This window comes from Cupressus sempervirens, chromosome 3 (assembly GCF_028749045.1).
Source record: "Cupressus sempervirens isolate cs-2001-9-10 chromosome 3, ASM2874904v1, whole genome shotgun sequence".
Classification (NCBI taxonomy): domain Eukaryota; kingdom Viridiplantae; phylum Streptophyta; class Pinopsida; order Cupressales; family Cupressaceae; genus Cupressus; species Cupressus sempervirens.
Genome location: NC_143120.1, coordinates 878,977,711 through 879,049,799, shown reverse-complemented (window position 1 = coordinate 879,049,799; position 72,089 = coordinate 878,977,711). Strand labels below are relative to the sequence as shown.

Genomic DNA, 72,089 nt, shown 5'->3' with positions numbered 1-72,089 from the left:
TTCCAAATATGAGAATGTTGAATCTTCTTTGAAAGCTAAACTATCATTAAAAGAACCTAAAGAGAAGAATAAAAAGGTTAAATATGTTTCAAGTGATAGTGATATAGATGAGGAGGATGCAAAACAACTTGAAGTAGTGCTAGGAAGGAGATTTCATAGAGGCAAAGAAAAATTCAAAGGTAAGTTACCTATCATGTGTTTTAATTAAAATAAGGTTGGTCATATTGCTACTAGATGTATAAAGAAGAAGAACAATAGAAGTGGAGACAAATACAAAAGTAAAAGAGACAAGGACGAAAAAGATTACAAAGATTAAGGCAAGAAGTCTTACTACAGTGTAGAAGAGGAAACCAAAGCTGGATCTGATGACCGTGATAATGAAGTGTTGTATGTTGCAATCAAGGATGATTCTAATGAGGATGATCTTGTCATGTCCCCTATTCAAATAATTAAAAAATAAAAATAAACTTTGTTAAGGTAGGCAGGCTCCAAAAAGGTGAAATTTAGGAAAAAGAGGCTAATCTTTGGAAACCAATGGACTAATAAATAAAAATTATTATTAAATTATATTTTATTAACCCCTATTGGACGTGAGTTAGGGTTATGCCCTCTTTAAAAGGGGTTTGGAGGCATTTTGGGCTCATTCTACATCTTGATTCTTGCTAATTTTCTTGTTGTTCTTCAGAGGTTGCCAAACCTGTGGAGAAGGAGACCCAAGAACGGGAGTTTGCAGGTTTCCAGGAAGGCTAAGGATGGGAGTTTGAAGCCATTCCATGTGCATGCTCATACAGAGTTTGCCTTTGTGCTGAATAGTGCCGGTTTGGGTGTTTTCGGGGTTGTTTTTGGTTTGAGTTTGGGTTTTCAGTTGAGTGTTTCATATCAATTTGTTTTGCTGCTGTATTTTAGACTTTATGATGTTAAAATAGAGCTGAATATATGTATTGGGTCGTGATTAAACTTCTGAGATAGTTTATGAGTGTTTTGTGGTGTTTCCGAGCATTTTTGTGTTAATTTCGGGAGCCCGGTTGAGCATAGTTTTGCCCTACATTTGTGAGCTGTTGTGTAAAGGCTATACAAATCTGGAAATGTCATTTTGTAGGCTGTTATGCTGCTAAAATTTCTGTAAAAATGTCCATTTTCAGATTTATTAATAATTTGTGAAGTTGTGAAGTTTTTGGCACTAATTTGGACATACCCGATTTGGGTTTTATTGGGAAATTGGCAGATCTTTGTAATATTGGTTGTTTAATTTTAAAGTTCTGATTTGAGGCTAGAAATATCATAAAAAAATCAGTAAAGGGACATTTCAGTGGTATCAGAGCCATGATCTTGCCAGCCTGAGGGTTTGTAGAAGTTGCATGTCAATTTTAACAACTACCCAGATCTTGCATGTCAAGTTTTGATAACTACCCAGATCTTGCATGTCATATTTTATGATTGCATGCAACTAAGTATTTGCAGCGAGAAAAGAAAAAAGAAATTTTGATCAAACCCCCAGTTGAAAGCAAAAGTACAAAATCCAAGGAAGAAAAAAGTATGGCTGATCCAGATGAGATGGCAAAGAAATTCTTCCAAGACATCCAAAATACTCAGAAGCAAACAGTGGATGGGTTGGCGAAAACTAGAGAGGCTTTGCGAATATTGACAAAAAAATTACAAGGAATTGCATCTATTAATGAGAAAGGGAGCACTTCAGAGGAGCCAAGAAATGGGAGATCCACACCATCTAAATCAACCAAATCTATTTTCTTGCCTGCAGATGAGCCACCAGTACCAAATCCAACCATTAATCCAGTGGAAGAGGTTACAGGTAATTTGATTACATTAAGAGCTACTTACAATGGCTTAGATGATGACTTTCGTAGTTCAGTTCCTTTTAGAGAATATGTGGATATGATGAACGCTTTGATGCCCAAGAAAGAGAACAGGAGGGAGCATGACACAAGTGGAAGAGAGCTCAAAAATAAAATAAGCAAGTTTACAGCACCTACTTTTGATGGAACAAATAAAATTTCAGCTAGAGCATGGCTACAAAAATTACAAACTTTCTTCACACTTAACCCCATGACAGAGAGTGATGCTATTCAATTTGCAAGTCTACACTTGGAAGATGCAGCCTATGATTGGTGGTATCATGGAATGACTACTCAAGGTCACGATCAGGTAACTACATTTGAAGATTTCAGTCAAAGGGTGATAGATAGATTTGACCTCAAGGATGATGAAGAGTACTTTAAAGAATTGTCAAAGTTGAAGCAAACCAAATCAGTTAATGAGTATATAGAAGAATTTCAAAAAGTGGCTGTTATGGTACCTGATATGAGTGAAAAGAGGATCGTTTATCTATTTCTTGATGGTTTAGAAGATTCTGTTAAGGGTTTGGTTAAGGCTTTCTCACCCTCAACCTTACAGGAAGCTATCAAAAGAAGCTTGCAACTTGAAACTTGTGTGCTTATGGAATCAATCACTAATCAAAAACCCCCAAATCTTTGGCAACATAAGGAAAATTTTCAAAAAAAGACTTTCCCAACACTACCACCAAAAGATGTGACAAATGTGGCAAAAAAGAAGGTAGATGAAGAGACTAGGAGTGAATTACGAAGGAAAAAGCTTTGTTTTACTTGTAGAGAACCATGGGTTCCAGGACACAGATGTTTGGGGAAAGGTCAAGTGCACTATATTGAAGTTGCTTCAGAATCTGATTCAGATGAGCATGAGGAATTTCATGATACTAGGGAGGAGGTAGAAGAAGAGAAAGTAAAAGAAATCAGAAAGGATGGCATTTTAGCAGCATTATCCGGAGTCCCAAGATACCATCCCTTTCGAATTTGAGGGGTACTAGCAGGGCAAAGGTTGACTGTTCTTCTTGATAGTGGGGCAACTCACAATTTTATTGATGAGGGATTTGTCATGAAAAGAGGGCTTAAAGCAGAAGATTTTGAGGGATTCAATGTTACTGTAGCTGATGGATTCACTATGCCTTGCACACGGGTGGTGAAACAACTCAAGATGACCTTAGGAGATTTTGATTTATGTGATGACTTCTATGTGGTTGGTATTGGGGAGACAGATCTTGTATTGGGTGTTCAATGGTTGCACTCTATCGGAGGCTATTACATGAACCATCAAACTATGGAGTTTAAATTTCATTCCAATGGGAAAGAAGTCATATTGAGAGGGTTATCGAATGGAGCACCTAAGGCGGTCTCTGCAAAGAGGATGGAGAGGACTTTTCGAAGAGGACAAGTAACATGGGCAGCAGGAGTCATAATCCAACCAACAAGCTCTCCAAAGAATCAAGGTAATTTCCATTTTGAAATTCAAAATACTCTTGATAAGCATAGTATAGTTTTCAATGATTTGCCTCCAGGATTACCACCAGATAGAGGTTTTGAGCATGTTATAGAGTTAGAGCAGGGTGCCAAATCAGTTATAACAACCCCATACCGCCATCCAAGAGGTTATAAGGAAGAAATTGAAAAAACTATTAAAGAACTCTTGGACATGGGATTCATAAGGCCTAGCTCTAGTCCATTTGCATCATCTGTGGTACTTGTCAAGAAAAAGGATGGTACAATGAGAATGTGTATAGACTACAGGGCTCTAACCAAGAAGACCATAAAAAATAGGTATCCCATACCACGCATAGATGAACTCATTGATGAGTTACATGGTGTTGTATACTTCTCAAAAATTGACTTAAGATTAGGCTACCATCAAATCCGAATGAGGAGTGAAGATGTGGAAAAGACTGCTTTCAGATGTCACTATGGGCACTTTGAATTTCTTGTTATGCCATTTGGACTCACTACTGCACCTGCAACATTCCAATCTTGTATGAATAAGGTATTCAGTCAGCATCTTCGAAAATTTGTTTTGGTATTTTTTGATGATATCTTGATATACAGTAAAACATGGGAAGAGCATCTAAAGCACATAGACACTATTTTGGGAATCTTGGAGCAGCAATCCTTCTATGCTAAGCTATCTAAATGTGAGTTTGGTTTGACAGAGATCCTATATTTGGGACATATTATAAGCTCTAAAGGAGTACAGGTTGATCAACAAAAAATCCAGGCAATTTTGGATTGGCCTCCACCCACTAATCTTACACAGTTGAGAGGTTTCTTCGGGTTGTGTAGCTACTATAGGAGATTTGCCAAGGGATTTTCTCAGCTTGCTGCCCCCTTGACTGATTTGACAAAGAAAGGAGCTTTTTTTTGGATAGAAGAGGCACAAAAAACATTTGATAAGCTTAAGGAGGTAATGAGTTCATGCCCTGTGCTTGCAATTCCAGATTTCTCTTTACCTTTTGTTGTTGAATGTGATGCTTCTAGAGAAGGTATAGGGGCTGTCCTAACTCAAAGGGGACATCCAATAGCATTTGAGAGTCGAAAATTAAATCAATCAGAGAAAGGGTACTCCATTTATGATAAGGAAATGTTGGCAATCATGCATGCACTTCATAAGTTTAGACAATATTTGGTATGTGGGAGATTCATTGTAAAGACAGACCATAATAGCCTCAGGTTCTTCTTGAACCAAAGGGATTTGAATGATCATCAACAAAAATGGGTAAGCAAATTGCAAGCTTATGATTTTGATATTGAATACATGAAAGGAAAGAATAATGTGGTTGCTGATGCTCTCTCAAGAAAGCCCACTTTGTGTTCCTTATCATCTATCTCTGCTGATTGGAAAGTCTCCATAATTTTAGAGTATGCTAAAGATTCATTTGCCACCAAGATTTTGGATAAGTTAGTGGATGATAACAGGTACAAGGTTGTTGATGAATTGATTTATTACAAGAATAGGATCTTCTTAGTGCCAGGGTCAAAAACTAAGGAGAGGATATTGAGGGCCTTTCATGACACACCTTTGGCTGGTCACCAGGGATACTTCAAGACATACAGGCAAATTCGAGAGCAGTTTTTATGGAAGGGTATGAAGGAGGATGTCCTTAAACACATTAAGGAATGTATGGTATGCCAACAAAGCAAGAGTGAGCAAAATTTTCCTGCAGGGTTGTTGCAGCCACTTCCTATTCTCGAACAAAAATGGGAAAGTATTTCCATGGATTTCATCACTGGGTTGCCCAAGGTTCAAGGTAAGGATTGCATATATGTGGTGATAGATAGACTAACTAAGTATGCACATTTCTTTCCTATCACATCTGATTTCAAGGCATCACAAGTGGCCGAATTGTTCTTCAAGGAAATTTTTAGATTACATGGTTTGCCTAGAAACATTGTTAGTGACCGGGACAGTAGATTCCTCAGCTCTTTTTGGAAGGAGCTCTTTCATTTGGCAGGAACTGAACTCACTCCCAGTACTAGCTATCACCCTCAAACAGATGGACAAATAGAGATAGTTAATAAATGGATAGAAGGATATTTGAGGAACTATGTTTCAAATCAACAACATGCTTGGGTGAAATGGTTACACCTAGGGGAGTACTGTTACAATACATCTCATCACATGTCTATTGGTATGCCTCCTTTTCGTGCTCTTTATGGTTATGATGCCCTTTCCTTTGTTGATCTAATACTTTCTGATAGCAGAGTACCCGCAGCAAGTGATTTCATCAAGCAAAGCCAAGACATCATAAGGTCCCTCAAGGATAATCTACAACATGCACAAAACTAACAAAAGATATATGCTGACAGGAAAAGGATTGAAAGATCTTTTGAGGTGGGAGATTTGGTATTTGTCAGGTTGCAGCCATATAAGAAAAGAACCTTGAAGAGAAGTGGGGCAGAGAAACTCAAGCCAAGGTTCTATGGGCCTTATAAAATCATCAAGAAGGTAGGAGAGGTAGCTTATGAATTGGAGCTCCCACCAAACAGCAAAATACATAATATTTTTCATGTATCTTGCTTAAAGAAAGTTCTAGGCCAGAAAACCATAGTATCTACAGAATTACCACCTCTTGATGATGAAGGGAAATTAGTTTTGATACCAGAAGAGATTTTGGATACAAGAGAGAAAAGGTTGAGAAATAGGAGCGTCATAGAGCATTTGGTCAAATGGAAAGGATTACCACTAGAGGATGCGACTTGGGAAGGAGCAAATATTCTTGAGAATTCCAACCTTCATTGCTTGAGGACAAGCAATATTTGGGAGGGGAGGACTTGTCATGTCCCCTATTCAAATAATTAAAAAATAAAAATAAACTTTGTTAAGGCAGGCAGGCTCCAAAAAGGTGAAATTTTGGAAAAAGAGGCTAATCTTTGGAAACCAATGGACTAATAAATAAAAATTATTATTAAATTATATTTTATTAACCCCTCTTGGATGTGAGTTAGGGTTATGCCCTCTTTAAAAGGGATTTGGAGGCATTTTGGGCTCATTCTACATCTTGATTCTTGCTAATTTTCTTGTTGTTCTTCAGAGGCTGCCAAACCTGTGGAGAAGGAGACCCAAGAACGAGAGTTTGTAGGTTTCTAGGAAGGCTAAGGATGGGAGTTTGAAGCCATTCCATGTGCATGCTCATACAGAGTTTTCCTTTGTGCTGAATAGTGCCGGTTTGGGTGTTTTCGGGGTTGTTTTTGGTTTGAGTTTGGGTTTTCATTTGAGTGTTTCATATCAGTTTGGTTTGCTGCTGTATTTCAGACTTTATGATGTTAAAATAGAGCTGAATATATGTATTGGGTCATGATTAAACTTCTGAGATAGTTTATGAGTGTTTTGTGGTTTTTCCGGGCATTTTTGTGTTAATTTCGGGAGCCCGGTTGAGTATAGTTTTGCCCTACATTTGTGAGCTGTTGTGTAAAGGCTATACAGATCTGGAAATGTCATTTTGTAGGCTTTTATGCTGCTAAAATTTCTGTAAAAATGTCCATTTTCAGATTTATTAATAATTTGTGAAGTTGTGAAGTTTTTGGCACTAATTTGGACATACCCGATTTGGGTTTTATTGGGAAATTGGCAGATCTTTGTAATATTGGTTGTTTGATTTTAAAGTTCTGATTTGAGGCTGGAAATATCATTAAAAAATCAGTAAAGGGACATTTCAGATGCAATTGCACTAGTGTCTTATCTGAACAAGAGTGATAGATGGATCATTGATAGTGGGTGTTCACATCACATGAATGGAGATAAAAGTAAGTTCATTACCTTGAATTATTATGATGGAAACAATGTAAGTTTGGTAATGATGCACCCTTTTTAATAAAAGGTAAAGGATATATCAAACTTATAGAAAAGATCATGCGTGACAATGCTTATTATGTTGAAGGACTTAACTATAATTTATTGAGCATGTCACAACTAAATAACTCAGGCTGCAAAGTTGAGTTTGAAAACAAGATAGCTAAGATTTATGATACTAATGGGAAACTAATTGGGAAAGGTGATCAGACTAGAGGTAATCTAATTTATCTTGATATGAATGATGCTACTTGTCTTTTTGTTGAATTTGATTATGTGTCGTTGTGGCACAATTAGTAAAATGAAAAGAGTTAGAGGTTTGCCTAAATTGAAGAAACCTGACAATATAATGTGGAAATAATGTCAATTAGGAAAAAAAAGACAAAATCTAGTTTTAAAAGTAAGACTCGTATCTTAAAAAAATTTCTTGAGATTATTCATACCGACTTGTGTCGACCAATTAATGTACAAAGCTACAAGGGTGACAAGTACATTATCCTATTTGTTGATGATTATTCTAGGATGGTGATAGTTATGTTTCTAAAATAGAAATCTAATGCTTTCCAAATGTTTAAGAGGTACTTAGTTAGAGTTAAAAAAGAGATAGGGAAAAGCTTGAAATGTCTAAGATCCGACAGAGGTGGAGAATTCACATCAAATGAGTTTGAGATGTTCTATAATGACAGAGGAATCAAAAGACAAACATTTGCACCAAGGACCCCTCTAAAATATGGGATTGTTAAAAGGAGGAACATATTTGTAATGGACTATGTTAGGACACTCATGATGGAGAAGAGTGTTATTTTGAAATACTAAAGAGAGGTTGTAAGTACACCTGCCTATAACTTGAACCATGTGCAAGTCAAGAAAGGTACTCTTTCAACACCTTTTGAATTATGGTATGGATACTCACCCAATGTAAAATATTTTAGGGTATTTGGAAGAAAGTGATACATTCTTAAGGATTTTAGGAATGATAAATTAGATGCTAGAAGTGAGGAAGGTATATTCCTTGGCTATTCCACAAGAAGTAAAGCTTATAAGTGCTTAAATATTAACACTAAAAAGTTGTGGAAAGTGCAAATGTGAAGTTTGATGAATATACAAAGGTACATGAAGCTGAATGGATGAAGGAACCTCAGGAGTAAAAATTGTTGGCATTGTGTTGTATTTGTCATTAGTGACAACACTTATTAGATTCTGAATGGCTACCGAGCTCATCACTCAGTCTATAGTTTATACCAAGCATTTAGTGGTTACCTTGTAAGTTCATCACTTAAGTAGTTCACACCAAGCTTATAGTGTTCATTGAATAGATAGTGGTTATCGAGCTTCATAATGTCTATCAAGTTATCAGTTTGTGTGATGTGAAGTCAGTTTCTATTGAGTGATGGATGTGTAGTGTTTATCGAGTGACAACAAGGTAAACAAAGGATTCAGTATCTACCGAGTGACACTATATCTACCGAGTCTCCAATGGTTACCGAGTTCCAAGCTATGTTGTGTGATTAGTATGGACCGAGCTTCTACTTCTAAAGAGTGCATGATGATGCCGAGTAATGCAGTGGACACCATGTATCAAAAGATCACCAAGTCAGCTTGAAGAGACCGAGTTTTCTACTGTTTGGCCGACTCAGTAATTTTTTTTTACTTGTGTTTTAGCCGACCTTGTATTTGTAAATATTGGAATGGTACATATGTAATGTATTGAATCATTTGCAAAGAAAATATGCAATGGACATGTAATGTTTTGAGAAGAGTGAATGTGAATCAACAGTAGAGCAGAGTATTCAGGAAGGTCTACAAGGAGCAACGAGAGGTGATTTGTTCTTCAAAGATCTATTCAGCAATATAGTTGTAAGTTAGATCTACTATTTCATCCTAACAGTTGAATCAGTTTTCTATATCCTTTAACAAGGTAGACTTAAAAGTCTTTGTATAAATCTCCTAACAGAGTGCATACTTCATTGTATGTTTGTAAAACCTCTAACAAGGTGGATCTAGCAGTCCAAATTGCTCTTAACAGGGCAGATCATCAGAAGTGGTCAATGTAAGCCCTAATAGGCCAACTTTATATTGTAGTAGTGAAGTTTTGTGGGTATCATCCCCACCCCAGTTTTAATTTCTATTTGAAGGTTTCTGGGTCACCAAAATACTGTGTTCATGTGTTATGAATGTTTATTCTTTCATGCATTCAATAGATTAGATGAATGAATGATGAATGATATATATGGTTAAATGCTAAATTGATTTAAAGTTTTTGAGGTTACTGATTCACCCCTCCCATCTCAGTAACCTAGCTAGTCTTGATTATTTCCAAAAATTGGTATCAAAGCTTTGTGGTTCTCAGGATAAAGTTTGACAACCTGAGCAAAGATAAAGGACAATGAAGATATTTAGACCTAACAAAGCTATTGAAAATGAGAAGCTAGATCTGGAGATGGCCATAGCTCCACTCAAGGAAGCGAAAGAGCATCTTTCCCAATCCTTGAAAAGAAGGAAGGAACTTGCAAAAGAAATGAAAGACCACTAGTATGTTGAAGAAAAGATTGAACAATTTTTCCCATCAAGTAGTTTAGATGAAGCAAATGAGGCAATCAAAGAACTCCTAGAAAAGAATGGCTCTCTACAAGAAGAGGTGAGAAAATTGAAAAGAGAACAGAAAATTCAATCAATAAGAATGTGTGACATCTTGGAACAAAGAAATAAGGCAAGTGAAGACTTGGAAGCAAGAAACAATGCAAATCAAAATCAACCCCTTCAATAAGAAAGTCTTATCAATCAACTTTCCAATGCAAATGAAGAAATCATGAATTTGAGATCTGAAAATGAAAGATTAAGGAATGATTTGATCACTGAAAGACAAATCAATGAAAGATTGAAAGCTGACCTAATTTTTGAAAAGAAACTCAATGAAAGGATGATGAAATCTCAAGCAGATATCGATCAATTGAATCAACAAAGTGAACAGAATCTCCATAGGCAAAAAGGTAAAGCAGGACTTGGATACAAAGAAGAAGGTGAATCTTCCAAACAAGGTGCCCAAAGGAATCAAAGACCTACTTGCAATCATTGTGGTAAGTTAGGTCATACATCAAACAAATTTTGGAGCAATAGAAAGGCAAAATTCAATGGAAAATGCTACAATTGCAGTAAACATGGTCATAAAGCTATTGAATGCAAAGAGAAACCAAAATTTGAAGGCAACTGTCACAAATGCAAGAAACAGGGTCACAACGCATCTGAATGCAGATCCAAATCATTCAATCTAGCTGAACAATTTGTCAAAGGAATATTTGGTTGGGATTACAATACTTGGTGTAGATGTCACTATTGTGGAGAATATGAACACATTGGCATAGACTGCACAAGGCATCACTTGAGAAAGAGAGATTGAACAGTAAGATGTTATACATGCACTGAAATTGGTCACATAGCTAAAAATTGCATGAATATAGGAAGATTTGAAGATGAAAAGAAAGCTAAAGCTAATAACATCAGGAAGCAGATGAGACAACAATGGGTTCTTAAATCTACTGCTCAAAATAGTTCAAATGATGGCAATGTCACTCAAGAAGTGGGTGACTCCACCATTTCCAATTAGATTCATAAAGGAGGAACTAGAATTGCATCTCCAAGTTATATCTCAAGCAGTTCCAAATGCAAGAAAGCAGAAGATCTAAATTAGTATTTTAGATACAAAGGGATCACATGAGATTAGACCTTACTGAGTGAGGTTAGTGTTAGGATAAACTACGGATAGAAAAAAAAAAAAAAAAGGTGCATGCAAATATAACCAATAACAGAAAATAATAGAACACACAAAAAATGAACACAAGGCACCAAGATTTAACGTGGTTCACCCAATCCCTGGGCTACGTCCACCAAACAGCAAGTCTGATCTTATTACAATCCAGTGATTACAACCTGATTACAATCTGTAATCCCTTACAGCTCAATACCACCGCAAGAACCAATTTTGCATCACAACATTATAAAAAATACCCAACCCTAAGCTCTTTTATACAAGTATTAAACCGCTTTGGGGTTATAACATGTCGGCCATATGTCGGCCATAATATGTCGGCTACTGCCCAAATTTTTTTTTTACTATTTATGAAGTATGTACAATACTTTCCTGATCAGTCACCACAATCTAACAATCTCCCACTTGGGGACTGATCAGGCTCCACACTAAACAACAATCTCCCACTTGGAGACTGATCTTGTAGCAATACCACTACCACATGGGGCTCCCACTAGATCAAACCATCCTAGACTCTACTGTTCTTTTATTCATGTTCAGTCTAAAAGACCAACCAAAGCTGAAGAGGAGTTCAACTTCTTCCTTGTTACACAACCTTTGTCAACATATCTGCTGGATTGTCATTGGTATGTATCTTCTCCAGCTTTAACTGTCCATCCTCCAAAACTGACCGAATGAAATGGTACTGCAACTGTATGTGTTTGGTCTTAGAATGCAGAGCTGAATTCTTAGCAAGATGAATGACACTCTAACTATCTGTAAACAAATAATTATCCTTCTGAGGATGTCCCAATTCTTCCAAGAAGAACTGAAGCCATATCATCTCCTTGGCTGCCTCTGTAGCAACAACATACTCTGCCTCTATAGTGGATAAAGCATTAATCTTCTGTAACCTAGAAACCCAGCTCACGGCTGCCCCACCAACAGTAAAGACATAACCTGTAGTACTCCGCCTGGTATCAATATCCCCTGCCAAATCTGAGTCAACATAGCCCTGTAAATTAGTAGTAGAGCCCCCAAAATGTAAACACTTATTGGATGTCCCTCTCAAATATCTGAGAATCCACTTGACAGCATTCCAATGCTCAAATCCGAGATGACTCATATACCTGCTAACGACTCCCACTGCATGGGCAATATCTGGCCTAGTGCATACCATAACATACATCAAACTTCCTACAGCTGAAGCATAGGGTACCTTGGACATCTTATCCTCCTCTTCCTGTCTCTTGGGACACATCTCCTTAGTCAATTTCAAATGACCAGGTAAAGGTATGCTGACAGATTTAGCATTCTCCATACAGAAACGTTGCAACACCTTCTCAACATAATCAGCCTGAGATAGCATCAAGGTTCTGTTCTTCCTATCTCTGCAAATATTCATACCAAGGATTTGTTTTTCTGCCCCCAAATCCTTCATAGCAAATGCATGTGCTAACTAGCGTTTTAGCCCCTTAATATGATGCATGTTAGACCCAACTATAAGCATATCATCAACATACAAACATAAAATAATGTAGCTATCATCATCTAACCGCTTAAAATAAACACAATAATCTGAATGACACCTGTTATATCCATGCTCATGCATAAAACTGTCAAATTTCAGATACCATTGCCGAGGTGCTTGCTTCAAGCCATATAAACTTTTCTTCAATTTGCACACTAAGTTCTCCTTACCTTTGACCTCAAAACCCTGTGGCTGAGCCATATATATTTCTTCATCCAAATCACCATGAAGAAAGGCTGTTTTAACATCCATCTGCTCTAAATGCAAATCTTCAGTAGCCACAAGACTTAAAACAGTACGAATAGAAGTCCTTTTAACAACAGGAGAAAATATCTCATCAAAATCAATTCCCTTTTTCTGTGCAAATCCTTTTACAACTAACTTGACCTTAAATCTTTTCTTACCTCCTTCCTCTTCTTTCAACCTGTAAACCCACTTATTCTGTAAAGCCTTTTTACCTGCAGACAACTTGCACAAATCCCATGTCTTATTTTTCAGCAAAGAGTCCATTTCATCTTTCATTGCAGACTCCTACTGAATCTTAGTATCCACCTGCACAGCTTCATCATAACTTTTAGGTTCACCAGCATCAGTAAGTAAAATAGAATACAAAGAGGGAGAAAACCTTTGTGGAGGTCTAATTTGCCTTGTTGACTGTCTAACATTCACTGGTGTGTGTGGTATTTGTTATTGCATTTGTTGCACATCATGAGGAATGGTTGGAACATCATCTTTTGGAGTATCATCCAGCACTACATAATCAGCTTCTTTCTTCTCATGTTGCTGCAACAGATCTTTGTACAACACTTTCTCATTGAATATGACATCCCGACTTCTAATAATTTTAAGATTTTCAAAATCCCAAAGTCTATAACCAAATTCATTAATGCCATATCCAAAAAAGACACATTTCTTTGATTTAGCTTCTAGCTTGGTTCTATTTTCAGAGTCTATATGAGCAAAAGCTTCACAACCGAAGGTCTTGAGAAAAGAATAACTCACCTTCTTACCAGTCCATGCTTCCTCTGGAATACCACATCCCAAAGGAGTAGAGGGACCTCTATTAATCAAATATACTATAGTATTGATAGCCTCCACCCACATGTGTAAGGGCAACCCAACATGCAACCTCATGCTCCTTGCGCGCTCCATTATAGTCCTGTTCATGCGTTCAGCCACTCCATTTTCTTGTGGAGTCCTTGGAACAGTTTTTTGTCTACGAATACCATTAGTGGAGCAATAATCTTCAAATTCATGACTGCAATACTCACCACCATTATCAGATCTGAGACATTTTAATTTCTTACCAGTCTCATTTTCAACCAAGCATTTCCATTTCTTAAAAGTTTGAAATACATCAGATTTCTGTCTAAGGAAATAAACCCATACTTTTCTAGTTGCGTCATCAATAAATGTAACATAATAATGAGAGCCACCAAGGGAAGATACCTAGGCTGGTCCCCATACATCTGTATGCACAAGCTCTAATTTCTCCTTTTTGTTTTCCTTCCTTGTCTTTACAAAACTCACTCTCTTTTGTTTTCCATACACACAACTTTCACAGAAATCCATATTCACACATTTCAGACCTGGTAAAACTTTCCTTGAATGAAGTATTTTCATACCTTTCTCACTCATGTGCCCAAGTCTATTGTGCCGCAGTGCTGTATCAGAATCTATAGCAGCTATTTGTTCTCCCTGCTCAACTGCAGTAATTGTTCCTGAATATTCATTTTTCTCTGAAACAATCAAAGTAGAAGGAACAATATGATCTGTACAAAGATATAAGGTGCCTACTTTCACACCTTTTGCTACTACAAGGGAACCTTTTGAAAACTTCCAATTTTTATCATTAAAAGTAACTATACAACCCTCATCACCGAGTTGCCCTGCTGAAATTAAATTTCTACTTAGTTTTGGAACATGTCTTACCTCATGTAGTAGCCAATGATTCCCATTCTGCAACTTAATCTTAATTTTTCCCTTTCCAACAATCTGACAGGGTTCATTATCCCCCAAATAAACAAGCCCAAAATCCCCTTGGACATAATCAATGAAATAACCTCTATGAGGTGTAGCATGAAATGAAGCACTAGAATCTAAAACCCATGAATCATCAACACTCTCTAAAGACAGAAGCAAAGCATCCTCTTCGGATTTGTTACTTACCACATTTGCCTCCTTGTCTCCATTTGATTTATCTCCTTCATTTTTCTTTCAATTCCAGGAATCTTTCTTTTTGTGCCCTGGTTTCCCACAGTACTAGCAATCATTTGGTCCTCTCGATTGAGACCTCCTCCCCTTTGATTTTCCTCTTGATTTCACACGATTTCTAGAGTTACTTCCTCTTTCAGTGGTTCTGCCCCTGCTTTGTGCATTTAAAGCACTTCCTGATGTAGATCCACCTGAGGATTTTCTATGAGTTTCCTCACTTAAAATAACACCGATCACATCATCATATTTTAGGGTACTAGATCCAGGAACAGAATTACTCACCGCCATTACCAAGCCATTCTAGCTTTCAGGCAAAGAACACAAAATCAAGAGAGCCCTAATTTCTTCATCAAAATTGATACCCACAGAAGATAATTGACTAGTAATAGTATTAAACTCATTTAAATGATCTGCAGCAGATCCACCTTCTGCCATTTTCATATTAAATAAATGCTTCATGAGAAATACCTTATTTGAAGCGGAGGGCTTTTCATACATTGTCGCTAGGGTTTTCATCAAATCTTCTGTCGTCTTTGCTTTTGTAATATTAAATGCCACCGATGGTGCCAAGCATAATCGAATGCTTCCGAGTGCCTTTCTGTCCAAGAGATCCCATTCAGCCTCTGACATAGTTCCTTGATTCTTGGCTTTGCCTTCCAACGACTTCCATAAATCCTTTTGATATAGATAGTCTTCCATTTGCATCTTCCATAATTGGAAGTTTTGCCCATTAAACCTGTCAACCCTTAGCTTACCCTCATCTGCCATCGCTCCCACTCAACTGTGAGACTCCCACTTAACCATGAGACTTTCCTGCAGAGGATAATTGAAAGACAACCTTGCTCTGATACCACTTGTTAGGATAAACTACGGACAGAAAAAAAAAAAGGTGCATGCAAATATAACCAATAAAAGAAAATAATAGAACACACAAAAAATGAACACAAGGCACCAAGATTTAACGTGGTTCACCCAATCCCTGGGTTACGTCCACCAAACAGCAAGTCTGATTTTATTACAATCCAATGATTACAACCTGATTACAATCTGTAATCTCTTACAGCTCAATACCGCCGCAAGAACCAATTTTTCATCACAACATTATAAAAAATACCCAACCCTAAGCCCTTTTATACAAGTATTAAACCGCTTTGGGGTTATAACATGTCGGCCATAATATGTCGGCTACCATGTCAGCTACTGCCCAAATTTTTTTTCCACTATTTATGAAGTATGTACAGTACTTTCCTGATCAGTCACCACAATCTAACAATCTCCCACTTGGGGACTGATCAGGCTCCACACTAAACAACAGTTAGTCATAGACTCAACCGAGCTAGGTCGGGAGTAATGAAAGTTTTGCTTGATCATCGAGTCACAAGTTTCTACTGAGCTAGTGAGTGGATGATAGTCTATCATGCACTATGTCATTATGGTACCTAGCATTAATGGTAAATTTTCATCAAAAAGGGTAGAATTTGACTTCACTTTTCACCACGACTTCATAATTCACAGAGCTAAGAGTTTTCCAGGTGTACATAAGTGATTTCAAGAAAATTTGGAGTGAAGAATTTGTTCAAAAAATTTCTATCACTTACCGAGTAGTGATGGCATCCAAAAGAACTAGCAACAAAAAGGCGAAAAGAGGTTCAGAAATGTTGGTTAAGGGTGTCAAGTGGAAACTGTCGAACTTCAAGCTAGTTCTAGCAGTTGTGGAAGCACTCGACCCTAATGGTGCACAATCTCAAATTCCACCAAAGGTACTTCTAATTAACGACATTCACACTCATTTTAAGTGTTCCATTCAAGAAATTGGAACCCTAGAAATGCATAGTGCCTTAGAAGAAATGCATGTTGATGGTTCACTTAAACCCGAGCACAAGCACCTAGAAACAAAAGGGTTGACCCATATCACACACCTACCAAGGAGCTTTCAGATTAAGTGGATTAGATACATTCTCAATTATGTGCACAACGGATAGTTATGGTTAGAGAAACCAGTGTTAATCACCAAGAAAATGATTCACAAGATTACAGGTCTTCCCATGCTAAGCAAAGCCAAAACCACAAAAACCCTAGGTCGGGATGAACTCCAGAAGAAAACCCTAGCCGAGTGGGATGATAGAGGTTTGAAAATTAGCACTATTTTTGATGTAGAATTAAGGTTTGGCATTCATGTAATTGCTCATAAAATTTACAGCTCTAGTCATTTGAACAATGTGTCGTGTGAGGCAGTGGATTTAGCATTTAAGGTTGTGAAGAAAAACATGGAATTTGACTTGTCAGAATTACTATGAAGCAATTGAATAAGAATATGGACAGTGCATCTTGTCTACTAGAAAAGAATAAACTATGAAATACTCTTCCAGTACTTCCGTTCATTTTCACTAGGGCTCATACACATGTTTCTTTAAGCTTCCAATGTCCCCATTTAATAAAATGATATTCATCAATATCGAATACACACAACATCTCACCTCAGGGCATATAGTAATCTTGATAGAAATAATATAGTGCTCAAACTAAGTTTCCCAATAAACATCAATGAGAAATATTTAAATCCAATATTCATACTTCACCTTTAATGCTCTGAGTGCAATATTCAAATATAAATTCTCAGACAAACCATACTAAATTTTTTAGTAAGATTTATGATTTAATTCAGTTCCATACAATTTTTACAAATTTGTTTATTCATGAAACTTTATCAAACTTGCAAATTTTGAGCCTCACAGGCTGGCAGGTATGATGCTCTGATACCACTTGTAATGTCCCTAATTAGGACATTATATTTTTGAATTATGACTGTGCATATCATTCCTATTTTTCCTCTATGATCCTTAGGTTGGCAGGATTGAGGCTTTGATACCACTTGTAATATCCCCTTTCAGGACACTATTTATTTTCCTTTTATTTATATTAGTTTCATAATATTTAATATGATATCCCTCTCAACATTTGATATTCTATATATATACGTGCATTTCATAGAGTCATGTCCTTTCATTAATATTAATTTATTAATGATAATATAATAAATTATATATTTACATCAATAAGCTTAGTTAAATTAATTAATATCATAATGTATACTATATTAATAACTATATTATAACATATATTATTTTAATAATATATCAACAATATTGGAAGTCACTAATGCAGGCCTTTTTAGATGCAAAATCAATCCTACAATCTTTGTTTGGGATAGTTTCATCATTCGAGAGTGGAAATCTCTTCTTATTCCATGGGGGAGTGGAATTAGCAACAAACAACATTCCAAGATAGATAGAGCAGTTGTGCAATGGCTACCTCCTAAGTTGGGTATAGTGAAACTTAATTTTGATGGTGTTTCAAGGGGAAATTCGGGTAAATCAGGTCTCGGGGCATGTGTTAGAGATAGTAAAGGTATAGTTCTGGCAATTTCATCCTCCTCGCTGCTAGATGGGACTAATAATTTAGTAGAAACACAAGCTCTCTTGGCAGGCCTAGTATTGCTTAAAATAGGTAATTTTCATAGAGTCCATATTGAAGGTGATTCTCAAATGGTTATTAACAATTGCATTAAATGACAATCCTATTCATGGCATTTGCAATATATCTTCAAGCAAATTTGGTACCTGATTGATCAATTTTCAGAAGTTACCATATCACATACCTGCGAGAAGGGAATAAAGTGGCCGATTTCATATCTAATCTTAGGTGTGATGGTGTCATTGTTAACACACATCAACTCAACTCATTTATTGAACAATTCGAACAATTACATTTATTGATTGCATCTGAACTTAGCCGTTTGTCATGCTCATAAAATTCAGATGTAAAGCTTGACTCAGGACAAAGTTCTCAATGGTATAGTTTTATGAACCTTGATTTTGTCGATATAATATCTATTGTAAATATCGACAAATATCTTTATGTAGATTTGTATATAAGCAACGATTCCAGGTTTTCTTTCTAGCTCTTTCCTAGTTGAGCTTTTTGAACCAGTTTTATTAATAAATATATTCAATGGCTAGCCCACTTTTGCAAAAAAAATAAAAAATAAAATAAATCAAAAAAAATAAAATAAATAATATTATAATAGTTTATTAATATAGTGTTTCTATTTTAAATCATATCTTAATCATTATAATATCATTATTTATTTATAATTATATTAGATTATCATTTAATTAATTTCATACTTCCATATTGCTATTATAATGCAATGATATTATTATATAATATTACTTGTAAAATATTATTATTAATATTACTTTATATATAATACTAATTTAATATTTAAATTATATGTCAGAGTGGGGACATCACACTCTGGTGCACTTTTTTTTAATAATTTAAATTAGGTATTGGGGCCTTAATTATTCAGAATGGAGACTATTACCTTGAAGCATATATTTAAACCGACTTCATGTCCATTGCAAAGGAAAAGATGATAAATGAGTAGACATTTTGGATGTGAGGAGGGAGGTTTAAATAACATACCATTTAATTGGGCATCCCAATTTAGTTGATATGCAAGGTTCTTATAATGACAGACATTCTAAGAACTTGGGCATGAAGTTCTATTTTGAGAGGGATTTTTTTTTTGATATTATTGGAAAGGGGCATTACAATGAGAGAAATACCACTTGTTTGCACACAACTACCCACATCTTTGTGTATGACTATTCAAATCTTTCTTTATAGTTACAGTAAAGTGCATGAAAGAAGAGAACTTTCTTTTGCTTAGGAAGGATGAGAATTCCTTTTGAAGGTCATTGATTTTAGACTCTCAGTTTTCTTTGGGCTTGGAAAAACCATTTCCATTAGGCTATTGCTTATAGATTCTTTGAGGATTTTTTAATTTAAATTAAGCATAAGATTATGCTAAATGTTTAAATTGAAATTGAAACCAATTTTGTTAGTGTTTATTAGATTTTAATCATTGATGGGCACAAATTTCATATTGCATTTTAATGGTGGAAAATGTGTAAATGGTTTTTTTGAACTAGTCATGGAATGGCCAAAATCAAGATATTCAAATACATAGCTTGTATTAGATTCTTAGCGTTCCTTGTTTCTTAACAAATCAACTATAGTCTTCTAGGACTCTATATATATTCCCAATTCTTTCCTTTTGATGCAATTTGATATTGTTTTGGTGATTTTAGATTATTATTATATCTGATCAATACAAGTGAATATAAACTAACAAGGGATAATTATTTATCCACCTTTCAATCAAGTTTGTAACACTAACATGTTGCGATTTCAGGGTATCCTCTTAACAACAACAATAAAACAATACATTCGATTGATTCAAATATGTTAAAGTTGATGAAAGTTCAAACCCACAGCTCCCAAGAATCACCAACATGAAAACACTTGCCATAGAAAGAGAGAATCAAAAGCTATGGAGGCTAGAATTCATAGATCCATCGAAGATGAGACATTCTTGATGTGCAAGAAATATTTATGAATTGTATTGAATGAATCAATAACTTACAAAGAGAGACCAATCATTGTAAAATGAGATCAAAACACTAACAAGAATCTAACCTAGGTTGCATGCTAATAATTAATAAAAGAATTAATTATTAGATGCCTAAAGTTTAGCTTAAGTAAAATAGATTTAATTAGAAAATATCTAATTACTCTGACACCCCCCCTTAAGATAAACTTACTAAGTAGCTAAAAAATTAGAAACTACTACTGAAAGTAGATTTGGGTCCCGACAACAAGGCTTGATGAGGTACTCAAGCACAACCAAATCTTTGTAAAGAGGAGAGATAGAGAAAAACACGTGGGAAAAACCCCATTCCAAGAAGAGATGGAAATAATGTTGAAATAACTAGTGAAGGACTAAAGAATCCTCCAAACTAGAGAATGTCCCAAAAGATAGAAATAAAAGATGATCATGAAGAACACCATTGAAGCATGTAGAAGCTACAAAACTCTATCAAAAGTAACTATTGATTCGAAGAACCTCCACTAAAATAGAACTTGACCAGATAGAGAAGATTGTAATCTCTACAAGTGCTCTCGGAAGACACTACTCAAATAAGGAGGCACACAAAGACAAACAATCAAACTCGAAGATATAGATAGCATGATACACCAAAGCCTAAAGAGTTGATCAATCAAACATGGAAGGTTGCAACCAAAGTAGGAATGAATAGAAGAGTGTATATATGGTAAATGATCCATCTCATTGAAATGCATAGGTAATCAATCACTGCATCTACCTAGTACATAGGAATAAAAACTAAAAACATCGCTCACTCCATCAAACCATGGAAGCATAAGAACCAATAAAAGAACCCCCCTAATGTAGACAAGGGTGAGGTGACATGCAACAGGAAAAGTGGGCCAAAATAACTGCATGTCAATGAACTACAATCAAGATGCACAAAAGAGTACATATGTTTGTACTAAGGTGATCAATCTTGGACATGTCGTGAGGCTAATGTTATAAAAGGAAAACTTACAGGACAAAGAAAGATGGCAAATAAAAAAAAATATCAATCCCCCATGGAACTTTAATTAGAGTAGTGCATGTATAATATGACATAAGATATGGTGAATCCCACGAATACAATAATCTATATGAATCTCCTCAAATGACACTACTCAAATTAGAAGGAAAAATAAGAAAACTAATTGAAATGAAAATATAGATACAATATGACACTTTATCTCAGTATGTTTGCAAGAATGCATATAATAGATGTCTACATAGACCAGAAGAGACATAAGGATGATATAAAATATAGTATAACTCACAACGAATCATCTGAAGCAACGAAATCGATCCCTGACTCTAATACCATGTTGTAGTTGATGAAAGTTCAACCCCACATCTCTCAAGAATCATTTGCATGCAAACACGTCACAGAAAAAGTATTGAATGAATCAACAAACTACAAAGAGAGATCAATTCTTATAAAAGGAGATCAAAACCCTAACATGAATCTAACCTAGGTTGCATGATACTAATTAATAAAAGAATTAATTATTAGATGCCTAAAGTTCAGCTTAAGTAAAATAGAGTTAATTAGAAAACATCTAATTACTCTAATAAAATATATATAAGATTGGAATTCTTTTAATAAAATAGATATCTTACACTTAACAATCTAAGTAAAAACCTCTCTTTTGTAATATCAATATCTACTATTTTAAGACAAACAAATAATATCACAAATTGTTTATTTTGATTATACAATCAATCAAAATTATAATCTCGAAAAAAATTTAAATGATTTTGAAAAAATATATTCCTACTCATATAAATTTAACCAAAAAAATGACTCCTGCTAATCTTGAAAATCATGCTCGTGAAAAATCCCCAATTCAAATCAAGGTCTATCGAGCTATCAAAATATAAAGGTTACTATTTTTTATTGAAGAAACTTGATTGTTAAGATTTAGCTCTCTAACTGTTGAATAAATGATTAAGTTATCCAAAGACCAATTTAGGAGATTAAAATAAATGGAAGTCATAGCTAAATCATCTTTAAAATAAAATAGGTTTTTGTTTTGGTTAGAGATTGCACTAACGAAAACATGTAAACAAATCCACTCAATTTGAAATTTGGAAGTTATAAATAATTTGCTCTTAAGTATTTCAATCCAAGTATAAAAGCCTTAACTCATAATGAAGATTCTCACAAAAAATCCTATAACTCCTCTCTTATCAATACAAATCTTCCTGCAAAAACATGAATTGATTCAGATCTATTGTAGAACTAAGCACAAGGTGCAATACATATATAATACAGTCTTGTAATCAAAAGGACTTTCACTTTTCAAGAACATTAATTTATGTCTTTCCAAGCAACAAAAGTTCAATAATTTCTTTACTTGGTACTAATCATTTTTTTTTCTTGAAAATACGCATAAATCATGCTCACACAAAAAAACCTCTCGATTCAGAGGTTATCTGGACAATAGTTAACCCAATTTTAGAAACAACGCTAATAGTTAAAGCACCTTTAAAATAAACATGTTTTGGTTCTAGTTGTAGATTGTAGTAATAGAAACAAGTAAGTTGTCAATTCAATTTAAAATTTGAAAGTTAAAAATGTTTTTGCTTTCAAATATTTCAATTAAATTTTAGAGCCTTACCTTGGAAAAAAATTCCTTGAGAGAAATCATGTACTCCTCTGGTAGTGATGTAAAGCTTCCTACAATGCAAAAAATTGAATCACTTCACAATTCCCACAGAACTAGTCGAATGTGCATTTAGAACTACGTAATCTACAATTTGATATCATTATTTGAAAGATAAATAATTGTTTTTCTATGACTTACAAAAATCTATTTTGTCTAAATCCCTTTTACTCAAGCACAATCCATACCTTAATGTGTGAATCATTTTGTTAAACAGGTAGAGTAATAGGAGAGTGAAGCCTAATAATGATTGTAGGGAAGATCAAAGGAAGGGAAGAGGAATTGAAATGGAATGACACACACAAATATACCAAACTTGCATGCATGTTGTGACATGAATGTTCGTGTAGATGACACAATTCCTTCTTTCCAAAATGCCACACACCCATCTTTGTCGATCCATTTTCTTGTAACTTTGCAACATAAAATTAAAGAGTCTACAGGGTAAAATAGTACTAACCAATAGAAAAATAATAATTTAAATTTCTCATCTCAAATTAATTATGAAATTTCTCCATAACTATAGTCTCTTGCCTTAACAACATTGACTAATAAATAAAAAATTCACTAAAGTAAAATCTCTCTCACACACACACACACATATAATGTCATTCATCAATTAAATATTAATTGACATGTGATGTAATGTAATGAATTGAATAATTAAAAATCATAAGATAAAATTGACTCTAATATGTTTATAAAAATTGAGAAGAGCAAGTAATTTTTTATTTTATTAATTCAATATAATAATTGATCAGACCCATAAAATACAGATCAAACTCCCACCCATTTAAAATACGTGTACCTTGTATTTGAAACACATTTAAATATAAATCACACATCTAATTGACCTTAAAACATAATTAATTAATATTCATATAAAGAAATAACTTGAAACACATTTAAATATAAATCACACATCTAATTGACCTTAAAACATAATTAATTAATATTCATATAAAGAAATAACTTGAAAGCACCATTTCCGCCCCTTCAGCAAACCCTATCTATGGCGTTTGTGCTCTACCATGGCTCCTATCGTCGATTCTCCATTTTTAAAAGTTGTTCTAGCAATTCCAACATGTCTGGAGAGCATTATCATTGCCCATTGTCCAGAGCTGATAAAAATAGGAGGCGTTGAAGAATTGAAATGACTCAAGGAGATGGTTGTTTCAGATTGCCCTATATTAAGTTGTGCTAAAACGTTGCAGGTACTCATCATTTGTCAATTACTTCCTTGTCAATTTAATAGTCCTGTTTTTTTAACATTTTGGGAATGGTTGCATCCAGTAAAGTATTTCAAGTTTCCTATTTTCGATTTTTCATATATACTGTTGAATATAACCTAGCGAGAGCCATAATTTCAGAGATCGCCCTCGGACATCACAACTATGGTGGGGAGATCGGCACTGTCAGATTTTGTTGCAGTGGAATGTGGATTTGGCCGCGGGGGGATATCGTCATTGTTATATTTTAATGCAGATAAAATTAGCGACACATTGAATATGGCATCTGTGAAATAGACTCGATGCGATTTAATTCTGAGGAGAGGAGTAAACAAGTAAGGAGATGATCAGTAAGTTTTGTAAAACCAATCCTTCACTGAAGATATTCATCTTTTGCGCCGTGGTTAAAAGTTTTCCTGATTGGGAAAGTAGACCTTTTAAGTTTGTCATTTCCGATGAGGTAAAACCAATAAATCTCTTTAGGGATTATGGAGACTGGGTATACATCTGCGTGGGTATTGAATATAGGAGACTGGGTATACAGCTTCACTCTGCTCTCGGTGGCTCTACCATGGCTCCTATCGTCGATCTCCATTTTTAATCTGTGAGTACTCTCTACCGTTTTAACAGTTGTTCTTGCAATTCCAAGCTGCTATTACTTAGAACAGCTGTTTGTTGCCCAACTGCAATCCCTTTCTCCCCCTTTTCTACTGTGTGGTGGCATTCCGGTCGATCTGAGTCTCCTCGCATGTTTTGAAATTCCTTTATTTGGGTGCAACAGTCTCACTGGTACCACTCCCATTTCTTTCGCAGGTACTATTCCCCCTGAATTGGGCGTATGTGGTCCAACAAATTCTAACTCACAGAAAAGAAGCAACTGGTGCCTGTAGCGTCTATTCAAGATGTTTTGGGCAGCTCTACACATTCTCGTTCTGCTCTTGCACGTTAATGGTGCTTGGTGTTGTTCAGGGCATGAAAAAGATTCCCTTTTGCATTTCAAGGCATCTGTCCTCGATCCCTCCAATCAAATGTTCAAATCATGGCATGGTTTCAACTGTTGTGAGTGGAATGGAGTCCAGTGCCATCCTCGCACACACCATGTCATTCGCCTTGATCTCCACACTTCCGCGGATGCTTATCTGAACACTTGGAGCACCTTGATTTAACCTCGAATAGCTTCTATGGAGTTCGTATCCCTCCTGGATTGGACAGACTCAAAAGATTGCTCTACTTGGACTTATCATATACTGGGTTGAGTGGAGATATTCCCAGGGAGCTTGGGAACATCTCTACTATGCAACACTTGGACTTATCGTGGGCTGAGTTTAGTGGAGATATCCCCAGGGAGGTGGGGAACATGTCTTCTTTGCAATACTTGGACTTATCAGATTCCTTTTTAAGTGGAGATATCCCCAGGGAGGTGGGGAACATCTCTACTTTGAACTACTTGGATCTCTCTAGCAACACTGAATTAAGAATGGTGGACATGCGCCCGTGGACGGGAAACATGAAAGATTTGAAGGATCTTTACCTTGGCTGGGTGAATATGTCAAGAGTGGAGAACAATGACTTGGAAAATAACATTCACTGCTCAAAAAAGTAGTCTTATGGGTTGTTGGAACCATTGCATTTGTATTACACACTTTCAAGGCTACAGTTTCACCCATCAAACCTTACTTTTCAGAGGCCTGGCTATCCAAAATTTTCTGGTCAAGATCTTGTTTTCAGTATCTGGATTTGATGAGTCAAAGTTTCTTGGAGTGGGTAACTTTGGACCAGTCTGCAAAGGCATAGTGAGGATGATAAGATGGTTGCCACCAATTCTCATAAAATCTTTGTTACAGAATGAAATGTGCTAGCCAAGATTCACCACTGTAACCCTTTAGTGCATTTTCCTTCACTGGTTCCAAAGATTTGTTTCTTCAATTTGCATCTAATGGGAGCTTGACAAAACAGTTGTATCCTGAAAAAGATGATCAATATGTTTGTCAATTAGGATTGAGTGAGTGTTTGAGCATTGCCATAGAGGTAGCCCATTGCATGGAATATTTACATTATCACTGTCCTATACAACTTGTGCTTTGTGATTTAAAACATAGCAATGTGCTGTTGGATGCCAACAGGACAGCCCTTGTGACTGATTTTGGTATATCCCGTTTAACTATGGAAACTCCTTAGAATCACTGAGTACAAAAATGTTTGAACTCAAAGGATCTACTGGCTATATTGCTGCAGGTAATTTAAAAAAAATTCTTCATAACATTGTCATTTTTCTTGATAGTTTTTGAGAATTTCATAAATAAAATGAATTGCAGAGCATGAACTTGGTGGGAAGGTTTCTATAAAGGGATCATAGTTATGGAAGTCTGATATTAGAGATGGTTACAAAAAAGATGCCAATTGATGACATCTTCGCGAGAGACATGAACTTGCAAAAGTGGGTGAAGTCAGCTTTTTCAAACGGGTGGGCAGATATTGTGAGATTGCACATCATTAGAGGCATCTAAATCTGTCTCACAATGTTTTTGAAGGTCTAATACCAGATTCACTTTCAAAATAAAAAATCTACATTAAAGAGATTTTTCCTTCTCTTGTTTGTCAGGGCAGATTTCAGGATGGCTGTTTACAAACAGAGCTATTGTAACATTGTTTATGGGAAACTTTCATCTATGTGGTCCAACAAATTATTCTCTATCTCACTTGCAAAAGTAGTTGCACCCTGCTAGAACCTTCATCAGTTCACTGAGTACAACATCATTTAAACTCAAAGGATCTATTGGTCATACTGCTTCAGGTATTTTTTGAAGTTTCTTTATATTGGCATTATATTTCCCTTGATAGTTTATAACAGAAATTTATAAATAAAATGAATTGCAGATTATAGACTTGGTGGGAAGATATCTATAAAAGGAGATGTTTATAGTTATGGAATACTGATATTAGAAATTGTTATAAGAAAGAGGCCAAGTGATGACATGTTTGTGGGAGACATGAACTTGCAAAAATGGGTGAAGTCAGCTTTTCCAAGAAGACTGACAGATATTGTGAGATTGCACAACGTCAGAGCATCTGAATCTGCCGCCCAATGCCTTTGAAGGTCTAATATCAGATTCACTTTCTAAATTAAAGAAATCGATATGAAATGTATTATTCTTTACAGTTATGGAATGCTGATATTAGAGATTGTTACAATTAGAGATTGTTACAAGAAAGAGGCCAAGTGATGAGATGTTTGTGAGAGATATGAACTTGCAAAAGTGAATGAAGTCAGCATTTCCAAACAGACTCATAGATATTGTAAGGTTGCACAGCGTTCAAGCATCTAAATCTTCCACCCATTGTCTTTGAAGGTCTAATATTAGATTCACTTTTTACATAAGAAAATTTACATCAAGTGTATTTTTCTTTCAATGATTTGCCAGGGCAAATTATGGAAAGAGGGTTGTGGACAAAGAGAGCTGATATAATACTGTTTATGGGAACCTTGACCTATGTGGTCCAACAAATTATTCTTTGCATTCTTGGGAAAAAACACTACTACCCTGAAACAGATGATCAAGAGGTTTGTCAACTGGGCTTGGCAAGAAATATGTACACAATCATTCACCTATGCAACTTCTGCACTGTGATTTAAAACCTAGCAATGTGCTCTTGGATGCCAACATGACAGCCGTTGAGATTGATTTTGATATAGCTCATTTAGCGAACTTCCATCAAGTCACTGAATAAGCATTTGCACTCAAAGGATCTGCTGGTTATATTGCTCCAGTTAATTTTTTGAAGTTTTCATTATATTGGCAAACTCCCATGACAGTTTTTAATAGAATTTCAGAAATAAAATAAATTGCAGAGTATGGACTTGGCCGGAAGGTGTCTATAGTTATGGAATTCTGATATTTGAGATGGTTATAAAAAAGAGGCAAGTGATGACATGTTTGTGTGAAACATGAATTTGTGAAAGTGGCTGACGTCAGCTTTTCCAAATAGGCTGGCAGAGATTGTTGACAGGGGGCTATCAACAGAAGAACGATAATGTGAGGTGCAGCTGTTTCCAATTTAACATATATCATATCAGATATCCTACAGAATTCCAATCCTACAGAACCAGCGGCCTCTGACATTCAGAGTTCTATCACAGGTAAGTGTTTTCTTGTATAAAATTCTCTTTGGGCTAAATTATAGTTATTTGAGTTTATAGGCTAATCTAAGTCACGTGTTTGAGTTTGTGGTTGAGGAAGTGTATTGTTGTTTATATATACTTAATGGAATGATGCAAATTGCAATGCCTCTCATAATAGGCGGAAGTTCAAGAACTTTTTCCTTGGCCGCCTTGATATTCATTATTTCAGAGCTCAAAAACAAGAGGAAGGATAAAGCATGAAGAAGAATCGAAGGCCACAGATTTTTGAAGTTGTAAGAATAATATTGTAACTGTCAAGTAAACAATAGATAATGGAAATGGTTGCATAATTCTGCAAATCTTATATAATTAAGTATAGCCTTAACATTTTAATTGAGCATTCAAAATTGTTAGAATAGATAAATTAAATTTTTGAAGCGGTCCAAAATTGCTCTGTTCTGTTTGATTTTCATTTTCTTTTCATGGAATCAGTGCTTGTGAAATGATTTAGTATATTTATTTATAGGGCAATATAAGAATAGATAAATTAACTATCCATATATGTCTGTCGGCACAGACCAGCCACCTAGCTCTACGTGCAGCCGTCCACGCCACTTCTGTCACTTATCCACAATCAATTCCTAAGCTAACTCTATGCTATAATGTATATGTATTTATGATGTATTTGCCTATAAATTTAATGTGATAAACAGATTTCTAAGCTCTCCAAATTTGCTCTGTTTTGTTTCTGTGTTTCTCTTTTTCTGTCTTAAATGATGTCAATTGTGTCATGAAGGAGAGAGGCAGAGGAGAAACAAAGTTTAAAAGAGAGATGATCAAAAAATGATACACACACACACACACATATATATATATATATATATTTCAAAACCTACAAAGTTTGATCGCATAACACAGACATAGAGTTTCTGTCATGCTTTCAGAAAACTGAAACAGAGTATCCTATATTTGTTGGCTGTTTCAAAATGATACCACAGAAAAAAATTGTTCCCCATCTCCCCTTAAACATGATATACTAGAGACTCGAAGTTCAACGTATATATCCCAGCAAAGGAACAAAGCAAAGTGAAATTAATTACAATTAACTTTTGCTTCTCCATTCCTTTAGGGAAAAATCTGAGGTAGTGGATTATGCATTGAATCAATTCACATTAGAAACTGTCCTGGATGCAGTGAATGAAGATATAGATGAAATGGATTGAACCGGAGATAAAAAGTTTTTCTCATTTGAACTGTCAGTCAAGACGTGGTGAAAGATGAGAAAGGGTGTTTATGATGTAAGCAAAGTTTCCTTTCAAACTGCAATGTATCATTTTTCTATATCTGGAACCATCTATTTATCAACAGTTTATATGCTCATGTGCAGGATCCAAAGTCTGTATGTATTTAGGTGGAGATTATTGAGGCAGTGTTAAGCGTCTTGGAGTAGAGTAAACAGCCTAATCTTTAGGTCACATAGATATTTCTAATCATCTTGTAGTTTATTTAAACAACTAGCTAAATTAAATGATATCAATAATGTGGATGAATTGAACCATCTCATCTAACTAAATAAATAAATAACTTCTGTTTGACTTGTTAATGGCAAACTATTATATGGTGGTTTTCTCAAAAATTCCAAAAAATCACATCCACTTAGATAATCACTTCCTTAGCATATTGTCACTATGCATAGAGAAATTGATCTAGACCCGAGCAGGTTCAAATGACGATATATTATCTTATTGAAATTCAAAATAAAGAATATGAAAAGATTTCAATAAAAATATGGTTTACCAACACATTTGAAAGCACAAAAGATAGGTTATTGTCAAAGATTGGTAATTTTGTTCAAATGTGTTACAAATGGAAAATGTATTAATGATTATTTCTGTGACAAAAAAGGTGACAAGTACATTATTTATTATTATTTGATCCTCAACATAGAAGTTGAATGAATAATTGCACAATTTATTGTCATGAATTGTTTTTTTTACAAGTAATGGGCCAAAACCTTGCTTATATATATTTTGGTTTGCTTATTATTTATTTATTGAAATTAATTATTATTATGTGGTAAACTCTAGTAGACTCAAACGTAGGACATCCCAAATAAGAGGCTCACAACTTACCATTGTGTTGTAGGCTCTTTCCTTACTGTCATGAATTGTTACAAGAGGATAAAAACTTTCATATTATACAACCACTTGGTCTTGTTGATGAACCTTGGATGTCAAATATAGGGGTTACCAACTCAATGGATGAAAAATAACTTCTTTGCAAGGAGACAAAATATTCTTCCCAAGGTATTAGGATTTGTTAGAGTAATAAGATATTTCTTTAGTAATCAAATCATTTTGATTTAATTATTAAGTCACTTATTATCTCTAGTTTACTTAAGCTAAATTTTAGACGTATAATAATTAATTCTTTTATTAATTATTATCATGCAACCTAGGTGTTATCTTGTTAGGGTTTTGATATCCTTTTATAAGGATTGATCTCTTTGTAATTTTATTTATTCACTTTTGATATAACAATTCCTCTTTTTGCTCATCAAGAATGTCTTATCTATGGATTTGGCAATTCCAGTCTCAGCTTTTTGCTTCTCTCTTTTGTGACAGGTGTATTTTGGAGCTGTGGGGTTGATCTTTCATCAACTTCAACGTGGTATCAGAGTTCTAGATCTTCATGCCCTTTCTTAGTTTGAGAGATTTTCTTGGCTTTCAGCTTTGTGTTTTTTAAATTTTTTTAGAGGGTTTCAATTTTCAAAGTTATTTTGTATTGGATCTAGGGGGTCATTTTTTTTTCGATGTATTTTGAGCCCAAACAGACATCACTGTTGAGCTCAAAGTGCCCAAAAACCCTTATTTTCATATAAAACTAGTCCAATTTGGATATAGTTGAAATTTGAGGCAAAAAACAAATTGCTACCAGATTTAGGGCACATTTCCTGAAGTGACGATTTATTTTTTTATTAAAAAATAAATCACAAAAACAAAAGGATTTATTAAGAAAAACTCATGATTTTTAAAAAAAAATTCTTCAGAGTTTTGTCTTTAAAAAAAACCTTTTTAAATCTTTCAAAAATGACACCTACATTAGCAAAGTACTGACATAGCAGGGATGTCAGAAGAGCATCGACGTTGCAGGCTTACTGCAGGTGTTGACATCATCATTTTTTGGGCCGAAATTTGACGGTCTTCAAACCATCTTTTCTAGATTTATTTTCTCTTAAAAAGATGTTTGTGGTTTTTTGGCTGTATCTTGGTTATACAAAAATCTTTTTTGACAAATCTTATATCATCGGAAAGCTCTTTCCAAGTCCGTAATGATGGTGTAGGTTATTTGAACCTTTGATATTGTTTGGTATCCTATTATTGCAGTCAAAGCCAAAAGTTCTATTTTACACTCCGGGAGACATTTCTTGAGCATTTGATCTCTGATTTGGAAATTCTTTATATCATTGGAAAGATCTTTCTAACCTATTTTTAGTGATGTTGGTTGTTTTTCCAAATTCATCTCTAAGAACATTTTATTCAGTCTTCTGCATTTTTTGCATTCTAGTGGATAACTTGGTTGTTTTAGGTCCGAGGATCGATATCTTTGCTTCAGATGATTCGTCATGACTTGTACTATCTATTGTAATAGTCTTATGTCTCTTTTAGTCTATTTAGACATCTTTTGTATGAATTCTTGCAAATGCACTAAGATAAAGTGTTATACTGCATTTGTATTTTCGTTTCAGTTGTTTGTCTTGTTTTGCATTTTGATTTGAGCAATGTCATTCGAAGACACTCATGCAGATTATTGTACTCTTGGGATACACCATATCTTGTGTCTTATTGTACATGCACTACTTTGATAAAGTGTCATGGGGGGGAGGGGGGGTGTTGATGTTTTGCTTTTGTTTTCCATTTTTCTTTGTCCAGTGAGTGTCCCTTCCGTGATATTAGCATCATGATGTGTCTGAGATTGATCACCTCAGTACACACATATGTACTCTTTTGTGCATCTTGATCATGGTTCCTTGACTTGTAGTTCTCTTGGCCCACTTTTCCAATTACCTGTCATCTCACCCTTGTCTGCATTGGGGGGGGGGGGTTTCTACTATTGTTTCTCATGCTTTCTTGGTTTGATTGATCAACTCTTTAGGCTATGGTATTTCATGTCATCTGTATCTTCAAGTTCAGTTATTTTCCTTTGTGTGCCTCTTGATTCGATTAAGATTATAGTCTTCTCTACCTGGTTAGATTCTATTTTAGTGGAGGTTCATCGGATCAACAGTTACTTTTGATAGAGCTTTGTAGCTTCTACATGATTCAGTGGTGGTCTACATGATCATCTTTGTTTCTATCTTCTGGAACATTCCCTAGTTTGGAGGCTTCTTCAGTCCTTCACTAGTTCTTTTCAACAACTTTTCCATCTCTTTTTGGAGTAGGGTTTTTCTCATGTGGTTTTCTCTATTTCTCTTTTTTTCAGAGATTTGGTTGTGCTTAGGTACCTCATCAGGCCTTTGTTGTTGGGACCCAAATTTACTTTCAGCAGTAGTTTCTAGGTTTTTAGCTCCTAAGTTTATCTTAAGGGGGGTGTTAGAGTAATAATATATTTCCTTATTAATTAAATCATTTTGATTCAATTATTAAGTCACTTATTATCTCTAGTTTACTTAAGCTAAACTTTAGACATATAATAATTAATTCTTTTATTAATTATTATCATGCAACCTAGGTTTTATCCTGTTAAGGTTTTGATCTCTTTTTATAAGGATTGATCTCTTTGTAATATTATTTATTCACTTTTGATATAGCAATTTCTCTTTTTGCTCATCAAGAATGTCTCATCTATGGATCTGACAATTCCAACTTCCATAGCTTTTTGATTTTCTCTTCTGTGACAGGTGTTTGCATCCAAGTGTATATTGGGAGCTGTGGCGTTGATCTTTCATCAACTTCAGCACAAGATTCATAAATGATTTCAATATAAAAAATTGTAATTAACTTAATTTATTATAATTTTAAATGAATTATAATAGGAAATTTGTAAATATGGATAATTTAATGAAGGATAAAATCGACATATTATGGTTCTATTATAAATGAGTGGAATTTGATGGTCAAGTTAGGCTATTGAAAACAACTATATTTATTCTGTGATTGAAATCTTCTGGTTAATTTTGGAGTTTAATGGTGTTTTCTCGTGATGAGTTTTTGGGTGGTCTAATTGGCCAATTAGGGTTGTGCATTAGAGGCTTGTAAGTTTTTTTAAATCATTATTTATCTCATTGATGCTATGTTGTGTTTATGGTCTAAGTTGAAGTTTATGGTTATGAGATCCATCTTTGATGAGCATTTATGATGACTTGAATTTCAAGAACTGGCATTATTTTTGGGTTTCCTGTCATGGAATCAAATTCGATTATTATTATTTTGTGGAATGGGGCAAAATTGTGGTTTGTGAATAAGGAAAGGTTATCTAGGTGCATGTATATACGAGTGACTTACAATAGGGGTATGGGACCTGAGGTGGTCAGTATTAGGGTAACCTATTGTAAATTGTGTAACAAGTGATAACATATTACTTAAAATCTTGCCTTGGCCATGCCTTGAGATAAATTTAAAAGATAAGTTAGAGATATTTCCTCGCTCATGACTTGAGTTCTTGTAGAGACTAAGGATGGAAATGAGATGATACCTAGTGAGAGGTATGACTGATTTCCTCCTTTTCTTGAGAGGGTATTCCAGTTTCACATGTGTCACATTGAGGGTTTGGGGTCTAGTAAGAGACTAGTCCAGCGTAACTCAAATAGTTTGACCATGTGATGACACTCCCTTGTATGTAGCTTGAGTCTACTCCATATATTTTGGTATTTTCTTATGGTGATGTATTTATTGTTGATGATTTACTTTCATTGATGACAATTTCTTATCTATTGATTATTATGCTTTTGACATCTGGCATTTGGTTTGGAAGTTGTTATTCTCTTAGTATTGTATCTTTTTGGTTTGGATGCTTGCTATGCACTTGGTATCTAGATGATGACTTTTGTATATGATGTTGGCTTGGTTGATTGTCTTTTTGAGTTTGGTTATCTTTTTTTTATAAGTAGTTGTGTACCCTTGAGTAGATTTGGCTATCAGGATTCCTTACCTAGGAATATTTTTTATGATTTGATTATCTATGTATGGATCAGTCATTATCTTCCTTGCATGGTGGGAGTGGGAACTTGATTAGATTTCTATGAGGTTGAGAGGTAGTGACTTCTTACTATTGGGTTCCCCAACAAATTGATAATTATTAGATGTTCATTGATGTGTACCTGTTTACAATTGGCTAATAGTGATATGTAATTTTTTTGTCATTTATGGAAATACATGATGTACATGTTCACAAAAACCTCAGAAATAAAGATACTTAGTGTTTGGTAATCAGAAAATTGTCTAAGTATAGAATTTGGTTTACAATAGTGTATTGTTTTGTTTATAACTTGTTGATGTCATATTATGACTAGTGAAGTTAATGGAGATAGTATACATGTTGGTGATGACGTGTATAACCTTGGAAGTCAATACATATTGTATAAAACAAAGATAATCATGTTTGAAGTGAAATAGGACAACAAAATTGAAGGAAAGAATTATTTTGTTTACAAAATAATTACATGTCCAATTAGGGCCGACATCCTAGATGTTTACTTTATGTTGGAAAAGTGGATTGTGGTCTTAGTAGACCCAACAATAATTTGTGTAAATGCATGGTATTTATGCAAAGGTCATCTTGTGATGAGAATGTGAGCGATTGTGATTGCAAGTGCTATCTTGTAATTGTGATTATATGCAAACTTTTGTGAAAGCGACATATGCGAAATTTTATGAGCTATTTGGTGATCCTAGATCGAGTTGAAGATCAGAGATCAGTCAAGGAAGAAGATACGATACTTATGTTCAATTTGATTTCTTGTTTGAGTAGTGAACTCTACTTGTAATTGGAAGTGCATGTTTGGGCAGTGGGCTCATCTTGCATTCCTTGTACTACAACTCCTAACCGGGATTAAAAGTCTCCTAACAGGGACTCCTTATTGCTGAATTTCCTCATTAACTCCTAATAGGGTCCATCCTCTAACAAGGAACTTATATATCAGTATATTATCTAGTTGGTTTTCCTTTGGCTAGGGTTTCCCTAGTTAACAAAATATGATGTTATGAGTTATTTTTATGCATTGTTACTATTACTGTTAAGCATTACTTTATTGTTTTGGTATGCATGGTTTAAAGTAGGTAATGATATCTAGTTGGTGACTAAAGTTTGTACATTACTGATTCACCTACCCTCTCAATAATCCCTAGTTCTAACAATTGGTATTAGAGCATAGTTACTTTGAAGAGGCTTAACAACTTAAGTAAGATACCTATGGATATGGAATAGTTGATGAAGAACCTTGAAGAAGCTCTTAAACATATTGATCTCCTTACTAAAGAAAGAGATAAGCTAAAGGACAAATATGACGACTCCAAAGTATACATTAGTCAATTAAAGGAAAAGATTGAACATCTGAAATCTAAGCCTGAATCTATTGAATCTAGAACAAGTGATGATGATTATTCAAAATTGAAAATAGAATACAAGATCTTAAAGCATGATTTGAAGATTACAAATTTGAAGTTGACTTTGAGAAATGATCCTAGCAAAGTTGAATCTGATTTGAAGACTAAAAATGTAGATCTGAGAGCAAGTTTGGCAAAGAAAACATCTAAGTTTGAAACATTGAAAAAAGATCACGACGAACTCCATAAGTACAATACTATTGTGAGAGATGAATTAACGTAGTGCAAGCAACAACTTGAGAAACTTTATTCTAGCAGAGAAAAGCTTGTTGATTCAATGTCAATACAGAGACTTACTTATGATAAGACTGGTCTTGGTTATCTAATTAACATGTCTGCAAGAAACCCAAGTTCAAATTAGTTTCGAAAGAAAAAGAAAAATTTGATGATAAGATTGAATCCAATCAATCCTCTGAAAAATCCAAAGAAATTCAACAAAACAATGAAGTTGAAATCTTGGATGAACCAAAATGAGTGGAATCTCCTAAGGCAATCAGGTATGAATTTAGAGATAAGTTCTTTTTATGTAATGAAATAGGTCATATGAAAAGAAATTGTACTAATAAGCCATTTAATCATGTCAAGGACTATTATTATGATAATTGTCATGGTATGGGTCATAATGCAATTGATTGTAGGAAACCTAAGTATGATAATGATAGAAGAAATAGTAGAATGTCTAGAAATACTAACTCTGTAGATAGAAGAAGATCTAATGAAAGGACTTCAAGAGAAGGAAGGTCTTATGAAAACAAAAGATAGATCGTGTGTTATAAGTCTAACAACTTAGGACACATTGCTTGAAATTGTCATGCACCTAATGATCAATAGAATCCTAGAAGTAGAGCACCAATATGTCAGTTATGCAACAACTTCAGACACATAGCAAAGTATTGTAGAATGGATAGAAACTTCAGAGATAGAAGGAACAATGGAAGGAACTTTAGGAACAAAAGAAATGATGGAAAAAAATTAGAAATGATAGAAGGAACCATGAAAGAAGCTCTAGAACTAACATAGACAATGAAGAACACAAAAAAATTGTTAGTGAACTTCAAGAAGAACTTAATGAAGCATTTGTGAAAGTAGATATCTCAAAAGAAAACTTATATGATGATGAGAGAGGAAGATCAAACTCAGTTGTTGAGTTTGACTCAATTAAGTTGAATCAAGCTTGTTCATAGCATAACAATTTGAGAACTTCAGTCAGAAGCCGAATTAGAGGTAGTGAAGTTGGTAAAAGATGTATTTAGTTGTGTTTAGATGATAACTAAGCTCACTTGTAATTTGGAGCTCATCTAACAAGTTATGCAGAAATTTAGAGTTACTGGTATTACATAAAAGGTTAATTCTGTAGTAGAAGATGAGAAATATGTTTTTGTAGAGAATTTGTGATAGGAAGTCTTGAGGAGGTTTTTCATGATGAAAGGAGGCTATAGTAAACCTCGGGTGACACTTGAAGATCAAATAGATGATCTTGAGCAGTTAATTAATTACAAAACGTAATTAACAACTTTTTCATTTTTCAAAGTATGCAATTAATGCAAGTTCAAGTTGATGTAATAAATGGAGTACAAAATTGATTTTCATTTCAATGTGAACACATCTAAAGAAAAGAACATTCAAAAGTGACTTATTAGAGAAATTTCGAAGCAAACCCTATTTTTAGAAAGAGGTATTTTATCATTTTTTCACAAATTTGTTCGGTAAAAGTTCATAATTGATAGAATCATGGATATGTCAGTAGTGCATAATGTTGAGAATGAAGATAGACCCAAGCTAAAGATTGTTTTTGTAAAACCTACTGAAGGAAAACCTAACATAGCGTTGTCTATCACTCTGAACAACGTAGTATATCTTAAAGATGTAGGAGATTATCTGAATAGCAAGTTTGCATCAATTGGTAGTGATTCATGAACAAAGATATGTAGTTGTTTTCAATCACGATTGACTATGAAGCCCAAATTTGAACATCTAAAGGAATTAGACTTGTTTAAATATCACTTCTACCATGACTTAGAAACATATGAATGGACACAAATTATATTGAGTAGGATACATGATGGTAAATTATGGATGTAAGACAATGTAGTTGATATTTCTTCTGACCTCATTCATGAGGTAATTGGTCTTAGTAAACAAGGCAGTGTACCTATACGTCAAAAATTAGTCAAGAAGAAAATTGAGACATATTCTAATAGTGTATAATGGAAAGACTATGTTGATCAACACTATCAAGCAAGATGAAGATTTTTTGAGTAAAATTATTACCTATTCTGTTTGTGCAAATTCTAAGATTGATGAACTCTCAATAGGATTAATTTATGTAGCATATAAGATATGTGTAGAGAAAGAGCAAGTGAATCTTATTGAAATTATGAGAATGCAACTCTTAGAGAACCTAGAAAAGATCAAGAGAACAAAGAATGGGGTGTTTAGATTCTAGTCATTGATAAATCACATATTCTTTCATGTACTTAATAGATTTCCTTACTTATTAGTCACATACATCATGAGTAGTGACATATGCACAATGGAAAAGATTACAGAGGTATGCAGAAGGCACCCTACATACAAGATATTGGACAATGGCAACTTGATAATGAGAACATTTCATAATGAAATGAAATAGAGATTTAGAATTGCACCTACAATTGTGGATAGATTTAAGGAAGACATTTTATTTTGGTTGATACAGATGATACTTATATTCAAGAAGTGGAATCTCGAGAAACATTTGTTGATCCCTTGAGTTGTGAATTGAATGATGATATAGTAGTTGGTTATATTGATTTGTTGTTGAATTTAGACAGAGACAAAACAAAATATAGATTTGGTACATATGATGAGATCACACAGTCAACTCATCAAGCAACCTTAGAGAAGGCATCGCACAAGAAAGTTGAGTCTATAATGAAGGCACTATTAGAGGCTAGAATGACAAACAATGAATTTGAGGCTGTAAGACAAATAATGAAGTGAGGTGTACTGAACATTCAACCTTTGTTAGGACCAGTTGTAGAGACATCTTCTAAACAAAGAATTTCGTATGCAGTAATGTCTGATGTTTAGCCTGGAGAACTAAAAAGAAAACCTAAAAGATTGGTGGAAGTAGTGTCTACTAAGACAAAGAGAGTCAAACAACAAGCCACTAGACCAGGAAAAAGATAGAAAACATTGTTGATAATTGATTCAAGTGATGAAGAAGATGACGAACAAGAAACCAATCAAGCAAAAAAGTGACTCCATCTAAGAAAGTGACAGGAAAATCTTGGAAACCTTGGAAGCCGAAGATAGAGAAGATCAATACAACTATTGCTACTGAAGGTAACTTTGTTTAGATGAACAAGTTTTATGATTTGTATAACAATTTTGGGAAGGACCAGATTGATATATCTACTATGAGACATATTATAGCAAACAATATGAAATTGAAGGATCTTGAGAGCATAATAAACTAGAAAGACTATGAGAGACTCATTCATATGAAGGCTCCTACAAGGGAAGAAGATCTTTAACTTCTGAAGTCTATGCTTAGGACTATTTGCAAGACTGATGATAAAGAAGAAATCAAAAGATTTTTGAATAACCTCACACCATATTTGAGGAATAAATTGAGACCATTTCTATTTATGGTAGGTGAAAAGGATAAACTAAGGAATGAGAACACAACAACTATTAGTCAAATTATGTCAGAGTCAAAAGTAACATCTCCTTCAGCACCTAAAACCTTAGAAGTGTTAGTGAGTGGTGATACTATGAAAATTGATCAAACCAATGTTACCATTAACATTGATGATACCAATCCATTTGGTGGTTTTGAACCTAATGAACCTAACATCGAGGATATTAAGGACAAGTATAGACAAATTGAAGAAGAGAAGAGGCTACTTGAAGTAGAGAAGAAGAAAATAGAGGAGGCCAAGCAAAAATTGCTTGAGGAAGAAAAGAAAAGAAAGGAAGAGGAAGAAAAGAGAAGAATTGCAGAAGAAGAGATGAGAAAGAAAATTGAGGAAGATGAAAAGAAGAGATTGGAAGAGAAGAGAGAACGAGAGGAAGGGTAAAATAAATAAGAAGAGAGAAGAACAAAAGAAGCAACGAAGAAACAAAGGGAAGATGATACTAAACCATCCAATTCATCCACTCTACTCTCTCTTGCTAGTTTATCTACTGATGATGATGATCAAACAGATCTAATCTCATCCCTAACCAATCTTATTGAGAAGAACAAGAAAGTGAAGAGTCTACAGAGAACTTTAGTGGAAGTTACTGACAGACTACACAGTACCTTAGCAGTACAACACATAGAACCATATCCTGAATAAAGAGCACAAACATTGCTGAAATCATTCGATGAAGAGTTTACCAATTTATTGAATGTTGCAGAGGCAAAGGCATAGATTTCCCATGATGCTAACTTGTTTAGCACCATCTGTCAAAATATCAAGAATGATTTGGTTAATCTTGATACTTGTATAAAAGAACTTTGGAAATGCCAAAAAGATGGGAAAACTTTGTATGTTAAGTGTACCTTATCATACAAATTGACTACAGACATTGATTGTTAGATAGAGATAAAGATGAGTGAGCTAGAGGCTTTATCCAACCAAATCCAACATCCATCTTGCAAAGTAGATGATATTGAAGGAAAAGTGACCAGTATTCACAATGACATCAGGAAATTGGAACTTTGAAAGGAATAGATTTTGAAAAGGATATATGATTTCAGAGAATCTATTGCTTTGAAATTATCTTTTATTGAGAAGCAGTCAGAGGAATGTGTCAAGGCCAAGGAAACATTCCAACTTTTTTATTCAGATCTTAATGCAGTTGAGATTGCATCGTATGCCTTATGTTCAATTCTCACCTTAGTTGAGTCTACCGAGGAGACATGGACTAAGGGTATGGATAGTTTTGAAGGCTAGTTTTGATGATTGCATGAAGATCATATCAGCATAAGGAAGGACAACATTTTTGGACAAATCTTGACATTTTGACCTTTTTCATTGATGTCAAAGGGGGAGTAGTAGTTGTAGAAAATTGGAAAGAAAAAAATTTGGAATAGTAAAAGGGGAGAGATATAATGTGAAAATTGTAAATCAGGTAAAGAGAAGATAAAATTGTAAAATATATTGCAAGGGGGAGCATATGTAAAGATGAACAAGTTGTAATAGATGAAATATTTATTTTTGTGGTGTTAAATTTTTGTCACTTAGCCAATTTTTCCTATTTTGTTGCCATCAATGCCAAAGGGGGAGATTGTTGACAATTGGCTAATAGTAATATGTAATTGTTGTCATTTATGGCAACACATGATGTACATGTTCACATGAAACTTCAAAAATAAAGATACTTAGTGTTTGGTAATAAAAAAATTGTCTAAGTATAGAATTTGGTTTATGAAAATGTATTGTTTTGTTTATAACTTGTTTTTTATGTCATATTATGACTAGAAAAGTTACATGGAGATAGTATACATGTTGGTGATGATGTGTATAACCTCAGAAGTTAACATGGACTGTATGGAACATAGATATTCATGTTTGAAGCAAAACATGACAGCGGAATAAAAGGAAAGAATTGTTTTCTTTACAAAATAATTACTTGTTCAATTAGGGCCGACATCCTAGATCTTTACCCTATGTTGAAAAAGTTGATTGTGGTTTTAGCTGACCTAGCAACAATTTGTGTAAAGGCATGGTATTTATGCAAAGGACATCTTATGATGAGAATGTGAGCGATTGTGATTGCAAGTGCTATCTTGTAATTGTGATTATATGCAAACTTTTGTGATAGTGACACATGTGAAGTTTTATATGAGCTATTTGGTGATCCGAGATTGAGCTGAAGATCAGAGATCAGTTAAGAAAGAAGATTAGTTGTTTGAGCAGTGAGCTCTACTTGTAATTGGAAGTGCATGTTTGGGCAGTCGGCTCATCTTGCATTCATTGTACTACAACTCTTAACAAGGAACTTATATATCAGTATATTATTTAGTGGGCATCATCCCCATCGAGGTTTTCCCTTGGCCAGGATTTCCCTAGTTAACAAAACATGATGTTATGAGTTATATTTGTGCATTGTTACTGTTACTGTTCAACATTACTTTATTATTTTTTTATGCATGGTTTAAAGTAAGTAATAATATCCAGTTGGTGACCAAAGTTTTTAGATTACTGATTCACCCCCCCTTTTAGTAATCCCTATTTCTAATAGTACCTTTATCATTTTTTTCTTGTTTTGAAGACTTGTATTAATTTGATGTATCTATGTATCATGTTTCTTGAGATCCTAGGAGATGTATTGTATATTGATGTACTTTTATTTATTATTGCATACCCTATGAGATGTGTAGTGGATGATGCAATTTGGATGTACTTTATTATATCAGTTGTGTATGAGATTATATATCCGTGATTCATTTTATGATTACAAATATTGTAATCAAGACTTAAACTATTCTTAAAACTTTCTTAAACGTGGCTCAACACAAAGGGACCCTAAAGGAATAAAATCCATATTTGTATTGCATATGTGTAAATGTATATTGCTTCCACTTTTTTACTTTGATGTTTCATAAAATTTTAACAAAAAAAAAAAAATAGTTCAGTGAACTTTGTAATATATTAGGTTTATTTCTTTTCGGTTCTCGAGTGGGGCATTACTCATGTACTCATACCTTGTTTCCATTCGTGTCAAATGAGGCCATTGATATATTTTTATAGTGAAATTCCATGATTTACCCCTATAGGATCCAAATATCACTTAAAATTTGAATTAGAATCAGGGCCTGAGAGTTAGAATCTTAGGAGTAAAGATCAACCTAGAAGACTTGTACTGTAATGTTCCTACTTTAGTAGTTGCTTGGTTGTGTGATCATTAGCCTTTTATTTCATTTCATTTTATTTTATTTATCCCATATTGCTTGTGAAAAGTGGTCGATCCTATGAAGTAGGAATAAAAGGAGAGCTTGTGGCTATTGTCAGGCAGGTTGAATATGAGAAGAAATTGGATGCGTGAGTTATGGATTTTTTCTTGGAATTGGAGGACATCTATCCTCTCTTGTGGCATTCTAGACATCATTCCCTTGGAGTTTGGCCTTTGGAACTCATTTCTATTAGGTTCATTAACATGAAGCTTGGGCACATTTCAAGCTACAGGTGGATTGGGTGTTTTCTCATACCATTCTCATTCCTTGTCTGATACTTATGCCATTGTGGAGGAATGTTTTTATAAGGGTCTTGGACTGATTGAAGGCAATTTTTACTATACTAGCATTGTAGCAAGACACTATTCATATTATTGTAGTAGTAAGTTGGGAAATCATGACTGGAATAACATGTTATAATGCTAGAGTAATTAGTGAGTTGGAAAGTTTTCTATGTATTTGATTTTATTAGCTCGAAAACTAATATTATTTCAATAGCAGTTCAATCTTCAGTTTTGCATAAATTCCTTCTTGTTCATGTTATGTAGTTTCAAATCTATGCAAAGACATTAAAATCACTATCAATAGTTGTTTTGTTTTCTTGGGCTATTGTTAAGTGCCCATTATAGTGGTATCAAAGCTTTAAGTCCTACCATTACGTGGAGGTCTTGTAGGGAATTTGGAACAGCCAGATAGAGGGAAAAGTGCTTTACAAAATGTGAGAATACTAAAATTAGAAATTAAAAGGGCTAAGCATTTATGTTTGAGCATGTGACAAGGGCTTTATAATTTTTGCAATACTAGAGAAAGACAAAGTAGGAGTTCACACTTGCAGAACAAACAATCTAGTTCATTCGTGTAGAGGGACATACAATTGAGCCATGTAGACACAAAGGAGATATTCTTTGAACAAGATAGTAGTACGAGTGACCAAGATGATATGAATACAGGGTTAGGTGGAGGCAGGAATACCAGTTGAGATTAGGAGAATGTAATGTTCAAACAACTATTGGGTACATTAGAGGAGGGGCAACATATACAACAGGAGCAGAATAGGCGAATGGATATGATGTTGCAGTTTATGACTAGACAGATGGGCATTAATATTAATCTAGGTGATGCTAACAATGGAAAAAATAACAATGGGCGAAATGATAACAATGGGGGCAATCATAATAATGAAGGCTGAGGCAACAAAAATGATCTTGAGAATAACATTAATGGTAACAATGGACATGACAACAATGGGAATGAGGTTGATAATTTCAGACATGTTGCACAGCTAGCTCAAACAATGAGCTCGAGACCTCTTCTACCCACCTTCCCACCCAGAGATCCAGTTCAACCAGATAATGAGCCACATATTACCAAGTTATAAGATCAGTTTAGGATGGATTGGGAGGCTAGTGGACTGGAGTTTTAGGTGGATATTTCTATTAGAGATTATATGGACATGAGGATGAGACATATGCCCAGATTAGGAGGGAGAAATCAAAACTTTTAGCTAAGAAAGAAAGTTGGGAAACTTTCTTTACCTTATTATGATGCATCAGGGAAGATGACTGTACGAGCTTGGGTGCAGAAGGTAGATACATACTTCTAGTTGAATCCTATGCCTAAGGAGGAGGCTATCAAGTATGCGGCTATTCATTTGGATGGTCCAACACATGAGTGGTGGCACCATGGCATGGTAACCCTGGGACATAATTAGATCACATCTTATGAGGAGTTCATTGAGAGACTCATAGAGAGATTTGATACCAAAGATCCTGAGTTATAGTTTAAAGAGTTGGCACAACTCAAGTAGTGGGGATTATTTGAGATGTATAGTAGTGAATTTCAAAGGTTAGCTGTGTCAGTCACATATATTTCAGAGAGGAGGTTAGTACTGTTGCTTGTGGATGGACTCTTAGATCCCTTGAGGGGTTGGGTTAAGGGGCATGACCCAACTACGTTACAGGAGGCCACTAAAAAGGCTTGTGACCTAGTACCTTCTTCTTTTAGGAGCATATTTTAGCACAAGGATTCATATATGAAGAAGGACAAGGAGAAGGAAAAAAAAATCTTTTCACAAGGATGCTCACCCAAAAAGGGATAATAAGTTGGATAATGACATCCTGAATGAGTTGAGGAGGACAAAGCTATGTTTTCATTGCAGAGAGCCTTGGGACTTATCTCATAAGTGTCCTCTTAAGGCTAAGGCAAATCAAATGAAGTATTTCTCAGCAGAGGAGTCACAGCTAGAGAGGGAGGATCCACATTCTGACTTAGACAAGGATAGAATTACAAAGGCAAGAAGCATTACTGAGGATGAGATGTCATTGGTACAATTAACAAGGGCTTACAAAGTAATCACATTTAAGGTTAGGGGTACTATCTGTATGCGTGAATATGCAGCCTCTGCTAACACACACACTTCAACATGGTCATTGTATGTGGATTCATCCCGGAATGAACATTGGATTGTTCATCCGAAAATCAGCCTGCAAAGCGACCTGTTGCCTTCTATCTAAAGGGAATTGTTTGTTAGATATCCTTGGATTCGAGGTGTTTAAGCAACCATACCCTCTAAGAAAGAAGGATTTGACAATGAAATTAAGCTAAGAATGAGTATGCAGATTAATCTAGAATGAGAGATGCAATGTAATCTAAGAACAAATAAAGCAAACTAGATTAAGCATATGCATGATTAAACTAAAATGAGATTAAACTAAGAATGAGAATGTATGCAAGAAATGTAAGTAAATGTGAGCATGAATTTCAACAGCAATTCGATAGCAAATCAATTCATCCTCTCCAAAATAAAGAGATGAGGGTCTCTTAAATAGACTTTCTTGGAATCCATCAACGATTGAGATCGATTCGGATCAACGGTCAGGATTGAAGATGAGGTTTAGTCATGAAGGGAGATTCCCAAATTAAAGGGAGTTAACAGATTTAATTTGAGTAAAATAAGGAGTTAACTGTTTCAATTTGAGTAGAAAGAGGAGTTAACCGATTTAACTCATTTTTGATCAATAGTGAACTGAAAATTTCCCTTTTTTGAACTGAAGAGAGATTTTGTTCAGATATTTAATTTAATAAAATGAGATATGCTTTCATAATTACTTTTTCTATTTAATTAAATAATCTTTAATTAATTAGAGACACTTTTCTTATTTAATTAAATAACTTCATTTAATTAATTAGGAATGGCTTCCTATTTAATTAAATAACTTTGTTTAATTAATTAGAAGTAAGTTCTTCATTTAATTAAATAATTTTGTTTAATTAATTAAAATAGGCACATTTATTAAATTAAATAAATTTAATTCCGTAGTACATTAGCCTTTAGGATATAATTTAATTTAATTAAAGTATAAATACTTAGTAATTAAATTAAATATTAATCAATAGGTTTAATGCGACTAACATGAGTACGTACTATAGAAATTAAATAAGAAATATGATGAATGCAGATTAGGGTCTTCTACATCTGACAATTAAGTCAAGTAGCGAATAGCAGAATGAGAATTGCCTATTAGAATAGGTCTTTAGGATTGGCTAAAAATAGACCAGAATTGGTATCATGGCAATGGGCCAATTTTGGGGTATTACACTATCTAGGGGTAGAAAGTGCTCTCACTCATTGACACTGGGGCTACACATAATTTCATAGATGCATAATTAGTAGCCAAGAGAGATTTATAGACCAAGGAGCACACTGGGTTTAGAGTCATGGTAGCTCATGGTGACAAATTATTATGCACTTAGAAGATATCTAATCTTCACATCAGATTTGGAGATGGCTATGAGTTAGAGGATGAGTTCTATGTAGTAGACAGGGGAGACTATAATGTCATCCTCGGCATGACATGGATGACCTCACTAGTTGAGTTCACACTTAACCTAGAAAAATTAGAGATGAGGTTTCAACATTAGGGCATAACTATTGTACTTAGAGGACTTTCAGATGGGAGATGTAGAGTGATCTCCTTGAGGATAATGTAGAGACTATTTCAACATGATGTTGTAGAGTGGGCGGTAGAATGTTTCACTATGCTAGCCTCATAGGAACCACAGGTGAAGATTCATCCACTAGGTATCTAGGAGATACATGATAGGCATGCAAAAGTTTTTGGCCAGATTCCACATGGGGTTCCTCCTTACAGGGGGATAGAGCATGCTATTGAGCTTGAGGAGGGAGCCAAACTAGTTATGATTACTCCCTATCATCATTAAGAAACACAAGGATGAGATTGAGAAGGTGATTAAGGATTTGTTAGAGATAGGGTATATTAGGCCTAGTAAGAGCCCCTTTGCTTTAGCAATAGTATTGGTAAAGAAGAAGGATGGGATGATGCACATGTGCATTGATTACATGGCATTAAATAAGAAGACCATTAATAGTAAATATCCCATTCCACAGATAGATGAGCTAATTGATGAGATGCATGGTGCATGCTTTTTTATGAAGATTGATTTATGGTCAGGGTATCATCAAACAGGATGAGGGTGGAGGACATTGAGAAGACAACCTTTTAGTGTCACTATGGCCACTTCAATTTTTTGGTAAAGCCGTTTGGGCTAACCAATGCCCCTGTTACGCTCTAGAGTTGCATGAATTAGGTATTTAGGGGACAACTTAGGAGATTTGTCCTGATTTTCTTTGATGAAATTTTGGTCTTCAGTAAGACTTGGGAGGAGCATTTACAACATCTTGAGATGGTGTTGTCCATTTTGGAGAAAGAGTCACTATATGCTAAGGAATCTAAGTGTGAGTTTGGGTTGACTGAGTTACTATACCTTGGGCATATCATTAGCATAGATGGATTTTGGGTAGATCCTAAAAATATTAGAGCTATTATCGATTGGCCTACTCCTATGAACCTTACATAGCTTAAGGGGTTCTTTGGTCTCTATGGGTTTTATGGGAGATTTGTTAAGGGATTTTCATAGACTGTTGCACCCTTGACAAACCTTACCAGGAAAGGAGCCTTCGTATGGATAGGAGAAGCTTAGAGATGCTTCAATCATTTCAAGAAGGTGATGTCATCATGTCAAGTATTAGCTCTATCAAACTTCATGAAGTCATTTGAGCTTCATTGTGATGCGTTAGGTGATGGGATTGGGGTAGTCTTGATCTAGGAGAAGCATCCCATTCTTTTTGAGAGTAGGAAGCTCTGTGGGGAGGAAAGAAGCTCTATGGACTTCATCACTAGGTTACCATGAGTATTTCTAAGGACTTCATCACTAGGTTACCACAAATACAAGGGTGAGATGGCATCTATGTGGTAGTTGACTGGTTAATGAAGTTTGCTCACTTCTTTACTATTCCATCCACTTACAAAATAGTACAGGTGGCTGATCTTTTCTTTGAAGAGATATTCAGGTTACATGGGCTACCTACTTTCATTCTCAATTATTGGGATAGTAAATTTATGAGTTTTTTTGGTAGGAATTGTTTGGATTGTGTGGCACATATACTACACCTAACACTAGTTATCATCTACAGACAGATGGGCAAACAAAGATTGTGAACAAATGGGTGGAAGGATATTTGAGGAACTATGTGACTACACATGACTAGAGGGTTTGGGTCAAATGGCTACATATGGGAGAGTATTGTTATAACACCACTTATCATATGTCCAACGAGATGACTCGATTCATGGAACTATATGGTTATGAAGCACCTAGTTTCATAGATATGGTTTTGGGGGATATTAGAGTGCCCAAGAAAAAAAACTTCTTCTGGGATAGTTAGGATATTTTGAGGGTGCTCAAGGAGAAAATACAACAAGCCCAAAATCACCAAAAATAGTATGCTGACTAGTATTGGATAGAGCATAGCTTTGAGGTTGGGGATATGGTTTACTTGAGGCTACAACCATACAGATAGTCATCACTCAAGAAGAGAAGAGCAGAGAAGTTAAAGCCTAGGTTTTATGGGCCCTATAGAGTGATTCACAAGGTGGGTGAGGTTGCCTATGAGATTGAGCTTCCAGAGGGTAGTCAAGTGCATAATGTGTTTCATGTGTTGAGGCTTAAGAAAGCCATCAGTTAGAGAGTTGTGCCTTCTGTAGATTTTCCACCATTAGATGAGGAGGAGAAGCTCATATTGATTCTTAAGGCTATTATGGATACTAGGGAGAGGAATCTACAGAACAGGGTGATTAAAGAATATTTAGTCAGGTGGAGAGACCTGCCAGAGGAAGATGCTACTTGGGAGAGTGAGTAGGTGTTACAACAAGCATGACTGAGATTTCTTGAGGACAAGCAATTTTGAGGGGGCAGATTGTAATGTCCCCACTTTAGTAGTTGTCCGGTTGTGTGACCACTAGCCTTTTATTTTATTTTATTTATCCCACATCTATTGTGAAAAGTGGTCAACCCTATGAAGCAGGAATAAAAGGAGAGCTCGTGGCTATTGTTAGGAAAGCTGAATATGAGAAGAAATTGGATGTGTGAGTTATGGATCTGTTCTTGGCATTAGATGGCATCTATCCTCTCTTGTGACATTCTAGATGTCATTCCCTTAGGGTTTGGCCTGTGGAATTCATTGCTATTAGCTTCATTAATAGGGCACTTGGGTGCATTTCCAACTATAGGAAGATTGGATGTTTGCTCATACCATTCACATTCCTTGTCCGATACTTATGCCATTGTGGAGGAATGTTTTTATGAGAGTCTTGGACTGGTTGAAGGCAAATTTTACTATACCAACACTGTAGCATATTACTGTAGCAACAAGTTGGGAAATCATGACTAGAATAACATGTTATAATGCTGGAGTAATTAGTGAGTTGGAAAGTTTTCTATGTATTTGATTTTATTAGCTTGAAAACTAATATTATTTCAATAGTAGTTCAATCCTCAATTTTGCATAAATTCCTTCTTGTTCATGTTATGTGGTTTCAAATCTATGCAAAGACATTAAAATCATTATCAGCAGTTGTTTTAGTTTTTTGGGTATTTCTTAGGTGCCCATTACATGTACTAATATAGGTCAACCTACTCACACTATACTAGTATAGGTTAACTAGGTCACCCTATACACTAAGATGCTAGATTCTTAAGGAGATACCCTAGATTTGAGGATTATAGAAGGCCTGGATGTAATGTGCAACAAGTACTAAGAAATAAAGAAATAGGATCTAGAAAGAGGAGGGTTCATTAAAATTAGATCCTACCTCAGTCCTTGAATGAGAGAAATGTTGGAAAATAAGGAGGATGTGTTAGGTCCTACCTAAATTTTGTATAAGAGAGAGAAATATAAAGAAAAGATGTGTGTTCCAAGTGCAAGTGTACAATGCAAACACACTAATGAGGAGCTAAAAGATCGTATATTTAAGTTCTTTGAATTTAAGATTGTACATTTTCCCCACTTAGTGGTATATGACACTACATGCATATGCGATCTAAACTAAGAAAAATATATATAAACAAAAAAAGGATATGTCCAAGTCCACACGCTTAGTTTCTACAAGAAAATATTAGTAAATGCATCTCGCAAAATCATATGTTTGTGATAATCAAAACCACCTAGGACTTACTAGATACATATGATGAAGTTCACGGGTATATGCCCCATGTTTCAATTTTCTCATTGTAAAAGGTGAAATGAGAAATCATGTTTACAAAAATGAACAAAGTATGTAATGTATAGAAAAGTATCCTTCAAAACCATTCAAGATGATTTCTAAATGTGTTTGAAGGTTACCTAGATAGGAAGGCTACCAAACCATGATTCTAACACATGTAATGATGCCCAAATTGGAGTTTCCATGACCAATGAGTGTGAGAGAGAGAGAGTATTAATCTCTCAAAAGAAAAGATAACTTTTTGAAAACAAGTCCAAAAAGTAACATAATTAAGAACATCTATAAAGAGAAGTTACCTTTGTTGAATCTTATTTGGAGAACCTACTTGAAGGTGAAGGAGGAGGAACTATCACTGATGTGGATGGAGGTGCTTTGGTAGGAAGTGATAGATTTCATAGAGATAGATGAGGTAGGCCTCAATATACATGCTCTTTTCTTTCTATTTTCCTTCCATTTTTATTCTTTCCATAGATTTAGGAAGTTTTTGTAAATGTCATAGGAACCTATTTTTGATACCTAGTTCAAGAAGTCACTTGCACCTAAGAAGTTGATATGTACATGGGAAGTCAACTGATGTACATGTAAAGTCAACCTATACATGGGAAGTCAACCTATAATTTAGGTGCAAGTTGACCTTTACCTAACAATTTGACCTATAATTGGATAGGTTAATTTTCAAAATTTGATGCCTAGATGCCTCTATTTGATACATGATGTTGATAAGGGTCAATGTTGCCTCTATAGGAGCTTCTAGTAATGAGGGAAAATTTCATGTCTCACATAATGGTATACATATATGATCATTTATGAGAGCTAAGAGCATATGCCACATATGTCTTGAGAGAGATTGACCTATACTAGGTAGCTTGGCTACCACATATGCACTTTTATAGGGCCTTTCTTTTGGCATTGATGGAGAGATGGGATGAGGATACATGAGAATTACCTCTTCTACTAGGACAGATGAAAATCACCTTGGAGGATATATAATAGACCCTACATCTTCCAGTTTGAGGATTGACAATTAGACCACAAGCAAATCAGGCCCAAGGAGAGATCAACAAAGACTATGAGTATTTTATGGGGATGCCATACAAATATAGTGAGATAGAGAGAGAGAGAGAGAGAGAGAGAGAGAGAGAGAGAGAGAGAGAGAGAGAGAGAGAGAGAGAGAGAGAGAGAGACCCACAACACCTTCTTGAGAGAGAGAGAGAGAGCTCAAATTATATGAGGGAGATCCACATGTACAAGAAAGAATTTATAAATATAAGAAAACTATTTATCTAAACACACACAATGAATATAATAAATTATGAATGTACATGTGATATGAAACTAGCACTAAGGAGTAGAGATCCTATGTGGAGAATGTCCTAAGAGACATGGTCCTATATTTAAGGATTTTGTCCACAACATAGGTGCACTATGAGGGGATGTGAGATCTAGGGAGAGAAGGATATCTTTAAACCCATAGTACTAGAAATGTAGCCAATAACAAAGAGGGAGGAGTAGCTAGAGAACGAGTTACAAGAGCTATAGAGTAGATTACATAGCTAACTAGAGAAAATCTAATCTAGGAGTCATACCCACACCTTGAATATAGACATGTAAAAAACATCATTGTACCATAGATCCAATAGATCTGAATCTCATCACCCTATGGATGAGATATGGTGTACTATTTTGATACAGGGCATATTTTGTATATTGCCTAATTTTTATACCAAAATATTTTGATGATATACATATCTATGATGTACTTACATATTTAATCTCTCTTTTATTATTTCTATGATTAATCTTTTGCATGATTAATAGCATAACAAATCAAATAATAAAAATGAGGTGATGAAAAAAGTCATGCATGTACAATAGTTAATGAAAATTTATACATCACATTTTGAGAAAGCATGAAACAATACTCAAAAATAAAAAATAAAAGATCATAATGAAAAATAGTATGAAAAGATGAAAACTAAGCATAATAATGATACTAATGGATAATATTAATAGGTTCCCTAAAAGGAAGACTATTCATATAAACAACTATGTACATATGAAAGTCATCCACTTCTATAACAGTGTAAGATCCTAGCCAATTAGGACTAAAATTCCCTTGTTGACTAGGTATGGCATTCACATTTCTTTGATTTTTATAGAGAACTAAATAACTAACCAATATAGAATACACAATCACCTTTCCATTTTATCTTTTGTTAACAAACTTGTGATAGACCATAATGTGTTCTAGATCATTAATACAATGTTTATCATACATTTTCAATTCCTATAACCATTGTTCTCTAAAAGTATCCTTATCAATTATATGCTTGAACAAAATTCACAAAGAAGGAATCTCTAACTCTAAATGCATAATTGCATTTGCTCCATAAAGAAGATTATAGGGTGATGTTCCCATCACAATATAAACACTTGTTTTCTAGGACCTCAAAGCATAGATTAATTGTGTGTATGAAAATGTGGACACACTTCTATAAATCATTATACTTGAGAACACCCATGATGAAGAACATCTCAACAGGTAGCTTATAGATTCCTATCTATGACGTGCAAGAGCTATGAGATGATGGCTCTCAATGTGTGTATGAAAATGTGGACACACTTCTATAAATCATTATACTTGAGAACACCCATGATGAAGAACATCTCAACAGTTAGCTTATAGATTCCTATCTATGACGTGCAAGAGCTATGAGATGATGGCTCTCAAATGAACCTAGCTTAAGAAAACCCTTGCAAGGTGAACCATAGAATGGAAGATTCAAATGGAGATGAAAGCTAAATGAGATGCAAACTATTCTTTAATGAGAGATGAAATGCAATGCAAGTTATGATAAGATGCAAGATGCTCCAACAATGCGAGAATGGAAAGAGAGTGGTGAGTGCTCCAAGTTCTTCAAGATCTATATGAAAACCTACAACATGACAATAGTGTAAGAGTGTGAGATATGAGAGACTGGGGAGAGAGCCCCATTTTAAAGAAAAATGGATGTTTGTGTTTAAGAGGAAAAATCTGATAGTGGAGAATAAGTCTTAGTTAATCCATGTGCATGCATCTCTTAAGAGGCGAAATCAACAGATGTGTTAATGAGGCCAAAGAATGAGTGGTTGAGATTAATTTCACTTTAATTAAGATAAAGAAGAGGATTTCAATTAATTTAAATTTAATCCAAGCAAGGAAATTGTCTCTTCTTTTTATGTTTTATTTTTAGAAAAGTGATTTTCATGTGCACATAGAATAAATGGAACTTTTTATTTAATTAAAAGGGAGAAAGTCCTTTTAATTAAATAAAGACTTAGGATAAGGTGGCCAAATCATAGGTTATAATCGAATAAATAATAATGTGATGATTTGATCAAAGATAAACAATAGATAAATTAAGCAAAATAGCTAGGAAGGGGGCTTATAGTCTAGATGACCATTTTTGCGTGATTACATTTTCCCCTCTTTGACTAATGTGTGATCAATCTGGGAACACATTACATCAAAGAATGAAGAAGCCCAGCAAGAAGAAGACAAAACAAATTTGACTTCAAAGAATGAAACACAAAGAGAAAGCCAATCCTGAATGCACAGTATGTTAGTTGTAGAACTAAACTTTAGGAGAGAGACAATGCCAATAACCAAGGCAAGTAATGATATTACAAGCCAAGCAAGAGAAAATAGATAGCCATAGCAGAAAAAGTAATTTGCAACAATGATATAATATTCCTTCCCACTCATTCCTTTGCCTCTTTAACACATCCATTTATTTTTCCTCTTAAGAGATGCATGCACATGGTTCAACTAAGGCTTGTTCTCCATTGTTGGATTTTTACTCTTAAAAACAACCATCCATTTTCTTTAAAAGGGGGGTCTCTCCTAACTCTTTCATATCTCACACACTTACACTATTGTCATGTTGTAGGTTTTCATATAACTTTTGGAGTACTCACCACTCTCTTGGAATTCTTTCATTGTTGGACCATCTTGCATCTCATTATAAATTTCCTTGCATTGCATCTCTCATTATGGAATACCTTGCATCTCCATTTGAATCTTCTATTCTATGGTGCACCTTGCAAGGGTTTACTTAAGCTAGGTTCATTTGAGATCCACCATCTCATAGTTCTTGCACGTCATACATAGGAAGATAAAAACTACCTCTTGAGATGATCATTATCATGGGAAATCTCAAGTATAATAGTTTATATAAGTGTCCAAATTTTTTAGACATTTTTGGTGCCCACCATGAAGCTTGAATGAAGTTTCTAGCTCCATTTACTTGCATATTTTGAGTTTAGTAGTTTGATTTTCTTGAATTTTAGTTATGTTTCTCATTTCTTATTTTTTTACAACAACATATTAGATCTAATGAAGTGTTTTTATAGGGTTTTAACTTTGGTTTTATGGCTAACTCTTGTGCAAACTGAGTTGAAGGCCAAAACATTGGGTTTTGAAAGATTTGATTAGATTTCTCCAATTGCTTGGTGTTTGGTTCTAAAATTATTTTAAAAAATTGGCAAGGGCTTAAAGGTGTCTCAGTTTGAAATTCAAATTATTTCAAGCTGTTTTGCTTGAGTTATAATGTTTTCACTATTTTTCACAAAAAATCACTTTTGGGCACAAATCAATGATATTTTCAAAAAAATTTACATTTTTAGAAAGGTCTCTAAATTATAGGAGTTACCTATTTTTTTTTTTTTCAGATTTAGATGCAATATCATGGCTCCATAGATCAATGTATCAAAGCTAGTTTATTTTAGTAAAATGGGTCCCTAGGGCACAAACTTTGTGAGATATTTCTAAAATTAATGCATTTTTGGAAAGCTCACTCATTTTTACTATAGGTCACAATTCTTTAAATTTTCATTTTTAGGTCCGAAATCATAGCATACAAAACCAACCTTGTTGACTAGGTCAAAAGCAACAAAAAAGAGAGAGAGGCATTTTGGTGATTAGCTTGCACTTTATTTGCACAAAGTTCAATGCATGAAATTAGTTGCAATTTTGTATGGAATAAAATAGGTCAATGCATTTTTATTTTTATTTTTCTATTTCTTCATGATTTGATGCACTTGATTGAAGCTTGTGAAGGCAACTTGGAGGTCAACGGAGCAAAAAATGGAACAAAAATTGGGAGGCATCAAATCAAGGAGCATTGTCCCAAAACTTCTCATTTGAATTTTGAAAAGTGATCATTGTCTTCTTTTTAATTATAAAATAATTTCCTTATTTTGTCAACTTTTTTGGTGTGTCTTCCCCAAAAATTGAAAAAAGGGCTTTAAATCAATCATTCAAATTTTGATTTGGGCTTAAAATAAACTCCTTTTTCTATTAATCCCCAAGGTTTTCTTATTTATGCATTCTTTTGGAATCCTTGTTAAAGATTTTTAGGGGAACATAAATAAGAGATCTTGCTTTTTTATTTTTAGAGGGCCTACCTAGAGAAGTGATCACTCTAGGGGAGGACATCAACTCCCCTAGTCTGGTGGAGTATAAATAGTGTGGCTTGAATCTAAAGACATGCCTTTTGAAAGTAGTAATATTGCCAATCTTGGCTAAGACCCAAACTAATTTATACCTTTGAGAAGTGAAGGTGGAGATTGGGTTACCATTTCCTCCTAGTTGTTTGATAGTATTCTCTTTCATCTACAAATTTGAGCCTCACATACCTTGTGTATATCAAGGACATCCCCTAGTTGAGCTTCTGCATTTGGTAACCTGAATAGGTTGTTCTTGTGTTTGATGTGCTTGAATGTTTAGAACCTTCCCAACTTGGAAGAAAAGGGGACACTTCAATCAAATTGAGCCTTAGGAATTTTATTTTTGCATGTTTTCATTGTGTGTTTTTATTAAAACTTCAAAAAACAAAAAAATACCAAAAAAACTCAAAAAATCATAAAACATTTTCCTCCAAGTAAAAACATCAAGTCTAAACACTTTTCTTGTGTTTCTTGCTAGGGGAGTTTCATCATTTGACTCGTTTAAAATGGCTCTTTGGTCTTAGCACTCTTAGTCTTTTCCATCTTCGTGGACCCTCTTTTTTTGAAATGGTTACCTTGATCTCTTGACTATAATATTTGATTAGGAAATTTGTTCACTTTTTATCTCACTTTTTCTATCTACTTGGCCATTTGGCTATTGGGCTTCTTGCCTAGCTCTTGACTCAAGTCGTAGGTGTCGTAAGTTGTTTGGGCACTTTTCTTGACAAGTCATTCTCTCATTGATACTTCTCTTGGCAAGTGAACACTTTAACTCTCTAGCTTGGATATCAAGTTATCTTGTGTCACCTTCTTATCTTCTTCTAGTCTCCTTCATGCTTGATTTTCTATCTACCACTATGGGTTTTGTGTCTTTTTCTTCCAAACCTCAGCTAAGTCTAGACGATCATAAGCTCCTCCATACTGCTAAAATATTTCAAGATGTATAAGCTCAATACAAAGAACTAGAAAAGACAGATTCTATTTCTTATCTTCATCTCACTAGGCACATAATAGAAGTTAAGTCTAAACTTGAGGAAAGATTAGAGGAAATAATGCAATCCTTACATGAATTTTCCTTAAGAACTTTACATAAATGTGAGTTATCTTCTTCAAGGTCTACAAATTCTACTCCAAGACATCGATTAACTTTATCTTCTAAATCCAAAGACCTTTTTAGAGAGAAATCTTGTAATACCTCCTTTGAGCCTATGCAAAAATTTCATTACAAACCTATGTTTGACCACTATGATGAAGATGACGATGCATGCTATGCACTTGAGAAGAAACAAAAAGAGCCTAGACATACTTTTGAGAGAACTTTTAAGCTGTTGGAATATTCATATGATATGGTGCTTAATACCTTAGTTGAAAAAAATATCATCACTTTACCACACAAATCTAGACCTTATGAACATGAGATAAAACCTCCATGGTGGAATGATAACCACTATTGTGAGTACCATAGAAACAAAGGTCATAAAACTAAATATTTCATTGAGTTGAAACATAAAATTCAAGATCTTATTGATAGTGGGATCATTGATGTTGGAACCCATAATGACTCATGTGATGAGGACATTTCTCTTGAGAAAGGTCATGTTGATGAACCTATATCTAGTGATGGTCTCGTTGACACCTTCATTTCTTATAACACTCATTCATGTCGCAAAACTTTAAAGCTTTCCAACATGACTCCACCAAACAAATATCCTAATACTTTTTGTATTGTCTATGCATACCCTCAAAGGCTACCTCTAAAAGAAACTCAAGCTAATGCTCATTTGTTTGTAAACCTTTTCCATACTACTAATACTAAAGATCCTCAACCTTCATGTGACGCTATGCATAATATGCCTACGTTAGCTAGTCCTTCGTTACCTCTTCAAGATTTTATCATGCAAACTTCACATTCTCCCTTGTCTTTAGAAGTCGCTTCATGTCAAGAGGATTTTTAAAAGGATAAGATATAAATATCAAGAAAGATCAAGATCAAGCACCCTTTCATCTCTATTTCACTTTAATTAAGATAAAGAAGAGGATTTGATATAAATGAAATTTAATCCAAGTGGGGAAATTCTCTCTTCTTTTTAATTTTTAATTTTTAGAAGAGTGATCTTCATGTGCACATAGAATAAAGGGGATATTTTATTTAATTAAAAGGGAGAAATTTCTTTCAATTAAATAAAGACCTAGGATAAGGTGGCCAAACCATAGGTTATAATTTAATAAATAATAAAGTGATGATTTGATATCGAAGATAAGAAATAGATAAATTAAGTGAAATAGCTAGAAAGATAGCTTATAGTCTAGATGACCAACTTTGGGTAATTATAAATTGCACATGCCAACCCCTAGTGTGTTTATCAATTGTATTAATAAGGATTTTCTTCATGACATTATTAGAAGCTTTGGCTTGACCATTAGATTTTGGAAAATAATGAATAGAAAAGCATTGGTGTATATGGTATTTCTCCAAGAAACTTTTAACTACTTTGTTATTGAATGCAGTTCCATTATAAGAAATGATTTCCATTGGAATATTGATTCTATCAATTATATTTTGAAGGATGAAATCACAAATAAATTTAGTCATAGTCGAACAAGGAGGAACAACTTCAACCCACTTAGTAAAATACTCATTTTTTGTGATTATATAAGTATGTGCTTGAATAGAAGGGTGGGATATCTTAACATTACTAGATTTCCACAATCAAATCTAGAAACAAAATATATTAGGGGATATCTTACTAATGATAACCAAATCCCATATACTAGAAGGCCAAGGAGGAGCATGTGAATGTAATGCATAAGCTAGAGTGTGAATCAAATTGCTATGATGTTGACATTGCAGACACTTCTTGACAAGAGAAAATAAATATTCTTCCATAGCATGCCAATAGTATCCCATGTAAAGAAGTTTGATGACTAATTGATTTCCATTGCAATCTCAGCACATGATCCAACATGAGTATCTTACAAAGCTAAGGGATCTCATTTTTACTAAGGGACCCAAACAAACAACCATCTTGCAAATGTTTGTAGAGAACATCTGCAAGGATGATGTAATTATTTGCAAGCTTCCCAATTGTATTCCTAGAATTCCTAGTTGTTGATTCATTTAATGAACCATCCCTTAAATAATGATAGATGCATGAAATTGAATACACTTGTCAAGATGCATATTAAGACAAGTAGTATCTAAAAAAGTGCCCTAGAAGATAACACAATTAGCTAAATTTTGAATAGTAAATTAAAAGTTTGTCATGCTATCATCCATTTAAATGAGCTCGATGCTACACTAGCCATAACAACAACAATATGCCCATTATCCTTCCAAGGTAATGTTTGAATAGAAGAAGAAGAAAACTTACTGAGTAAATAGGAAGGTCATGATAATTAGTCGATTTATAATTATTTTCTTGATTCATCCTATTGATTTTTTTCACAACCCATTGTGAATATCCAAAGATCTTAATATTCTTGATGTGTAGAGATAAAGACACTTTTAATCCAATAATTAGGATCTCAAAGTCAACTATGTTATTGGTACAAGAGACATTGAGGTTTTAAGATAAAGGAATATGTTTCTTAGATAGGGGTATTAGGATAACACCTACACTAGACCCAATCTGACATCTAGCAAGATATCTTGATCAATCTATTTTCAAAAAGAGGTTCTTTAAGGGGTCAAACTTCACATAAATATTAACCTCCACATTAAGGAGATAATGTCTAAGTTACAAACAAAAAAAGACATTATTTTTCAATCATGATGTATCACGTCTCATAGTCAATCAATGCACAACTTAGATAATGCAGAAGACATTCCTTATCTTATTTATAATGCTAAACCAAGACAATGCTCAACACCTTTGAAAAAGCCAACATGTAAAGGAAGAATGGTTAGTTTGGTTGACCTAGTTGCAAGATATAAGGATAAGAAATATAAATCTTGAATTGTTCAAAAGAGAGCTCACAATATTCATTCCAAGAATTTTTTAAATCTTTTTTAAGAAAGGAAGAGAAAGGAATAGTACAATCCACCAGATGTGAAACCAATTGAAGAATATCTTGTGTCTTCCCTTGTAAGTTGGGAAGTTGCAAGTTATTTCATGGTTAAAGAATTTTAATAGTAACATTAATATTATCATTACTAACCTCAATTAATTCAAGGTGTTTCTCACTATCAACCCCAAAGGCACACTTTTGTAGGTTCAAGTGCATCTTATATTTATGTGTCCTCTCAAAGATTTGTTTAAGTATAGGAACAAGTTCATTTCATTGCACAAATTTAACAAGTATTTTATCAACATAATATTCAAGAATCTTATGAATGTAATCATGAAGGATGTTATAATGCACTAGTCAGTAGCACCCACATTCCTTAACCCAAAAGGAAAAATGACCTAACAAAGAATTCCCTAAGGAGTAATGAAGGAAAACTTATTCTGATCAAAAGGAAGAATAAAAATTTGATTATATCCCAAAAATCCTTTCATGGAAGATAATAATGCATGTCCCAATATAAAATATACCATCATATCAATGTTAGAGATGGGGAAATCATCCTTCAAGGAGGCCTTGTTTAAGTCATGAAAATCAAAGCACATTCTTATTTTATTTTCACCCTTAGAAAAAACCACAATTTTAGAGATCCCATTTTATGAATATTTGTCTTAAAAATTTTAGCATTAAGAGAAAGAGCTATATTATGAGTAATGATTTTAGGATCAATTCCAAGCATGTTATAATGTACCAAAGAAAAGTTATATGAGAATTAAAGATGGTCATTAAGTTTCCTCTGTTCTTCCTCATCTAGGAACTTCCAAATTTTGATAACCTTCTTAGGGTCATTATGACCTACTTTCACATCTATAGTGTTAGGGATTAAGAAATTTCTCTTTTGTGTGTCTTCCATGAGTGGAGGGGGATTAAATTTTTTTCAAGATCACTCTCTTCCCAAAAATATCCATATGAATCTCTCTTATTGTGATGAAAATAAGGCAAACCATCATAAACCCCCAAGAACTCAACTATAAAATCATTTGAGGAAGAGACATCCAAAGATAGCTTTCGATCCAAACTGATAAGATGCACATTCACAAGCTTAAGAGGATCACTACAAAAGTGGTTAACATTCAGAGAGAAAGTGGGTTTCTATAAGGATTGAAATCCAAAGCATAATTGTGATCATTACTATTTTTCATTAGGAGAACATGTATTCCTTTCTCAAGTTTCCCACAACCTTGACAATTAAAACCATGCTTTATGAGTAAATGATAAGTAAGACCATTATGAGAAGCCATATACAAAAGAGTTGAAGGAGATTCATAATTCAGTATGTCATAAAAATCATGTTTAATAGTTTCAATAGTTTCATGAAGCAACAACAAAGTTATTACTCAAATCTCTTGAAAGAGGACTTTAGAGAGACAAATGTTTCAGCTTTAGGTTCTTCTCAAGGTTTAATAAATGCAAGATCATAAACCTTGAATTTCACAATGAAACTAGGAGTGAAATCTGAGGCACATCAATCATTCTCAGATAGAGTGAAAGAAGAAGGTTCTTCATCCGATTAGGTTTTATCTTCAAACTTATGTTACTTTTTCTTCTTCAGCTATGCTTTAGCAATCTCAAATTTTTAGACAACTATTAGGTTTATCATCTACATCAATAGTGTACATCATAGTATCATAAATGAAGTTGAATTTATGATGAAGCATAAAGGGAATAACATGCATAGTGAAACCGAGGTCTTTGCAAAAAAATATTTTAATTGAGAGGTCTAGGTATCATATGGATTGGGGTATCTAGGATAGCTGAACCCACCTTGATAGGAAAATTTATAATTGCCAAAGTGTTCTTAGCAATGTTATAAAATCCATGAATAAGAATGTTATTATGTTTAATAGTGGACATATGAACCTTAATGGATTTTGGCATGTCTAAACCATACATATTCAAACTGATCCATTATCAATTAAGGTTCTATGAATTAGATTTCTATTAATGAGAATAGCAACCATAAGGGCATCATATTGGTTTTTCACCTCTTTGGGTGGTAAGCCTTTTTAAGTGAAAATGATTTGAGGAGGATCTGGTATGGTATGCATACACTCCAAAAATCAATTGATGTTTTCTTTATTGGGAGGTGGAAGAGTGGATAATGCCTTTTGTAAAGATTCATGATACGTGGGGGAAGTTTGAAGAAGTTCAACAAGGAGATCTTAGTGGGAGTAACACACAACTTGTCAAAAAGAATATACTCCTTCCCTAAGGAACTAAGCAAATGAGGTACTTAAGGAAGCAACATTTGAGAATAGGGTAAATAAGTAGGAGCAAACAAAATAGTAGGTTAAGGATTATTTTTTGTTTGAGAAATATGAACCACCATAATGTAATTACAATTTCCTTTAAGAACTATAAGAGGTTCATTATTTTGAGTACAACCTTTAAGAGTAATGAATGGCTATTGAGGATGTTCAGGGTTATAAGAGGCTTATGAAATAGGACTAGTTTAATGAGTTCAATGTTAAAAATTGTTAGACATAAAGGAAGATATGACACAATTCTATCATAAAGGTTTTCTTGGAAAGATGTAGAGGAAGACATTGGAGGAATGAGATCTTTTAGGACCTCATATGTTACATGCACAACTTCACTACCATAAAACACATGAGATTTCCTAATGAATACATCATAAAAAATACTCATGAAATAAATCATACATCTTGTAAAATAAAGAAGACTGATCAAAATGAAATAAAATGCAATTGCTCATGGTAGTTTCCTTTAAATATAAATTAAATGCAAATCTAATAAAGGTAGGTTTTTTATTTTTATTTTTATTTTTATGAAATATAGCTACACAATCATTAATTCAATGAATACTAAAGAAAGATATAACCACCAAGATCAAAAAGGAGGTTCCATGTCTAGTTCACCAAAATGTTTAGGGATAAAATGACATCAATGAGTTCAACAATGCAAACTAGATAAGACAAGTCAAACACTTTTTTCCCAAGCAATTCAATACAAGAGAAAGAGGAGATTTTGAATACAAATCTCAATACAATTTAGGTTATATTGAAATAACCAAAATGGGATTGGGGGATGCAAATACTAAAATTGAATTTCATTAAGGAAGCATTCAAGCAAGTCATATGTCATGCAACAACCATTAACCTTGAGATTCAAAATGTGATTTAATTAAATTGAATTGACCAATTTACCTAGGAAAATCAGATATATGCACATGTACAACCTAAGTGAAATATAATTTCAAATATGAGATACCAAAGGAAAAGAAGGAAAATGATTCATCTTGAAAAGCAATGAAGAAAAACACCTTTCTTCCTAAAAATTGATGTTTTGCAACTATGACTAAGAATTCAACTATAGATATTTGATTAGAACAAAAACCCAATAAAACCCCAAATCTTTCCCATGTCTCCAAGTATAGGTTGACCAAAAGAAAACCTATTATTTGGTTTGCATAATGTTGGGCATTTTCCTAAGACACACTGTAACAAAGTTGACCCAATTTTAAAAAAATCTCTTGGTAAGTAGTTCTTAGATCTAAAGTCACCATTTCGATAACCTACAAATCTGTTATAGAATTTGTGAGTGTGGGTGGCTATATAGGGCGTTTCCTTAGTCAACCCCTCATTTTGGTGATTTCCACCTCCACAAATATTCATTAGAAATATTTTTGCATGTTTATGTTATGCTTGTGAATCTTAGATTGGAGATCTAGAATACAAAGAGATAGAAAATGCTAAGAATCTAATCTAAGAGTGAGACCCTAGCATGTAAATGTGCATGCAAGTGTAAATGTGAGAAAAATATGAAGAGACAAAGATTAGATCTTAACATATAATAGAAAGAATACCAATCCCTTAAGGCTAAAGTACCCTACCCATCTTCATGATTCCCTTGCATCTCTATATCATCATTTAGTGTTTGAATGCTTCAATTGAAAAATGTAGATGAAAACCTTCACTTTGGCAATGAATGAATGAGATCCAACCCTTTTCTTCCACATTTTAATTGAACTATGTCAAAATAGGTGTCCACATATTATTTTTCCTTGCTTCTATTAATGTCAAATGAGGCCATGATGTATTTTTTTAGAAGAAAAGGAAGACACCTTAATAGTGGGAAAATGGAGACACTTTAATAGGGTTGTATGTCTCCACTTATCTGAGCTACTAATCTATTCAAATATGTATGCAAGGGAAAGTGTAGAATTTATAAATACGATTCCTCTTACGATCCAAATTAGATTATCTAGGAGCCAAAGGAATAAGGGTGCTAATACTAAATTTAGATTGTAAAGAGGAATGAAATAAAAGGAAAGGTACTCTCTGGCCCTTGATAGGACAATGTGAATGTGAAATTGAACTAATTTCTCAAATAATGTAAATCTATATGATATGTGTATACAATTAGCCCAATTAATATGTAGATTTAGGGTGAAGACATGAAATGAAATAAAATATGGAAGACTCACCTTGAAACATGTAGATGAAGATGTAATTTAACTCCAAACCTTGCTAATCTGAACCATTTCTAAATACCCACCCGTAGAGCTTAGAATAAAACAAAGAAAGGAACAAAACCTAGAAATCTCCTTGAAAAAAAAAATACTGAAGGACTAGGCTAACTTGGGAAGATGTCCTACAACTAGGTTGATGTAGTCGAATGATCTAAAATTGACTTCTTTAGAAAACTCCTAAAAATTAGGTTCTAGATCTATAAACCTTTCAATGATATCCAAAAAATCAACAAAAAAAAAAAAGGTTTTGGGGGTTTTGTTGGGGGAGAATTTCCTTGGTCAAGCCCTAGGTTAAGGAGTTAACTATAAATGATAAATATAAATGTAAGGGAAATAAGATAAATGTAAATATTCACCTTTCTTATAAAAACCCTTGTCAATAAGGATTTGTCATGATGTATGTTGTAGATCTTGAATTCAGTATGAAGGATGTAGGATATCTCCACAATCGTAATGGATCTACCATAACCACATGATGCCATGGATGTAAATATGCATTAGGAAAGAAGATAATAAATGCTTTAATGTAGATCTCCTCCCTTGATAGCCAATAAAATGATAGATCCTTAAGAGTAAACACCCACAAAAAGATCCTTGAATGCTTGAAGAATATTGTCTTCCTTGCTTGAATTCTTGATGAAATTTCTTGCGAGTGAGATGAGATATGAAAATGAATCCCCCAAGCCTCTTTTTATTTTACTTTTTGGGTGGGAAAAGAATTTAGGCTAACGGGGGAGTAAAATTAATTAATTGGAAAACTTGAGGAGTTTTGGTCCCCAAACACCATAATCACTAGGGACTAGGTTGACTTGGGCCGACCTAGTCCTAGTGTGTTGATCTCAGATTGGTTTTGACAAGTGAGTATCAACACACTTAAGCTATTTATTTAGTTCATGCCAAAGTAGTAATACATTCTGAGAACAACATGTAAATATTAGACCATGTTGAGTTGCATTGAGAGCTGAGTTACTCATATGTCGAGTCATTTAAGTGTTGAGAAGATAGACCATGCCAACTGATTCAAGAGCTGAGTAAACATTGGATGCTTAGCAGTGCAGGTGCTGAGTTAGAGTAGAAACATAGTGCATGCCGAGCATCAGAGACTTTATATGCTGAGTGACATAGTTTTGACATATTTTTTTGTAATGGCACAAACAACTACGAAAATTATTTTTAAGCTGACTTATGGATAGATTACAATCTTTTGAAGATAAGGATGAATCTATATTTGGATTCCCTATACAATTACATGTAGCTAATCAAAAAAATGGAAGGTTTAAGCAGCAAAATGGATGAATCTCAACCATAGATTCATACCTAACCATAAGACACCTAAGTCTTCTTAAAGAGGATGAAGCTCTAAACTCTTTATGGATGGATGGGTGAATGATTGAATTGGAGAAGCGAACAAGATAGTTTGCAGAGCATTCAAGGTGACTTAGAAGTAAGAGTGAATTACATAATTAGTTAGAGAAGAACAGAGGATAGAGAGAAGGATACAACATTGAGACATCAAATCATAAAGGATAAAAAGGACATTGTGTAGAGGTGATCTATTATCAGGCAAGCAAGTGTCAATCGCAGGATCTATGCTGAGACATTTTAATAGGTGATTTTAGTTAAATCTCTTAACAGAGTAGCCCTAACAAGCTGTATGGAATCCTTTAATAGTGTGCTTAATTAATTGTAAGTTAAATTCCTCTAACCAAGCATACTTATAATAGGGTGTTGAAATCCTCTAACAAGGTGAGACTTAATAGTCTTTGTAAGCCTTTAGCAGGGTAGACCTTTCACAAAGTAGTCCATGATTCATGGTCAAATCATTATAACCATCATTGGATACACTTTATTGATAGAGTAGTGAAGATTTGTGGGTTTCATCCCCACCCCACTTTACCTTCTCACTTGGGGGGGGTTTTGGGTAATCATATCTGGTGTTATGTGTGTGATTGATTACATGTTTTAAATGATTTAGATACATATTCTTTACATGTTATTTCTATTTACATATTGAATGCATATGATGAATGAATGATGAAAGTTTTATGGGTCCAAGTTTAAACTCCTAATTCACCCACCCCCTAGAAGTTTACTCTTCTCACTTGTAATTCCAACAATTGGTATCAAAGCCAAGTTCTTTGAAAGAGAAGCTTTGCAACTTTGAAATATGTATCATATTACATCAACTAAATGAGGCAAGAGAGGAACTAAAGAAATCCTTGAAGAGAAGGAAAGAGATTTCTATTGTAGAGAATGGCACACTATACAAAGAGATAGACACTACCAAGCTATTTGCAGATGGTGACTCTAATGAATTTGATGCAACAGTTGCAAATCTAATGGAAAAGAATAGAATCCAAGCTGAGGAAATTATAAATCTCAACCTAGAGCAAGAATCACAAGCTATACTACTACATGAGGTGACTGAACAAAAGAAGAAAGCCATGGAAGACAAAACAAAGATTGAAGAAGACAAAAGAGTTTTGGCAAAGTCAACAGAGTTAACCAAGATTTCTAATATGAAATTGGATAATCTAAATCAAATGGTGAATGCCAACTATGAATTGAATGTCCAGGATATTTAGATAACTACATTGAAGTTGTAGAATGAACAATTACAAAGTGACTTGAAAAGAGAAAAGGAATTTGCTGAAAGTCTCAAAAAGCCAAATGAAGCCGTCAAATACTTTGAAAAATTACTGAGATTCCCTAGATCCAACAATGATACATCAGGATTAGGTTACACAAGCATTGAAGAAGAAGAATCATCCAAAGTCACTGAAGAAAGGAACATTAAAGCTAAGAACTCCAAATGTACTTGTCATAATTGTGGTAAGAAAGGAAATTCTACTAATGTGTGTAGGAGAAAGAATACAAATCAGAATGTCAAGCCTAAGAACATGACTCATTTTTATAAGTGCAACAAGCAAGGTCATCAGGCACATGAATGCAAAACCATGACCATGCATGAACAAATATTTGAAGGATATTGCTACAACTGTTAGAAGTATGGACATAGAGCCTTTGAATGTAGATCCAAATCTATGTGGTCATCAAACAACCCAACAAAGGTAAGAAACAATAGAAACTTTTATAATTGGGATTATAATATAAGATATAGCTATCACTACTATCAAGAATATGAACATATTCTTGAGAATTGTATTAGGACACACTTCTATGGTAATGACAAAAGGTGGTTGAGTCAAACTACATGTTTTAGTTATTTGAAGACTAGTCACATCAGTAAGCATTGTCCAAATAGGTCAAAGGCACCAAGTTATGAATTTGATAAAGGCAAAGGCAAGGTAGATGTTGAATACATTAGAGATGAGATGAGCAAGACATGGAAAAAGAAAGATGCTTGCAACACATCAAATGGAGAAGGGATCATTTCACCCAACGGGTCAAGTGATCACACCTCATCAAACTAGGCAATCAAGAGGTATGTGGGACTGATATTCAACTAGGTAAAAGGCACCAAGTTATGAATTTGATAAAGACAAAGGCAAGGCAAATGTTGAACACATTAGAGATGAGATGAACAAGACATGGAAAAAGAAAGATGCTTTCAACACATCAAATGGAGAAGGGATCACTTCATCCAATGGGTTACATGATCACCCCTCATCAAATTAGGCAATCAAGAGGTATGTGGGATTGATATTTAAGTGTTCTATCATACATCAGTTCCAAAGGAGATAGTATTGAAAAGACTACATTAGCATGAATAAAGATGCAAGATGTTGTTGAAAATTCAAATTAAACCTTAAATTTTTTATGTTGTTGTTGAGCATGAAATGCTTCTTATGTGTGCCGAGTGGAATGTTAGTTCATGTTGAGTTGCTCGACTATCTAGTTGATGCCAAGCTCATAGTAGCTACTAAGTGATGGAAATATCAATGGATGCCAAGTGATTCTAAAATTGGTTGATGCCAAGTTTACAATTGTGTAAGCACTCAACATTAAATTCAAGGTTTTCAAAGGGTATATAATCATTTTTTTCCCATTATTCATCATTTCTAATTCAAGCAAGAGCAAGTAGATAGAAGGCAATTTAGAAACCTGTCCAAAGAATTTGCAGAGAATCTAGCAACAATCTCACACCAATTTAACAGACTTCATAAGGTGTTTATCATAAGCTGAGCTACATAGTTTACTTTTGCATAAACCCTAGTTTGAAAAAAATGGCATCTAGTTTAGAAAATGTTGAAGGGAAGGAAGTTTTGAATGTTCAACTTGTCAGTAATGAAATCAAGCAACCCATATTTTAAGCCATTCTTGAGATTTCCAATAAACAAGATCCTTTTGGCACATTGCCAATGATCCTACCAAACATAATTATGGTGTAAGATGTGAGGAAGTGTTACAATTGCAAAATAGGAGGAATAAGAGACATGGAGATTAGAGATGCATATAAAAAATTGTGTGAGAATGGTATTTTGAAGAAGGAATACAAAGTCATTGAGAAAAGGGTTTAACATGAGCCCTAGATTTTCTAAATGTGTTTAAAACTGAGTGGATAAGAATTCTACTAAGCTAAATTCATGATGGTTCTTTATGGATAGAATGAGGACCTATCAAGATCACCAAGAGAATAATTCATAGGGTTACTAGCTATCCAACCCTAGATCAGCCAAAGACACTTAGAAGTGACTCCAAGGAAGTAATTGAGAAGAACACTAGAGCAGTTTGGAATAAGAGAGGCATGACAATAGATACTTGATCCAATGTTAAAATTTGTTGTAAGGGAAATCTCTCATAAATTATATCAATCTAGTAGATTGAATAGTGTACCCTACATATTTGTGGATGTTGGCTACAAGATTGTAAAGAAAGATCATACATATGATTTGCTAGATCTATGATTACAACAACTGATGGAAAATCTTGGAGCTATTAGAAAAACCAAGAGTGCACAATGTAAATTTGGTTCAATTCTAGTTTGTATATTCTTTTATGTATAGAATATATTTCCCTCTTTTATTACTATAGGGTGGAATACCAATAGGTCAATTGCATTACAGATCAATGAGTTCATTGAGAAGATGGGAGAAAACTTTGAGACCTTGATGACAAGTTACTTTGAAGATTTTAAGAAATCAATGAAGGAAAGAATGAGTATACCAGTTTCTTTGGTTGAACAACACTATAATGACATATGTTAGATTGTGGTGACTGATCAGGAAAGTACTGTACATACTTCATAAATAGTGGGGTTTTTTTTTTGGAAGTAGCCGACATGGTAGCCGACATATTATGGCCGACATATGGCCGACATGTTATAACCCTAAAGCGGTTTAATACTTGTATAAAAAGGGCTTAGGGTTGGGTATTTTTTATGTGTGGTGATACGAAATTGGTTCTTGTGGCGGTATTGAGCTGTAAGGGATTACAGATTGTAATCAGGTTATAATCACTGGATTGTAATAAGATCGGACTTGCTGTTTGGTGGACGTAGCCCAGGGATTGGGTGAACCACGTTAAATCTTGGTGCCTTGTGTTCATTTCTGTGTGTTCTATTATTTTTGTTATTGGTTATATTTGCATGTAGTTTTTTTTATTTCTGTCCGTGGTTTATCCTAACAAGTGGTATCAGAGCCTAGTTGTTTCTCAGTTATCCTCTGCAGGAAAGTCTCACGGTTAAGTGGGAGTCTCACGGTTGAGTGGGAGCAATGGTAGATGATGGTAAGATGAGGGTTGATAGGTTTAATGGGAAGAACTTTTAGTTATGGAAGATGAAAATGGAAGACTATTTATATCAGAAGGATTTATGGAAGCCGTTGGAAGGAAAAGCCAAGAATCAGGGAACTATGTCAGAGGCTGAATGGGATCTTTTGGACAGAAAGGCACTCGGAAGCATTCGATTATGCTTGGCACCATCGGTGGCATTTAATATTACAAAAGCAAGGATGACAGAAGATTTGATGAAAACCTTGACGACACTGTATGAAAAGCCCTCCGCTTCAAATAAGGTATTTCTCATGAAGTGTTTATTTAATATGAAAATGGCAGAAGGTGGATCTGTTGCAGATCATTTAAATGAGTTTAATACTATTACTAGTCAATTATCTTCTGTGGGTATCAATTTTGATGAAGAAATTAGGGCTCTCTTGATTTTGTGTTCTTTGCCTGAAAGCTGGAATGGCTTGGTAATGGCAGTGAGTAATTCTGTTCCTGGATCAAGTACCCTAAAATATGATGATGTGATCGGTGTTATTTTAAGTGAGGAAACTCGTAGAAAATCCTCAGGTGGATCTACATCAGGAAGTGCTTTAAATGCACAAAGCAGGGGCAGAACGACTGAAAGAGGAAATAACTCTGGAAATCGTGGGAAATCAAGAGGAAAGTCAAAGGGGAGGAGGTCTCAATCGAGAGGACCAAATGATTGCTGGTACTGTGGGAAACCAGGGCACAAAAAGAAAGATTGCTGGACTCGAAAGAAAAATGAAGGAGATAAATCAGATGGAGACAAAGAGGCAAATGTGGTAAGTAATAAATCCGAAGAGGATGCTTTGCTTCTGTCTTTAGAGAGTGTTGATGATTCATGGGTTTTAGATTCTAGTACTTCTTTTCATGCTACACCTCATAGAGGTTATTTCATTGATTATGTCCAAGGGGATTTTGGGCTTGTTTATTTGGGGGATAATGAACCCTGTCAGATTGTTGGAAAGGGAAAAATTAAGATTAAGTTGCAGAATGGGAATCATTGGCTACTACATGAGGTAAGACATGTTCCAAAGCTGAGTAGGAATTTAATTTCAGCAGGGCAACTCGGTGATGAGGGTTGTGTAATTACTTTTAATGATAAAAATTGGAAGGTTTCAAAAGGTTCCCTTGTAGTAGCAAAAGGTGTGAAAGTAGGCACCTTATATCTTTGTACAGGTCATATTGTTCCTTCTACTTTGATTGTTTCAGAGAAAAATGAATATTCAGGAACAATTACTGCAGTTGAGCAGGGAGAACAAATAGCTGCTGTAGATTTTGATACAGCGCTGTGGCACAATAGACTTGGGCACATGAGTGAGAAAGGTATGAAAGTACTTCATTCAAGGAAAGTTTTACCAGGTCTAAAATGTGTGAATATGGATTTCTGTGAAAGTTGTGTGTATGGAAAACAAAAGAGAGTGAGTTTTGTAAAGACAGGGAAGGAAAACAAAAAGGAGAAATTAGAGCTTGTGCATACAGATGTATGGGGACCGGCTCAGGTATCTTCCCTTGGTGGCTCTCATTATTATGTTACATTTATTGATGACACAACTAGAAAAGTATGGGTTTATTTCCTTAGACAGGAATCTGATGTATTTCAAACTTTTAAGAAATGGAAATGCTTGGTTGAAAATGAGACTGGTGAGAAATTAAAATGTCTCAGATCTGATAATGGTGGTGAGTATTGCAGTCATGAATTTGAAGATTATTGCTCCACTAATGGTATTTGTAGACAAAAAATTGTTCCAAGGAATCCACAGGAAAATGGAGTGGCTGAACGCATGAACAGGACTATAATGGAGCGCGCAAGGAGCATGAGGTTGCATGCTGGGTTACCCTTACACATGTGGGCAGAGGCTGTCAATACTGTAGTATATTTGATTAATAGAGGTCCCTCTACTCCTTTGGGCTGTGGTATTCCAGAGGAAGCATGGACTGGTAAGAAGGTGAGTTATTCTTTTCTCAAGACCTTCGGTTGTGAAGCTTTTTCTCATATAGACTCTGAAAATAGAACCAAGCTAGAAGCTAAATCAAAGAAATGTGTCTTTGTTGGATATGGCATTAATGAATTTGGCT

General features: G+C 34.5%; 1 long non-coding RNA gene across 3 annotated transcripts; it reads left to right on the top strand.

The window, feature by feature from the left end:
* Positions 1–23,768: 23,768 nt before the first annotated feature.
* On the top strand, positions 23,769–28,514 carry LOC149569592 (uncharacterized). Of its 3 annotated transcripts, none has more exons than XR_016362780.1 (7): positions 23,769–24,010; positions 24,167–24,629; positions 24,839–26,260; positions 26,341–26,489; positions 26,633–26,819; positions 26,903–28,163; positions 28,324–28,514. It is a non-coding gene; the product is annotated as an uncharacterized LOC149569592 (long non-coding RNA). The 3 variants fall into 3 exon arrangements; XR_016362781.1 differs by having other exon boundaries at positions 26,628–26,819; XR_016362779.1 differs by having other exon boundaries at positions 23,770–24,010; positions 26,341–26,819.
* The last annotated feature ends 43,575 nt before the right edge of the window (positions 28,515–72,089 follow it).